Source organism: Chlorocebus sabaeus, chromosome 7 (assembly GCF_047675955.1).
Source record: "Chlorocebus sabaeus isolate Y175 chromosome 7, mChlSab1.0.hap1, whole genome shotgun sequence".
In the NCBI taxonomy this organism is placed as follows: domain Eukaryota; kingdom Metazoa; phylum Chordata; class Mammalia; order Primates; family Cercopithecidae; genus Chlorocebus; species Chlorocebus sabaeus.
The window spans coordinates 76,860,362-76,932,450 of record NC_132910.1 but is presented as its reverse complement, the minus strand read 5'-3'; positions in this window follow the sequence as shown (position 1 = coordinate 76,932,450).

Sequence of the window (72,089 nt, the reverse complement as noted above, 5' to 3'; positions counted from 1 at the left end):
GAAATGAAATTGTAAATGTAATATTTATGCAGATACATTTAGGAATAGTTCAAAAGTTGATTATAAATTCAGAAAGGAAAGCAAAATAATACAAGATTATTATTGTAATTGTTGCTCATTGAAGGTGCTGAAGGGCTCAAGGAGGAAAAGCTATGGACTTGGAGAGATTATTTTAAATAAGTTTAAGAAGATTTGGATCTCCCTGATTGTATATGCGAGCAAATGAAAAAACTTCCTAAATGACTCAATTGACTGAGGTAAGGGGTTTTAGAAGGAAAATCAGTGTGGGTTGGGGGAGATGAGAAGCAGATCATTACATTTTGAATTGAGGTGAAGGTGGTTGCCCAAGCTATGTCATAAACAGATGTTTATAAAAATTCTTGACTTTATTCCAAAGAGCTCTTGCTTCCCTCCCATCTTATTTCCACAGTCATTATGCAAGTTCAGCTCTAAATTGCATCCCACATATTCCTGAAATCATCTCCAACAAGGCTTTCCTAATCCTGGTTTCTTTCCTTTTTGGTACATTTTTAACTACCTTCCAAAATGACTCCTGTTTAGTATTTATTTTGTTAAATGATTTATTTCTCCCAAATCTCCTAAAGCTTCATGAAATAAAATGGCCTCTGTTTGGTTTTCTGGGTTTTGTCCCATTATTCCATTTTAAAAATATATTATATTTTTAAGACTTCCAAACTTTTCCTTCTTTCTCCTGTCTTCTGCTATACTTTTTTCCTTCCTTCCTTTACTGCATTACAAAGCCTATTCTCTTCGATTTTCTTAGTCCTGTCATCTGGTCATAAAGCAGCTACAGAATTAGCATTGGAACTGCCTGACTTGCAGTCCTAACTGCACCATGTAATATCTGTGTAATCATGGGCAGCTAATTACCATTTCTGACTTAGTTGTTTTAATTATGAAATGAGGCTGCTAAGAACACCCACTTAGGGTTGTTGAAAGTATTAGGTGAGATATAACATATTAAGCATGTGGCAAATAGCAAACAGTAAGGGCTAATAGTTATTTTATTATCACTAACTACATTGTTATTCTTCTCTGAACCATTCTATTATAAAAATTATATGCAATTGCATTTTTTTGTTGATGAGTGCTTAACGTGCATTGCTGTTATATTCCCAAATATATTATGCAATCTGGAGTACAGAATTCATAGTTTGTACTTCTATTTCTATTTCAGCTAAATGCATAAGAAGTGCTAGACAAATGATAATAGGCTTTATAAATGTTGAACCTGAAAATTGGACTGGGAATCATAAACCAATATGATTTTTCAAGAAATATTCATATAAAATAACTAATGGAAGTAAGTAGAAAATTATAAAAGCCGCTACAATATGATCAACCTAAAAATTTTGGTTTTGTTGTTAACATGTCACATTTGTCTTTGGAATAGTACAGATGGAGGAAAAGCCATATTTAATGATCCTGGTAAAAAGAAATGCAAAAGCAATTTTATACCCTCTGAGCAATGGTCCTTTGATTTTCTTCTTTCCCATTACACCATTTCCAAGAAGGGAAAATATGAAGATGACTCTATTGGGAAGGTAAACCAAATACAAGTCACGAAAAGTGGGGCCAAGTTAATTATGTCTCAATTCTCTCTATATAATTTAAACCTTCCACCTCCAATTCACATTCAAAAATGTGGAATATGAGCTAAAGGCTATGAAGTATTATACATGCAATCATAAATTTTCACATTTTGTAATGTAAAATTTGTTTTTACACATGCTTTTTAAAAATAATTTGAATGTTCATATCTTTAATAGGCAAACCAATGACATTTCAGGAAAATGTCAATATGTGTTGTATACAAATGAGAGATGATTTGAATTATTTTTTTTTAAATTTGTATTTTTAAAAAATCTTTGTGGGTACCTAGTAGGTGTATATATTTATGAGGCATATGAAATGTTTTGATACAGGCATGCAATGTGAAAGACACACATCATGGATGATGACGTGTCTACCGCTTCAAGCATTTATCCTTTCAGTTGCAAAATATTCCAATTACATTCCTTAAGTTATTTTAAAATATGCAATTAAGTTATTATTGACTATAATGATTCTATTGTGCTATCAATAGAGTGTTTCTTATATATTCTTTCTATGTTTTTTGTACCCATTAAACATCTCCACCTCCCTCCTAACTTCCAGCTTTTGGTAAGCATCCCTCTACTTTTCCCAGCCTCAGGTAACTATCCTTCTACTCTCTATGTCCATGAGTTCAACTGTTTTGATTTTTAAATCCCACTAATAAGTGCAAACATGCAATGTTTGTCTTTCTGTTCCTGGTTTATGTCACTTAACACAATGATTACCAGTTCCATCCATGTTGTTGCAAATGATTGGATCTCATTCTTTTTTATGGCTGAATAACACTTCAACGTCTATATGTACCACATTTTCTTTATCCATTAATCAGTTTCCGGGCACTTAGGTTACTTCCAAATTTAAACTAGGAGTGCAGATATGTCTTCCATATACTGATTTCCTTTCTTTGGGGTGTATACCCAGCAGTAGGATTGCTGGATCATATGATAGCTCAATTTTTAGTTTTCTGAGGAACCTCTAAACTGTTCTCCACAGTAGTTGTACTAATTTAAATTCTCACCAACAGTATACAAGGGTTCCTTTTTCTCCACTTGCTCGCCAGCATTTGCTATTGACTGTCTTTTGGATATAAGTCATTTTAACTGGGGTGAGATGATATCTCATTATAGTTTTGATTTGCATTTCTCTGATGATCAGTGATGTTGAGCACTTTTTCCTATGCATGTTTGCCATTTGTTTTATTTTGAGAAATTTCTATTCACACTTTTTGCCCAGTTTTTGATCAGATTATGATTTTTTTTCCTATAGAGTTGTTTGAGTTTCTTATATATTCTTGTTATTAATCACTTGTCAGAGAGGGAGTTTGCAAATATTTTCTCCCATTCTGTGGATTGTCTCTTCCCTTCGTTGATTGTATTCTTTGCTGTGCAGAATCTTTTTAACTTGATGAAACCCTATTTGTCTATTTTTGATTTGGTGGCCTGTGTTTGTGGGGTATTGTTTAAGAAATCTTTACCCAGACAGATGTCCTGGAGATTTACCCTAATGTTTTCTTCTAGAAGTTTTATAGTTTTAGGTCTTAGATTTAAGTCTTTAATCCATTTGATTTAATTTTTGGATATGGCCAGAAACAGTGTTCTCATTTCATTCTTTTGCATATAGGTATTCAGTTTTCCCAGGACCATTTACTGAAGAGACTATTTTTTCCCCAGTGTGTGTTCTTGGCATTTGGTCAAAAATGAATTTACTGTAGTTGTGTGTATTTGTTTCTGGGTTCTTTATTCTGTTCCATTGGTCTATGTGTCTGTTTTTATGCCAGCATCATAATGTTTTGGATACTATAGCTCTATAGTGTAATCTTATGCCAGTACCATGATGTTTTGGATACTATAACTCTATAGTGTATATATATATATATCTATATAGATATAGTATATAGATCTATATAGAATAAATATAGTGTATGTAGTATAGTATATGTAGTATAATATAATGGAGTATAGTGTAACTTTATAGTATAAGTCAGGTAATGTGATTCCTCCAGTTTTGTTATTTTTGCTTAGAATAGCTTTGGCTATTCTGGGTCTTGTGTGATTCCACATAAATTTTAGGGTGATGTTTTGTATTCCTGTGAAGAATATCACTGGTATTTTGATAGAGATTGTGTTTAATCTGTATATTGCTTTTGGTAGTATGAACATTCTAATAATACTGATTCTTCAAATTCATTAATATGAAATGTTTTTCCATTTTTTGTGTTCTCTTCAATTTCCTTCATCAATATATTATAGTCTTCATTAGAGAGGTCTTTCACTAATTTGGTTAACTTAATTCCTAGGTATTTAATTTTATGTGTGGCTATCGTAACAGGGATTACTTTTTTTTTTTTTTTTTTTTTTTTTTTTTTTTTTTTTTTTTTTGAGACGGAGTCTGGCTCTGTCGCCCAGGGTGGAGTGCAGTGGCCGGATCTCAGCTCACTGCAAGCTCCGCCTCCCGGGTTTACGCCATTCTCCTGCCTCAGCCTCCCGAGTAGCTGGGACTACAGGCGCCGCCACCACGCCCGGCTAGTTTTTTTTTTTGTATTTTTTAGTAGAGACGGGGTTTCACCGTGTTAGCCAGGATGGTCTCGATCTCCTGACCTCGTGATCCGCCCGTCTCGGCCTCCCAAAGTGCTGGGATTACTTTTAAAATTTCTTTTTTTCTTGTTCATGATTGGCATATGGAAATGCTACTGATTTTTTATTTTGATTTTTTTTATCCTGTAACCTTAGTGAATTTGTTTATCAGCTCTAATAGTTTTCTTTCTTTCTTTTTTTTCTGAGACATAGTCTTACTCTATTGCCCAGGCTGGAGTGCAGTAGCATGATCTTGGCTCACTGCAACCTCCGCTTCTCATGTTCAAGCAATTCTCCTGCCTCAGCCTCTTGAGTAGCAGGATTACAGGCATGTGCCACCTCACCTGGCTAATTTTTCTATTTTTAGTAGAGATAGGGTTTCACCATGTTAGTTAGGCTGGTCTCAAATTCCTGACCTCATGATCTGCCTGCCTTAGCCTCCAAAAATGCTGGGATTACAGGTGTGAGTCACTATGCTCGGCAGTTCTAATACTTTCCTTGTGGAGGCTTGAGGTTTTTTTTTGTTGTTGTTTTTAATATGAGGTTATAGCTTCAACAAACAAGAATAATTTGATGTATTCTTTTCCAATTTATATCTTTCTTTTACCTGATTGCCCTAGCTAGTACTTCTAGTACTATCTTGAAAAAGAGTGGTGACAGTGGGCATCCTTGTAGTTTTCCAGATTGCAGCAGAAAGACTTTTGTTTTTTCTTCATTCTATATGATACTAGTTGTGTCTTTCATACATGGTTTTTATTATGTTGAGATTTGTTCCTACAATACCCAGTTTTTGAGGGTTTATTTTTAAACTTGAAGGGATGTTAAATTTTATCAAATGCTTTCTTAGCATCAATTGAAATGATTATATGGTGTTTATCTTTCATTCTGTTAATATGATGTATTGCATTAATTGATTTGCATATGTTGAACCATCCTTGTATTATAGGGATAAATCCAAATTGGTCATGATGAATGATCTTTCTAATGTATTGTTGAATTCCGTTTGCCAGTATTTTGTTAAGGATTTCTGCATGAAAGCTCTTCAGAGATATTGGCCTATAGTTTTCTTTTATTTAATGTGTCTTTGTCTGGTTTTGGTATCAGGGTAATACTGGTCTTGTAGAATGAATTTGTAAGCATTTTCCCTTTCTCTATATTTTGGAATAGATTGAGTAAGCTTGATATCAGTTCTTCTTTAAATGTCTGATAAAATTCATCAGTGAAGCCATCAGATTCCAGGCTTTTCTTTACCAGAAGATCTTTTATTATGTCTTTGATCTTCTTACTTTTAATTGGTCTGTTTAAGTTTTCAATTTCTTTGTGATTCAATTTGGTACGTTGTATGTATCTAGGAATTTATCAATTTCTTCTAGACTTTAAATTTATTGGCATATAGTTGCTTAGAGTAGGCATTAATGATTTTTTGAATTTCTGTAGTAACACCTGTAATGTCTATTTTTCCATTTCTAGTTTTATTTATTTGGATCTTATCTCTTTTCTTCTTAGCCTGGTTACAGGTTTGTCAATTTTGTTTAACTTTACAAAAAAACAAGCAAAACAAAACAAAACAAAACATCTTTTTCTTTGACCTTTTGTATTTTTTTATTTCAACTTCATTTATTTGTACTCTGATATTTATTATTTACTTTCTTATAATAATTGTGAGTCTAGTTTACTCCTGCTTTTCTAAATTGTTTATTTGAAGTTTCCTCTTCTTTGATGTAGGCAACTTATATCTATAAAATTTCCTCTTATTACTGCCTTTGCTGTATCTTATAGGTTTTGGTATGTTGTGTTTCCATTACCATTTGTTTCAAGACGGTTTTCAATTTCCTTCTTAGTTTCTTCACTGATCCCCTGGTCATCAAAAGCATATTGTTTATTTTTAGGTATTTGTATAGTTTCCAAAATTCTTCTTTTTACTACTTTCTAGTTTTATTCCATTGTGGTCACAGAAGATGCTTGAAACTGTTTCAATTTTTTGAATGTTTTAAGACTTGTTTTGTGATCCAACATATGGTCTATTTTTGAGAATGATCCATGTGCTGAGGAAAATAATGTGTATTCTACAGCTTTTGGATGGAAAGATCTACACATATCCATTAGATACATTTGGTCTGTAGTGTAGATTAAGTCTGATATTTCTTTGTTGATTTTCTGTGTGAAATATCTGTCCAATGATGAAAGTGGGATGTTGAAGTCTCCAGCAGTTATTGTATTGGGGCCTATTTCTCTCTTTAACTCTAATATTTTATTTATATATCTGGGTGCTCCCATGTTGGGTACATATATATTTAAAATTGCTATATCCTCTTTCTGAATTGGCCCATTTGTTACTAAATACTGACCTTTGTCTCCTCTTATAGTTTTTTTTTTTCTTGAAATATATTTTGTCTGATATAAGCATGGCTATCATTCCTCTTTTTTGGTTTCTGTTGGCATGGAGTACCTTTTTCCGTCCCTTTATTTTCAGTCTATGTGGGTGTACATATGTGAAGCATGTTTCTTGTAGGCAACAGATCAATGGGTCTTGTTTTTCCATGCATTCAGCCAGTCTATGTCTTTTGATTGGAGAGTTCAGTTCATTCACATTCAATGTTATTATGGATAAGTAAGAATTTACTCCTGATATTTTGTTATTTGATTTCTAGTTGTTTTGTGGTCTTCTCTTCCTTCTTTCTTTTATTCTTGTCTTCCTCTGGTGAAGATGATATTTTCTGGTGATATAGTTTCATTTCTTGCTTTTCATTTTTCTGTGTATCCATTGTACTTTTTTGTTTGTTTGAGGTTACCATGAGACTTGCGAGTATTCTTTTATTATTTTAGTCTGATAACAATGTAACACTATTTTCATAAACAAGGAAAAACAAAATTAATAAAAACTCCCTTTGAAGACACTCATGTGGCCAACAAGCATATGATAAAAAGCTCAATAACATTGATTTTTAGAGAAATGCAAATCAAAACCACAATGAGGTATCATCTTGCACCAGTCAGAATGGCTATTCTTAAAAAGTCAAAAAATAACAGATGCTGGCAAGGTTGTGGAGAAAAGATAATATTTATTCACTGTGGTGGGAGTGCAAATTAATCCAACCATTGCTGAAAACAGTATTGTGATTCCTCAGAGCTAAAAGCAGAAATACCATTTGACTCAGCAATCTCATTACTAGGTATATACTCAGAGGAATATAAATCATTCTACCATTAAGGCACGTGCATAAAAATATTCATTGCAGCACTATCCACAATAACAAAGTCATGAAATCAACCTAAATGCCCATCAATGACAGGCTGAATAAAGAAAATGTGGTATATATGCACCACGGAATACTAAAAAAGAATGAGATCATGTCTTTTGCAGGAATATGGATTGTGCTGGAGGCTATTTTCCTTAGCAAACTAAGTCAGGAACAGAAAATCAAATACTACATGTTCTCGCTTATAAGTGAGAACTAAATAATAAGAAATAAACACAAAGAAGGAAACAACAGACACTCTGGTCTACTTGAGGGTGAAGGGTAGGAGGAAGGGGAGGAACTATTGGGTACTGAGTTTAATACCTGGGTGAGGAAATAATCTGTACAACAGACCCCCATGACACATGTTTACCTATGTAACAAACCTACACATGTACCCACAAACCTAAAATAAAGATTAAAAAAGAAGTGAACATGATCATTAGAAATAAAAGACAAATACAGATGCTGTATTATTTAAAAACAAAACCTTAAATATATGAAAATAATCATAAGTTTCCATATAATATCATTCAGTATAGTGATAGTTTAGCTAAGTTTAAAGATCACATCCATGTAAAAAATAATTTGTGCATGAAAATACTGGTAAAATGTGACCATGATAAGAATGTGATTGTTCAACTGAAGAACTTTTATGGTAAATCACTAGGGCTATCAGTCAAATATTTTTTGGCTCTTCCCATGGGGGCAGGAGGGAAACTTTATCCCGTCACTACCCTCACTTGTTAACTTTTAATCTTATCTATTCATATCTCTTTGTATTGAATGTCTTGAAAAGTTGTAGTTATTATTTTTATTGGTTTATTGTTTAGCCATCCTACTAAAGGATGGTTTATTGTTTAGCCATCCTACTAAACTTAAGATCAGAGCAGTTTAAACACCACAGTTACAGTGTTATAATAGCCTGTGTTTTTCTATGTAGTTACTATTACTAGTAAGTTTTGTACCTTCAGGTGATTATTTATTGTTCACTAATTTTATTTTCTTTCTGTTTTAAGTACCACTTTAGTATTTCTTGTAGGACATGCCTGATACTGAAATCCCTCAGCTTTTGTTTGCCTGGAAAAGTCTTTATTTCTCTTTCATGTATGAGGGATATATTTGCTGGATATACTATGCTAGGGTAAAAGTCTTTTTTTTTCTTTCAGCATTTTATATGTGTCATGCCATTTTCTCCTGGCCCATAAGGTATCCACTGAAAAGTCTGATGCCAGATGTATTAGAACTTCATTGTATGATATTTGTTTCTTTTCTCCTGCTGCTTTTAGGATTGATTCTTTATCCTTGACCTTTGGAGTTTGATTATTAAATGCCTTAAGGTAGTTTTCTTTGGGTTAAATCAGCTTGTTGTTCTATAAGCTTCTTGTACTTGGATATTGATATTTTTCTCTAGGTTTGTAAAGTTCTTTGTTTTTAACCCTTTGAACAAATTATCTACTCCTGTTTCCTTCTTTATATCCTTTTTAAGGCCAACAACTCTTAGATTTGTCTCTTTAAAGCTATTTTCTATATCTTGTAGGTGTGCTTCTTTGCTTTATATTCTTTTTTCTTTTGTCTTCTCTGATGGCACATTTTTAAATAGCATATCTTCGAGCTCACTAATTCTGTCTTCTATTTGGTCCATTCTACAATTAAAGGACTCTGATGTATTTTTTAGTATGCCAGTTGCATTTTTCAGCCCCAGAATTTTTGTTTAATTCTTTTAAGTTACTTCAATCTCTTTGTTAAATGTATCTGACAGAATTCTTAAAGCCTTCTCTGTGTTATCTTGAATTCCTCTGAGTTTCCTAAATATAGCTATTTTGAATTCCCTATCTGAAAGGTCACATATCTCTGTTTCTCTAGGATTGGTCCTTGGTTTCTTATTTTGTTCATTTGGTGAGGTCATGTTTTCCTGGATGGTGGTGATCCTTATAAATGTTCTTCGGTGTCTGGGCATTAAAGAGTTAGATACTTATTGTAGTCTTTATTTGGGGGGCTTTTTGTAGCTGTCCTTTTTGGGATGGCTTTCCAGACATTTGCAAGGACTCGGTTGTTGTGATATAAGCTGTTTCTGTTTTGTGGAGTACCCCAAGCCAAGTGATGCTGTGGTTCTTGCAGACACGTAGAGGTACCATCTTGATGGTCTTGGACAAAATCCAGGAGAATTCTCTGGATTATCAGACAGAGACTTTTGTTCTCTTCCTTTACTTTCTCCCAAACATACAGAGTCTGTGTATGACTCCTTTCTGAACCACCTAAACCTGGGGTTGGAATAACACAAGCACCCTTGTGCCACCACCATTATGAATGTCTTGGGTCAGAAGACCTGAAGTCAGCACAGTGCTGGGTCTTGCCCAAAGCCTGCTGTACTAGATACTGCCTTTGCTTGCTCAAGACTCTGGGGCTCTACAATCAGCAGGTGACAAAGCCAGCCAGGCCTGTTTTTTTCCCTTTAGGGTGATGAGGTCCCCAGGCCCTGGATGGGTTCTTAAGTTCCGTCTGGGATTCAGGAACTGGAATAAAAAAAAACCTTAGAAACCTACCCAACATTCTATTGTGTTGTGGCTGAGCTGACACTCATACCACAAGACTCAGTCCTTCCCACTCTTTCCTTCCCTTTCCAAAGGCAGAGGATCCTCATCCTCTAGTCACTGCCACCTCTGACTAGGAAGGGCACTGCTTGGCTATCACTGATGTCCCTTTAAGGTCCAAGATCTCTTAAATCAGTTTGTAGTGAATGCTGCCCAGCCTGGGACTCACCCTTCAGGGCAGTGGGCTTCCCTCTGGCCTAGGCCAGGTACAGAAATGCTGTCCAAGAGTCAAGTCCTAAAATCAGTGACCCAAAGAGCCCACTTGGTGCTCTAGCCCCCTGTGGCAGTGTTGGTACCTAAGGTACAAGACAAATTCCCCATTAATTTTCCTTATCTTTTTTTCAAGCAGAAGAAGTTTTGACCTGTAGACACCATAGCTGGTAATGTTCTGAGTCACACCTGAAGCTAGCAAATCTCAGAGGCTTCCCAAGGCCCTCAGTGTAGTACCTGGATATCGCTGCTGGTTATTCAGGGCTCAAGAACTCTTCACTTAGCAGGTGATGAATGCTGGTAGGACTGGGTCCTTTCCTTCAAGACAGCAGCTTCCCTTCTGTTCCAGGGTGTGTCTAGAAATGTCATCTGGAAGCCAGATCCTGGAACAGGGGCTTCACAACTTTGACCCATGCCCTATTCTGCTATGGCTGAGTTGATGTCCGAAATGCAAGACAAAGTCCTCCTCACTCTTCCCTTTCCTCAAGCCAAAGGAAGGGGTCTCTTTTGGAGCCACAGGCTGGGAGGCATGATGCTAGTACTCCCTTGGCTGCCATGGCTGGTGTCTCAGTATGTCACGTGCCCCTTTAGTCCACTGTCCCTGGGCCTAGTTCACCACTAGGACTTGCCTATGAGTTGTAGTCCTTATGGCTTGGACTGCCTTTCAAGTTTACTTAAAGACGAAGAGCACTTTGGTCCTTGGTGGCAAGGTTTCTGGGCACTCAATTTCAGACAGCTGGGATCAGCGATTCTCCTCTGGCTATGGCTGGTTCAAATGCCCCATCTATGGGTAGAGTCAGCTGAGTTTGGTTCCGGTTTCCTTTCTGCTGTAGCAGGACAGCACCGAGTTCAACGCTGCACAGTTGCTTTGTTCTCCTTCTCCCAGTGCCCAGAGGCGCTCTCAGCACAATCCATCTGCTACCAGGGTAATGGAAAGGTGGTGTCAGTGATTCAGAACAGTTTTTTCTGTCTCTTCGGTATCTCTGTCAGCAATATGAAGCTAAAACCAGGTACCGTGAACACTCACCTGATTTTTGGTTCTTATGAAGGAGTTTTATCTATGTAGATGGTTACTAACTTGGGGTCCTTGCAGGGGGAATAATTGGTAGAGTTTTGTCTTCTACCATCTTGCTCTGCCTCCCAGTCTGTGTTGAATTATTAACGGTGAAAATATTGTGACCATATATAGGTGATTATATCTAAAAAAATCACTACATTTGTGGACTTATTCAACCTTGGACCCTTTAGATATATTGTAAAAGCATATTATTTGTTAAAAAGCTAAAACTAAATTAAGACTTGCCATGAAATATTTTAATTCTCAAATAAATTTTCTTAAATCTGCTTTTCCAATCCAGAAGAGTGTACTTAGCTATCATTTATTGACAATTTATTATGTACCAAGTGTTTTACATAGGCTAACACATTTAATTATGGAATTAATTAATGAAATAGGTATTGTCCTCCTTATTTTGAAGATAAGGAACAAGAGAGGAAGTAAGCAACTTCTGCAAGTATACACACAGCTCTCAAATGATAGGACCTGGATTTAAACCAAAAATATGTTTAAATAAAAAAAAAATACCCCTAATGTTGCACAAAACCCCAAACACATCAGTAATTGGTGCTGTGAGTTTAAGCTGTTTATTCAAATACCATTTTGTGTGTGTGTGTGTGTGTGTGTTCCATTGTTGATTGTTTTTGGTCCTTATCCTATAAAGACAATATAACATAATTTCCAGACCCAAACTTTGGAGCCACACTGCCTGTATCTGAACATCAGATCTTGTGTTTGTTCTCTGCATGAACTTGCATAAAATATGTCAATTCCCTGTGCCTCAATTTTCCTATTTATAAAACTGAGATAATATGCTACCTTATGGGGTTGTATGAGGATTAAAATATTAAATATTTTAAAGATACTTAAAAGAGTTTTCAGAACATCTTAAGAACTCTAAAAGTGTAGGCTATTATTGGTTATGAAGTGCAAAGAATGATGACTACTTTCAATTATTTCAGGTAATTGTGAAGACAAATAAATGGGTTAGTGGCCATTAATGTATCTATGTAATGGAAAGTGTCTTATGACTTAATATATTATTATATCAGTTATTTGCATTTATATTATATGCCAATGGAAAGAAATATAAATTGATGAGATATGCATTTAAGTATAGAGATGGATATAAATACTAAGCTGAGAATGCTTAATATTACTCTTATAAGAAATATTCACCAAAATTTTAAAAATGACTGGCTTCAAGCAAGTCATGTTGGATAATATAGAAATCCTTTACTGGCTTTGGAAAGTAAATTGTAAAAATAAATTACATTATGAAAAATTTTGATACAAATGACTGGCTTCAAGTAAGTCATGTTGGATAATATAGAAATCCTTTACTGGCTTTGGAAAGTAAATTGTAAAAATAAATTACATTATGAAAAATTTTGATACAAAATCAGGACTGAAGATAAAATGTTGAGACATTCACATATGTTTCACCTGATACTTCTTTTTGTTCCTTCTTAAAGATTTTTAGGATGTTTTTACTTCTAACACACATTTAAGATTTTATTTGTACATGTATGTATTGTTGTTTATATACAAACACCTCTATTCACACATCACTTCAACCATCTAATGGTTTGTGGGGATGAGTCACATTGCACATACTTGAAAATAATTTCTTTTAACAAGAGCTATAGGGTGTTTTATGGCTTACAATGTAGGCGGTGACTCCAGTTGTATGTGGTGCTTCACATTGACTGGGATGCAAACAGATAAAATATGTTTACATTTCCCCAAAGCAAATTATTTGAATTCATGGCCATCTGTCTGAAAGGTAAGAACACGTCTAGCTTACAAACACACAATTAATCTGTGTTTATTTTTAAATTGATGAGTGGATAGTTACAGTCTAATCAATCTGAAATCCAAAATGTTAGCCATGAATTCAAAAGACAGAGGCAGAGTGAGGAGGGTGCTGTAGGGGAGAAATAAATTGGAGACTGCCTAATGCAGAATTTCCTATACCTGGATCTTTGGTGTCTGTGACCACCAACAGTGTTTCCTCCACTGAAGCAGTCTGGTTTAAATGTGTCTGGTGTGCGTTTTACCTGACCTCAGAGGTCTGGTAAAGAGATTTATCTGGTAAATGACACAGAGACTGCCAGATTCAACATAAGACTCTTTAAGTATGCAACAGCATATGCTGCCAGTGGTAGGTTATTTTATTTCTTTTCCTTTTAGCCCTTTCTTTTGAGGATGTTCCAAGAATATTGATTACCTGCATTAAAAATGTGTACTCTCCATGGAGAATTTTATTGCTTCCCTCCCTGTAGTAATTATATGTTTAATGCAGATTATTATAATAAATATATGCAGTAGAGTTGTAGGTTTAAATAAAATTAATTTTCTCAGTGAATCAACCACCTGTTGTTACTTTACAATGAGTTGTTGGCATTTTTACTTAAAATAATGGCAATAATAATAAAAATAAACCTAACACCTTTTGATGAAGAGGTATGGGTACAGTGCATAAATTTATACTATGGAACACATACTATGTGCCAGACAATTTGCTTCTGACTTTATATATTCATTTTAAAAATCATCTTCTCTACCATCTTGAAAAATGAGAAAAATAAAATTGTGAGAGTTAGACATTCTTGATTAAATGTCTGTCTAATGTAAAATAAGTCAGTGCATTTTTTGTTTTGATTTTTTATAATAAGTATCTTATTTTAGAGAAATTTTAGATTTACAGAAACTTTGTGAAGGCAGTGCAAGGACTTTCCCAATACTCCACATCCAATTTCCCCTATTCACATGTAAAATGCATGTAGTAGCTTCATCACAATTAATTATTCCTGTTCTGTTATTATGAATTAAAGTCCATTCTTTACTTAGATTTATTCATTTTTACATAATGCCACTTTTTTTTTTTTTTTTTTCTGTTCCAGAATCCTATCCGGAATACCACAATAGATTCAGTCATCATATCTCCTTAGGCACCTCTAGATGGTGACAGTTTCTAAGATCTTCAAGTTCGTAATGACCTTGGTTGTTTTGAGAAAGTATCGATCACGTATTTTGTAGAATGCTCATCAACAGCAGTTTCTGATATGTTTCTTCATGATTAGATTGGGGTTTTGGTTTTTGTGGAGGAAGAACAAAGACATGAAGTGCCTTTTCATCACATCGTATCGAGGGTACATACTATGAATACAACTTATCACTGCTGAGGGTAACCCTCATCGTCTGACTGAGCTAGCTTTGTCACATTTCTCCATTGCAAAGTGATTCTTCTTTTCACGTTTTCATACTGTATTCATTGGACGAAAGTCACTATGTACAGCTTGCATTTAAGGGATGGGGAGTTATCATTAATATCCTTGAAGGATATGATGGTTAATTTTATGAGTCAACTTGGCTGGTCCAGATAGTTGGTCAAATATTATTCTGGATGTTTCTGTGAAAGTGATTTTTAGATGAGATTAACATTTAAATTAGTGGTCTTTGAGTGAAGCATTATTACCTTCCACAATGCAGGTGGAACTTATCCAATCAGTTGAAAGCCTTAACAGCAAAAGACTGGCCTCTCCTTAGCCAGAAGGAATTCTGCCAGCAGACTCAAAATGCAGCACTTCCATAAGTCCCCAAACTGCCAGCCTATCCTGCAGAAAATGGATTTATCAAGGCCTCCATAATCTCATGAACCAATTTCTTAAAATCTCTCTCTCTCTGTCATATATATGTGTGTGTGTATGTACACATACATATATGTATATACATGCATAGATATATATACATATGTATAGACATGTATAGATACATATAGACATATGCATATATTCATATATATGTATATGGGTGTACATATATGTATGTATATATGTATATATGCTTGTGTGTGTATATATGTACACACACACACACACACACACATTTTGTTGGTTTGCTTCTCTGAAGAACCCTGACTAAAACAAGAAGGTACTATCTACATAAGTTATTTGGAATTCTTCTTCAAAGAAGTTTTGTCTATTCTCCCCATTCATTTATTCAATAACTTTTTAAGGTCAGTTTGCACTCATAGATATTTATTTTATACTTTAAGTTATAATCTAATAGTACCTTATTTTGTTGTAAATGTGAATTATCTACACTTACCCAGTTTGAAGCCCAGAGAAATTCAGATAATGAATTTCCCTAACGTCTGTGCCATTCCAAACTTGATAAAATTGAAACCACACTGCTAAGAAAAAAAAATATGTATATGTTTATTAGCTAACCTGGGTTGGAGTTGCATGTAATTTGACTACAGTTATTCAATAGGAAGTTGGGTATGAATCAGTAAGAAGTTGGGCATAATTCTGATATGAGGGGTCAGGAGGAGAAGGGTATTTGGGGAAACTCTTTTTACTACCCTGATGAGGAAATCTTTGGAACAGGAAGAAAGACTGCAGTTGAAGACACCATCTGTGTGTTTTACAGTTACACAAGGACGTAGTATTGTAAAGATGGACCATAAGAATGTCTTAAAATAACAAAGCTGGAGGCATCTGTCAAAGGTCTAATATCCAGTGTCTATAAGGAACTTAAACAAGTTCATAAGAGGAAAACAAACAACCCCATTAAAAAGTGGCAAAGGACATGAGCTGACACTTTTCAAAAGAAGACATTCATGCAGCCAACAAGCATATGGAAAAAAGCTCAACATCACTGATTGTTAGAGAAATGCAAATCAAAACCACAGTGAGATACCATCTCGCACCAGTCAGAATGGCTATTCTTAAAAAGTCAAAAAATAACAGATGTTGGCAAGGTTGTAGAGAAAAGGGAACACTTATACACTGTTGGTGGGAGTGTAAATTAGTTCAACCACTGTGGACAGCAGTATGGTGGTTCCTCCAAGAGCTAAAAGCAGAAATACCATTTGACTCAGTAATCCCATTATTGGGTATATACCCAGAGGAATATAAATCATTCTACCATAAAGACATATGCATGCGAATATTCATTGGAGCACTATTCACAATAGCAAAGACATGTAATCAACTTAAATGGCCATCAGTGACAGATTGGATAAAGAAAATGTGGTACATAGACACCATGGAATACTATGCAGCCGTAAAAAAAATGAGATCATGTCTTTTATGGGAACGTGGATGGAGCTAGAGGCTATTATCCTTAGCAAACTAAGTCAGGAACAGAAAACCAAACATTACATGTTCTCACTTATAAGTGAGAACTAAATAATAAGAACTTATGAACACAAAGAAGGAAACAACAGACACTGAGGTCTACTTGAGGTGGGAGGTTGGAGAAGGGAGAGGAGCAGGAAAAATAACTATTGGGTACTGGGCTTAATACCTGGGTAATGAAATAATCTGTACAACAAACCCCTGTGGCACTAGTTTACCGATGTAAAACCTTCACACGTACCCCCAAACCTAAAATAAAAATTAAAAAAAAAAACATAAAAATAAGCCATGAGCAGCTCTCTGGGCTGTTCTGCCTATGGAGTAGCCATTTTTGTGTTTCTTTACTTCTCTAATAAATTTGCTTTCACTTAACACAACAACAAAACAAAGTGAAGTGTGAATCTGAGATAAATAGAATTGGAAGAACCTGATGAGAATTGTATATACAAAGTATAAAAAATAATTTTAAAATGATTCATTTTTAAAATCCCTAAAAGACTTAAAATAAGGTGGATATCTATCAAGTCAGACTAATTGTTTTGTGCATTCTCTGTACCTTTTAGCTTCTCAGCCAGCAGAGTATCATCGCCATTGTTAGCAATAACCCTACTGAAAACAGGACAGTTTCTCCAAGTCCCCCTCTGTCAAAGAATTATCAATATAATCCTGTATATATATATATCAGTTCTCCAGAGCTGAATGTGCTTGATCTTAATAAGGTGTTTAATTGCCTATCCCTAAGTAACAACATGTTTCTTGAAAGGAAGGATAATTTTTGTTTCTCTCTGAATCTACTGCCTATAGTACAAAACATAACACAAACAAAAACTCTATTTTGAAGAAATGGGTGTATGAAAGAATGACATTCAAATGCACAGTTTTAGAGATTCTACTTCAATATTGCTGGTTGTCAGTTGTAGTAATTATGTAGTATTTTCACAGTTGCATCCTTACAAATCTAGTGCAAATATGAAACTAAATGTGGTGGGAAATAAACAATAAACAATAGAAATGGGATTCATTTAAATGAAGCCTGCATGCAAATTAAATAATGCTGATCTTTAGAATACTCCTTCTTAGTACTTCTATAAACTGCTTCTCTTAGTCTTAAAAACAGAATTTCTCTCTACTGACAATAATACATTACACAGACTAGATCTCATTTTGTCTCATAAATATGATATTTGTTTGTACATACACAAAAATTAAAGTGAGAAAGATGTCCCTGCATATAATATGCAATTGCATAGAGAAGTGATGAGAAGTGGATCCCTATGGACATATTAAGTGCTATGATGCTAGGGAAAGCATATGTACTATCCCTAACGACTCCAGATTAACACAATGCAAACTTTAATTTCTAAAAACACAGTAGGGAAATCGTGACATATAATTTCCATCATACTTCCCCTTTTTGCTTTATTTCCACACATTTCCCAAATGAATGCTTGCCTATAGAACTGCCTGTCTTCTATACTGAATGAGAATTGGACCAGAAAAGAGTTGGTCTGATATTTGTTAAAGAAATGTCCTATACTTGAGCCAGCAGGAAGGGGAGATAGTATAAATGGCTATATGCCATAAAAATGCCACAGGATTTTTCGACTTACCCTCTGAAAATTACTGCTGGAATCAAACAGTCAAAGAAAACCCCATCTCATTAATACCTTGGGACATTTAGATGATTGTCTTGTTTCTATCTGGCCTGTTAACAACTGTGAGCTGGACACATTCAAACATTCTATTTATTGTTTTTTTATGACTTCTTTTCTTAGATGAGCATAGAACATAAATGGGGAGAGCTAGTAATACACATTTTGTTCCAGAACAAAGGCATCACTTAGACAAGAAGAATTACATTTCATCTAAAAATCCACATTATTTACACTGGTTTTTTAAAAATTCAGTCGTTATTACCAAACGTATTATTGATCTTTACATTTGAGAAAAAATTTAGTGTTTGGTCATTAAATATTTTAGCAAATGTGAAAATATTATTCAGTAAGCATCTGGCCTAGTCATAAAATAAGCATCTGTCTTTTGTTTACAACATGGAATATTTGATTCATTTGAACCAGGTTCACAAGTTCAGATGTTTTTCTGTAATCTCTTTGGACCTACCTGACTTTCAGAGTTGGAATATAAATCAGGTGGGATTAGGCTTCATCACTTTACATACATTCTTCCCTGAGTGGGTTTTGGAATGTGTAAACATGGAATATAGGAACAATAATAAAAGTAGGGATGACAGATGAAAATAACATCACATGAATTGTTACTGATGAAAATCGAATGTTTTTCTCAACTTTGTTTGTCTACCTTGAATCAAATTTTCCTTTAAAATGTAGCATTAATATAGAATCATGCATACCTTCCTATTATTAATGTAAAACAAAATATCATAATAAAATATTTCATCTGGATTACACATTATACTTTATGGGCCATAATGTCATCTGTTCCTTACAACAGCACTCTTTCTAGGCACAGCATGTGTTATTACACACACACTGATAATAAACCTATATTTTCAGGTTTTCCTGAGGTCATGTTTTCACTAACAGTTTGAAGCAAGGATTGAATTGTCATTTTTTATTTGATACGATACAAAATAAGATCTTAGGAGCATTCTTACATTAGATGGCAATTTACTATATCCATGCATACAAACTCCTTATATAATGTTCAAATTTGTTCTAAATTACATTTCCAGCTCATCACTCACTTTTGCCCATGCATCTATCCCTTCACCCAAATGTGTATATTCATATTGCCTGTACTTACTCCTTTATAACAATTACTCTTCAAAATAATAATAACCAGGCTTAATATCTGGGTGATGAAATAATCTATACAGCAAACACCACGACACAAGTTTACCTATGTAAAAAACCTACACTTGTACCCCTGAACTTAAAATAAAAGTTAAAATTAATTAATTGATAATTAATTAAAATTTCATTCTTAAAGAATTACTCTCCTTTGCTCTTAGCTATAAAACCTATGTCTAGGTCTTATATAGCACATGACACCTTCTACCTTCTATTACAGCTGGTCATGTATCTGTCTTACCAGTAGGAAGTAAGTTCTCAGTTGGAATGAGTTTATTCTGTTTCTCTCTGCATATGTATCTCTGCATTACTGAGTATTACTTCTGTGCCAAACATTGTGATAAGTACCTTACATAAGAATATTTGATGAATTTGCATGTTTTACTGATGAGGGACTATGGCTTTTGGGGCTTTAGATCATAGCCAGGCTCAGGAGTCAAATAAATGAAAGTGAATTTGAATCCGAAACTCTTTCTCTTAAAGCACATACTGTTAACCATACCACTTACTGATTCTTAAATTAACGAGTGTGAACATAAAGGAAACCAACAAAATACAAATAAATAATCTGTTTATGTGACCCAGCGGTCCCCAAATCTGGCACTAAAAAACAAGGTTGCCTTTATATTTTAGAAGCAAGGCAGCCTTCGCTCTCATTGTTTCCCACCCTCCTTACTCTTCCCTGAGAAGAGGGAGTCTACATTTACTAGTGGGCCGGGTCACTGTGCACTAAAATGTTCAGTAGAGGGTGTGGCTCCCAAATGCATAAGGATGGTGCCAGACATCTGGTCCTGCCTTTGCCTCTGCTCACACACCATCTACAGTTTGTCCCTTGCTTCTCTGTTTGTGGGTGGCTGATGGTAAGATTTTAATTTGTGCTTATTGGAGTTGGAAAAGTCCCATTAAGACCTTCAGCTTAGGTCGCACACTTCACCAGAGACATTGGGTTAGCTGATCACTGTTCTCCATTTGCTGTAGTTGCCTTAGAAACCTCCTGGGGAGTAGTAAGTGATAACAGGGGGTTTTGGTTTTTGGATTTCCTAGCCAAGTGCAATTTAATATCACCTCAAACTTGCCGTTATTTATAATACTTAGTTTTTAAAGCCATGATGACATACAGTCTCACCTACTCAAATGATCTTAAAGTCTGATATTTACTTTCCTTTGACCCCTACCTATTTAATGCTCCAGATTACCATCAGTTAATATGAAGATTCATTATACATTTTGACCTTTCACGAAAGGAAGACAAAGGGAGTAGATTTGCCGTAAAAGTCAAGTCTCGTGTGGCAATGGCAGTCCTGAAGATCAGAGCAAATCACTTCATCATCTTCGTCCTTCCATCCAACCCTTGATAGAATTGTTTCTTTGTTCCTATGTAAAATGCTATGCAAATGAAATTTCCAGTCACATTTTCTACCCATTTGTATCTCCCAGCCATGATCAAGCTCTTTCATTGTAGAAATTCTTAAATTTCTACCATTCATTGTGCAAAGGAGGGAGCTTCTCCAAATAGGACATGCTCAGCCATGGTCCTCCAAGCCAGACACGGTCTGGGTGTCCCTTGTAGCACTCTTTGGTTTGTATTTGTTTCAATTCATTCAAAAATTCATCTGGTGACTTCCTAGGTCACCTTAGAACATTAGAGTGGCTAGGATAGGAGGGGTTCAATATTAGCACATACTCTTTTTTTTTTTTTTTTTATACTTTAAGTTCTAGGGTACATGTGCACAACGTGCCGGTTTGTTACATATGTATACATGTGCCATGTTGGTGTGCTGCACCCATTAACTTGTCATTTATATTAGGTGTATCTCCTAATGCTATCCCTCCCGCCTAACCCTTCCCCACAATAAGACCCAGTGTGTGATGCTCCCCTTCCTGTGTCCAAGTGATCTCTTTGTTCAATTTCCACTTATGAGTGAGAACATGTGGTATTTGGTTTTCTGTTCTTGCGATAGTTTGCTGAGAATGATGGTTTCTAGCTGCATCCATGTCCCTACAAAGGAAACGATCTCATCCTTTTTTATGGCTGCATAGTATTCCATGGTGTGTATGTGCCACATTTTCTTAATCCAGTCTGTCACTGATGGACATTTGGGTTGATTCCAAGTCTTTGCTATTGTAGCACATACTTTTGTGCTTAGTCAGCTATGCTGTCTGAAGATACAGAAGCCAGACCATTAGAGTCTTTCCCACAACGTCTTTTTTACGTGAATGCTATTTTAATAGTTTTGTTTGGATTTTTTTCTACTCGACCTCCGTACAAGAAGATACACCTTTCTCAATCTTTTTCCACACAGGCCTATAAGTAAATAGATGGATATAAATTGACATATGTGAGCAGGAGTCAGCATAATTTCAACCATGGCATGGAGCATGAGGAGAAAAAAGAAAGTAAGAAAGAAAGAATAAAGGGAAGGAAAGAAAGAAGGAAGGAAGGAAGCATGGAAAGAAGAAAGGAAGGGAAGAAAGAAGGAAGAAAAAGGGGGAGGGAGGGAAGGAAAAAGAAGAAAAGCCCCAAAAAACGAAGACAAGTCTAAGCTCCAAAACTTTTAAAGGGGGTGTATGGGTTGGGAGTAGAGGAAGTATATACTTTCCAGGAGTCTACAACTTAAATAACACCACTCAAGAAAATGTATTCCAGGACAGGTCTTTAAGTAAGGTGAACTGGCTCTCAACTGTTATAAATTAAAATTCTTGACAAATTTTAAATAATAATTCTCAAGATTTCATGAAACTAAGTTCCAGTTTTGTGGACTATATTGATTTCTAAATAATGTTTATACTTCACAATTGTATTTCTATTACCAAATTGGTAAAATATATTACCGTTGTTTTTCTTTGATATATACAGTAGGCGTTTTCTCTCATGGGTTGAATCAGAGTAAGCCATTCACAGATAGCACATTTTTGATTCCCAGAGTAATTTTTAAAACTAAAATATTTTTCAAGTGGGACCTAAATCCCTTTAAGTCCAAGTCTCAGAGAGATACTACAATTTCCTCAGATTATACAACACCAAGGTATAAGCTAAAAATTAAAATGTCAACCATTCTGACTCATATGTCTGATTTTCAACACTATGTTAATAATGTCTCAATTTGTCTATGCCAAAATAGTCGTCTAAACTGATCTCGACAAAGATTTTCTGTTTTAAAAATAGTATTAACTACATTATAAGAAAATTTAGCAGGGCGCAGTGGTTCGTGCGTGTAATCCCAGCACTTTGGGAGGGCGAGGCGGGTGGATCACGAGGTCAGGAGATCAAGACCACCCTGGCTAAGGCAGTGAAACCCCATCTCTCCTAAAAATACAAAAAAATTAACCAGGCATGGTGGCGGGCGCCTGCAGTCCCAGCTACTCGGGAGGCTGAGGCAGGAGAATGGCATGAACCTGGGAGGCGGAGCTTGCAGTGAGCCAAGATCACACCACTGCACTCCAGCCTGGGAGGGCAAGGTGTCTCTGGGAGACAGAGCAAAACTCCGTATCAAAAAAAAAAAAAAAAAAACAAACAAACAAACAAACAAAAAACTCCGTCTCAAAAAAAAAAAAAAAAAAAAATACATAGGTACAATGACCATTTATAGAAAAATAATTCACTGGTGAAAAGTTTAATGGAAGGTATAGTGTTAATAGTAATTATTATCAAACTTACCAACATTTGACTTCTTTCACTAAGTATAATGTTCACAAGATTCATCCATATTGTAGTATGTATTGATACTTAATTTCTTTGTATTGCGGAATTATATTTCATTGTATAGATACACTGCATTTTATTTATCTATGCATTGATTGATGGTCATTTGTGTTACTTCTATTTTTTGACTATTTTAAGTAATACTGCTGTGAACATTCTTTTGCAAGCTTTTGTGTGGACATATGTTCTCATTTATCTTTGGCATATGCCTAGAAGTAGTAATGCTGAATTAGTAGTAACTCTATGTTTAACCACTTGAGAAACTGCCAGATTGTTTTCCAAAGTGACAACACCACTTTACATCCCACAGGTAGTACGTGAGAATTCCAGTTCTCCACATACACATTTTGTTATCTTTTTCTTTATAGCTGTCTTAGTGGGTATGAAGTGATATCTTGTAGTGTTGAGTTACAGTTCTCTGATTGCTAATTATTTCTGATTATTGATATTGCTAATTATTTATTGTGCTTATCAATCATTTGTTTATCATCTTTTGGGAATTGTCTATTTAGATACTTTGCCCATGTAAAACTTCTTAATATTTGTCATTTTATTTTTGAGTTATAATATTTCCTTATATATTCTAGATACAAGCTTTTTTTTAATCAGATGTATTATTTGTATTACTTATGGGTTGTCTTTTCATTTTCTTAGTGGTGTCCTTTGAAGGAAAAAGGTTTTAAATTTTGACCATATCCAGTTTACCCATTTTTTGTTGTTGTTGTTACTTATAATTGTGGTATTATATCTAAGAAACTACTGACTAATCCAAGATTATAAATATGTACACCTATGTTTTCTGCTAATAGTTTTATTGCTTTAGTGCTTACATTTAGGTGTTTGATATATTTTGAGTTAATCTTTGTTTATGGTATAAAATAGGGATTCAAATTCATTCCTTTTTTCTTCTTCTTCTTTTTTCTTTTTTTTTGAGACAGAGTCTCACTCTGTCCTGTGCGGCCCAGGCTGGAGTGCAGTGGCATGAACTTGGCTCACTGCAACCTCTGCCTCCAGGATTCAAAGATTCTCCTGCCTAGCCTCCTGAGTAGCTGGAACTACAGGCATGTGCCACCATGCCCGGCTAGGTTTTTGTATTTTTAGTAGAGACAGGGTTTTGCCATGTTAGCCAAGATGGTCTCGATCTTCTGACCTCATGATCCACCCACCTCTGCCTCCCAAAGTGCTGGGATTACGGGTGTGAGCCACCACGTCCAGCCTCAAATTCATTTCTTTACATGTGGATATCCAGTTGTTCCAGCACCCTTTGTTGAAAAGACTTTTTTCCTCAATTGATCTTGGCACCCTTGTTGAAAATCAATTTACTATAACCATGATGTTTTATTTCTGGACTCTCAGTTTTATTTCATTGTTCTATGTGACTATCCTTATGCTAGCACCATACGATTTTGACTACGGTATTATTGTAGTAGGTTTTAAAATTAGTAAATATAAGCACTCCAAATGTGTTTTCCTTTTTCCAGATTGTTTGCTTATGCTGGATCCCTTAAACTTCCATATGAATTTTAGGATCAGGTTGCAAATTTCTTAAAGAAAAGTCAGCTGAGTACATCATTTGATATTGCACCTCAGACTGTGCAACCTTGGGCATGTGCACATTCACCTTGGGATGGCAATGGCTTTAGAAAGAATGTCTTTTATTCTCTCCCTCTCTGATTTCTCTGTTAACCTGTTTATCCCATTTGGTATTACACCCAGTTCCACTAATTACTTCCACTAATTACACTCACTTCCACTAATTAATAGATTTCTTTCTTTTTTCTTTTTTTTTTTTTGACAATGTCCTAAAACATAAAGTGCTCCCTAAAACATAAAGTGCTCCCAGGTTTAGTCTGATTCAACTAAACCTGGGCCCTTTTGCAGGAGTAGTTTTTGAGGCCAATCTTTGAGGTATATTCTGACATCAGACCTCTACTTAGCTATGTTTTCCCCTGGTTCCTTTGATAAACTAGCCTGCCTACAGGTTAGCTTGTTAATCTCCTGTGTTGCCATTTTCCTCTTAATGATTTATAATCAAAATCTCTATTGTTTTCCAGAGCATGATTATGTTTGAAATTCTCCACACTGTTCTAAATAAATCAATTTCTTTGGGGAGGAGTTTCAGTGTTCTCATGGCCTTTTTCCCCTCTGGGCAAAGTCTCTGAGCCACTGTGCCTGGGCTACAGGCTGTAACAATGGTCCATTTGATTTAGTTTGCTGTTCTTAATTAAGATGATCTACTGTTTTTGAGAGTACTCTCAGGCTTAAATGTTTCATACTCTCTTTCTACTAAAATCAGTTCCTTTGGGGAATCTCTGCATTTTTTTGTTTTGTTTTGTTTTGTGTTTTGTTTTTGCTTTTCGTTTTTCTTATCAACTGCCTCTCCCCACTAGTCAAAATCTCTGATCCAGTACTCTAGGCATTGAGTGGGGTGATAACCGCTTGTCTTCTCTGCTTATCTCTCCCAGTGTGTAAATTCCACCCTAGCAAGTGAACTTGGGGAAAAGCAATTAGGCCCCATTATTCTTGGTCTGTTGTGCCTCTGGGTAGGGCCTAGGATAGACAGAGCCACCATAGATAGGGTATAACCTCTATACCTTACAAATAAATAGAGACTCAAACGTATCAATAGGAGCCAGATTGAGAAAGGGATTCCCTTAATGGTTGGCCATATTGAAGAGGAAATTAGCCTCTTCAAATTGCAGTTGGAAGGTTTGAGAAATGCTGGCAGCCTGACCTGCCCAGTAAGATGAGGTAATCCTTGGAGAATAAGGAAAAATAAAATAAAATTAATCTCTGATGTTAGAAGCAAGACAGAGGAGAAAAAGAGTGAGGAGAGAAAGAGTGTCTTCTGGCCACATCTGTCCTAAAAGGAGCTTTCATCAAATTGAGTTGGAGAAATAGGATTGTGAACAAATTGTGGTTCGCATGTCACAAACTTATGATGTTCTTATGGGATTTTAGTAGATTGTTTTGAATAACTGATTTTGTTTAATTTAATGTATAGCATTGGTACAATTTTCACAGACTTTAAATAGTTGTTCTTTTACAGTTTTAATCAGTTTTGCTTGCTTTACTTGTGAGTGGGTTTGTAGATACCCTTATGCTGCCATTTCGGAAATAATCTTTCTCTTCAATTTGATGACCCACAAATGAGTTTAAATGTAGATCTCTAACTAAAATTATAAATAAATAGATTCATGTTCTTTTTTTGTTTATCAGTCATTGAGAATTTTACTTCATGCATCTTACTAGGTTCATACTATAAACCAAAAATAAAATCATAAGCTACCTAGCTGATTGAATGGATTCTCCTCTTGGCCAAGGGCATTCCAAAGAAACATGAAAACTGGTTCAGGCCATTTTATGAAGGGGGTGCTGAACAAGCCTCTTTATATCCTCCTCCTTTTAGAGTTTAGGTACAACTGACCAGCATTAACATTAAAATACAGATCACAGGACTGACAAAACAGGCTCTTTGTAGCAATAAAATACCAAATTCCAACCTGACATGAGAGACAGCAGACTCTGAAGAAATTAAAGTATTTTACTCTAAAATGTATTTCCTTGATATATTTTTACATGGCCCTGCAAAGCTGTTTCTTGTGAGGGAAATTTGAATTGTGTAGAATTTTCCAGAGAGTCTGACACCTTTTAAGGTTAGATAAGGACATTTACCATCATTCGCTCTGAACCTTGCTACTTGGAGACTTCATCTACATAACAAGAACCTTGGCTTCCACAACCCCCCTTATCTTAATTCAAGCATTGTTTAGGCTAATTTCAAACTCTTTAGGCAAAGCTTAACTATTTCAATCAATTGCCAATCAGGAAATATTTGAATCCACCAATGACTTGGAAGTCCTTGTTTTGAGATGTCCTACCATTTGGGGCCACTCCAGTGGATAATTTCCTTTTTACCTGTAACGCTGTCTTCCTAAATTGTACAAAACCAAGCTGTAACTCAACCATCTTGGGCACGTATTCTCAGGATCTTCTGAGGCTGTGTCATGGGCCACAGTCCTTAATCTTGGTAAAATAAACCTTTAACTTAATTGAAAGCAACCTCAAATAATTTTTGGTTTACAATACACATACAAACTCAATATTGTGATCATTTCTCAAGAATTATGTGACAGTACAAAGAACAACGACCCACCCCACTGGAAATGCAATATGTAGAAATAGATTCCAGAAAAGTTATGAGAGAGAGTTTTATTTAATTGAGAATATTCAGGAAGACTCAGGAGTGTTCCATATTACTCGTATTATTGTTTCACTCATAAACATATAACATTTTGTGGCCAGTTATGCATAGGGGTAAATTATCTGTGAGATCTTCAGGGATTTCTACATCTTTAAATGATACACAAAGAAAAAACAAAAGCTTTTATCTTTAGGTGTTATATGAAGCATATAATACTCTGAGATACTATATTCATGATTAAATCTTCAGAGACTGAAACCACCTTTGTAGAATTATAAGAAGAGGAATCTAATATGACAGACTCTGTCTTGCTTCTAACATCAGAGATTAATTTTATTTTTTTTCCTTATTCTCACATGGAGGCTGAGATAATGATGAGAGAAGTTTAGTTTGTAGTTAAATTTTGAGGTACAGAAAACACTCTCCTCCTTGTTCAGAGATTGAAACTGCATTCATAAGACAAGGTTAGAATTATAGAAGGGGCTTGAACTTTGCTAAAGAATAGGAATAGTTAAACAATGACCTACCATTGTTTATCTTGTTTTACTATAAGTTGCCTACTGTCCAGAGAATGTAATCTGGGGTCACAAGATTTACAGCTCCCCCAACTACTCGTATAGATAACATCGCTACTGTGAAACCTAAAGCTCTGGGTCTTTGAGATATTTTCCAGATTTAGGATTTCGGCAGACCAAGAGACAAAACCTAGTCCTGAGACCCCCTTCCAGGAACTAACTCAGCTGTGCAAAGATGGTTTTAGATACTTCTGTGACTTTTATCTCCAGACAATCAATCGTTTAAGCTCCCCAGTCCTCTGCTTGCCAAAGTACCCTTAAAAAACACTAGCCTCTGAATTCTTGGGGAGATGGGTTGGAGAAATTTCTCCCTGCTCTTCTTGTTTGGCTGACCGTGTGCTTATTAAACATTTTCTGTCCTGCAACACCTGCTGTTCTCGTTGGTTTTGGGAGGATGGTGGGCAAGGAGAGCCTGTTGTCCCATGACAAGATGATAACCCAAGGGGAGGCATTATAAGTGAATATGATATAAGAGAGAGATTATGAAAGCCCAGAGCTTTGATGATATTGCCCTTTCTAAATGTCTCTTGACTTTTTATAGGATATAATAAATTACTATTGAATGTGCCAGTAGATCTAAAGTTATCCATTAATTTCAGCAAAAGCTGCCTGATAAAGAAGACAAAGCATTTTCAATATATCTATGTTGAATGAAAACCTCATGGCCATGAAGACTAAAATAGGATATGAAAAGTGAAGAGAAAAAAAGAGGAAATAAGTAGAAGAGAGGCTAAAAAAGTAGGTAGAGAACAGAGTAGGTAGGGTCAATTAGGATATGTCAAGGGATCTGGTACTTGTCAGAAGAATAGAAATAACTGATTGGAGAGTTTTGCACAAAGGAGATCATCAGATTTACATTTCAACAGTATTGTTCTGGCAGAAATGCAGATAATATATTTGCAATGTAGTAAGTATGTGTGGGTAGGTCAACTCAAGGTAAAAGAATGCAAGAAATACATGATTGTAGCAAAGATTGAAATATGCAGTAGAAATAGAGAAGAAACATCTAAGTGGACATTAGGACTTTTGATTGATTGGATTAGGGAAGTGCATCTTGAAAGGTGTCAGTAATAATATTTATTCTTTGTTCTTGCAGTGGATTAAATAATGATAAACATTGGAAGAAAACTAGGTAAGAGAATGGGAGACTGACTGTAAGTTTACTGAAGAATTCAATGAGAGGCCTGTGGGAAGGTGTAAATAGATATGGATTATCTGTCTCTAAGGGGCAGTTAAAGCCTTGAGTAAGAATAAGATTCCTAAGGGCCCAGGGTTGAGCCTTGAAGAATGTCAATATATGGCTTTATAGAATGGAAAAGGATAAGAGAAGAAACAGTAAGGTAATAGGAAAGCTGAAAGATCACTCTATTAACTAACCCAAGAAACAAAAGATTTAATAGGGGTTTAGAGGCAAACTGTGATCACATTAGTTTATGTTAATGAAAGATTAAATTACTTTTTAAAAAATTAAATAGCCCTATTGTATTTATTTTTGTACAGTTCATTGATTACATTAATAGATGGTGTTTCAGTGAGATAATGGGAGAAAATTAGAATACGTTGCAGTGTGGGTGGAGATTTGGAAATAGAAATGTAAGTTATTTGATTTGGCTAATTCTAGAGTTTCCAAATTCAAAATTTCTCTTTAAAATAATAGATTATTTTAAATTATAGCCTGAAATATATAATGTAATTAGGAGGCACAACTAACTTTATATTACATCATCAAAAATGTATACAACATCTCAAGTTTATTCTAAATATTTTAATAAGAAACACACACAAAAACATATATCCATTCTTTAAAAATGATCAAAACATACCCTTCTACAAGTTAAGAGTACTCAGAGGATTATGTAACTCTAATTTTGGCCATTGTATGGGATTTTATGTTATTATTTACTACATGATCAAATGAAAATGTGAAAGTGTCATAAAAACCCATGTCTGGAACTGAGCATGCACCACTTCTTAAGAGTTATAGCACCTCCTTAAATAGCCTTGCATAATAGTACTGTGTGCAATCTGAACCCTTGCAAGAACTTAATTGGAAAATATGGTTTTAATAAGTAACCCACTTTTTCTAGTTTAAGAGTACAACTAAAACCCACTTTAAAACCAGTGGACTATAGTGACTGTTTTTTGTTTTGTTTTTGTTTTTGTTTTTTTTACTGCTTTTGAGTGTTCTATCAAATAAAAATGGTCATTTTTGTAGACTAAAAATTAAGATTGAGGTTTTCCAATAAATAGAGGAATCATGGACTCCAGGGAGAGTTTAGAGGCAGTTGTTAAATTGATCAAACTTCTGGGTGGTCAGTTGTGACCTGTCTGGTCCTGCAGTTCAGAGAAAAATAATGGCTGTGCTGGCTCACAAAAATGTATGCATAATCCCAGTAATTGTCTAATCAGTTATTGTGTATGCAGAGTTTTCAGGTATCTTTCTCATGATGTCATTTCACATGCTGAAGAGCTATCCAAAATTTGCCTTATGGAAATTTTGTATTGCTAAATATTTCGAGCAAATATAATCTCTACTGAATTAATTTATTATGCACTGCTTTTAAAATGCCCCAGAATCGCAGTCTCTCATTTCAACATGATTAACAACAAAATTTTCCTGTGAAACACTTTGTTTTAAAGAATGTATTCCTTAAAAATTCATTTCAGGACAAACTATACATGAATGTAAAATCAAGAGAGAGAGAAAATAAATCAGTCATATGCGAGGCAGTAAAAATGTGGTTGAGAATTTGGCTTTCTGAGTTAAAACTCCATCTTGCATTTACAAGCTTTGTGATTATGAGCAGTTATTTAACCTCCTTTTTCCTTAAATTTTTTATTTTCAAAGTCTGGATAAAAATTATAACTATATCACATGAAGGTTGTAGGGAATTAATGTGTTATTATAAGAGGATAAGATAATTTACAATGTAAATACATACTAGATATTAATATATATTATTTAAGTTATGTGTTAGGCCATTTTCACATTGCTATAAAGAAATCTCTGAAACTGGGTAATTTATTAAGTAAAGAGAGTTAATTGGCTCATACTTTTGAAGGCTGTACAGGAAGTGTGGTGTTAGCATCTGCTTAGCTTCTGGTGAGGGCCTCAGGAAGCTTACAATGATGACAGAAGGCAAAGGGGTAGCAGGCAAGTCACACGGCAAGAGAGAGAGCAAGGAAGAAGGTGGAGATGCCACGTTCTTTTAAAGAACCAGATCCCACATGAACACAGAGTGCATACTCACTCATTATCACAAGGATGGCACTAAGACGTTCATGAGAGATCTGCCCCCATGATCCAAACACCTCCTACTATGCCTCACCTCCAAAACTGGGGCTTTTATCTCAACATGAGATTTGGAGGGGACACACATTCAAACCATGTCAAGTTATAAATGGTATAGACATTTTTTTCTTAGATGTTGTTCCTTAATTTAAATTGCAAGATTTAAGGTAATGAATGTTGAGATAATGTATGTGTCTGTTTGTGTGTGTGTATTTACTAATGTATCCATAGATAAATGTGGAATAGAATTAAATAGAATTATTTCTATTGTTTCTAAATTGGCTAAGGACTCAAAGTTGAATGCCATGCATGATAAGTGAAGAGATTCTAAATGAGAAGTTCTCGAAGGTTCCCAGCGTATTTAACTCAGGGTTTTCAAGGCATTCTGAGAGTAATATTTCATAAGATCCTTATTTATATAAAATCTTTAAATTTAAAATGCATTACAAAATATAAGGGCCCATGTGAAATATATGGATTTATCAATGACAATTTGGAATGAAGTGAAGAAGAGGTGATATTTTATGTTCAGTGAATGCACGGGAAGGATCTTCTAGTGCTACACATTGTCTTTTCCATTTCAGTCCAAGAACCAACCCTCTGTGATCTATATTCTCCAAAGAATATATCATATTTCATGTTTCCCACTATGAAAAACAAGGGTGTTACTCATAACGCCATGGCTCTTTAGAACCCAGCTGTATAAAAACACTTACAATCTTCTTGTTTTTGCAGTTTTCTGGTAACTTTTACTTAAATCTGTTCACATCCTCACTCATGACACCGCGTTATCAAACAGCCAGTGAATATGAGCTTCCAAAGACTCTCTCAATGGCTGTTGATGTTTCCCAAAAATGCAAGTATTAACCAGGGTATGCAGGAAAATGTGAATAATAATTTGCTTGTCTTGTTAAATTTACTGTTTGGCATATAATAGCATAAATGCAGAATGACATATCTTCCAATTATGATCTCTCTTGAACTCTTTAGGTTGTAAGCACTACATTATTAAAATGTGAGACATTTCAATGTTAACCACAAACCTACCTTCTACATAGAACCAATAGAGTGGATAAAGTGCTGTGTGCAGAAGTCCCATTTATGTAAGAAATGTCCATGTCTGGATTGTACAGCTTAAGATTTAGCTATTGAAGCATGAGGGATATAATTAAGAAGTGGCTTGTTGCTGCAGACCCAGAGTCTTGAAACAATTCAACCGGGATTGGCAAGGTCAACCCTGGAGGACTGCCTGAGGGGGTGGAGCGACTGCCTAAGTGCCAATGACTGGGAGTGCAAAAAATAAAGGATGCCTACTAACACTCCAGTTGCCTTTGGGTGCTGCAGACTGGAGGCAGCGTCATGGTCAGAACGTAGGGGTGAGAGAGCTAATGCCCAGCCTCACATGGTTCAAGCTCAAAACTCATCAGTTCACCACTGATAGCCAAGAGTCCTGAACCTTTCCTGTGTTTCGATGTAACCAAGTCACCTAAAATCAGCATGTCAGTGCCGTGGGGAAAATAGATCATCTTGAGGTAGTCTCCCCAAAACTAGAATTTATGAGACCAGATCCAGGTTTGGAGGGTCTTGCCTATATGGCACTGCTGGCTTCAGTCAGTCCCAGGCAGCAGAGAGGGACAATATCGTAAGGGACGCTCCACAAAGTGCAGTCCTCCTTCTCTCTGCCTGCCACGCCTAGGCTTAGGCAGAGTCCCCTCCTACCTCATATCAGTAAGACTAGAGATTTATTGAGAGAGGACTCATTGAGAAAATTCAAGTAGATGAAAATGCCTGAGAGGTAGGGCTTGTCTTTACTTCAAGCCAAATGAGAGCAGTTATAAGAGAATTACTCAGAGAAAATTGAGAGGTCCATGTTAGAAGAGAAGCCTGAAATCTCACAACTCAACTTCAGGTGATTCTGGCACATGCTAAAGCCTGAGAACCACTGTGGGAAGAATTGCTGTGACTTCCAGCTTCAAATACTGTGATTCCACAATTCACATTCAAAGGACGAGATGCTGCTGACCACTTTTTTGTAATGCCAATAAGCATTTGAATCATTTGATTTCATCATTTACTAAGCTACTTCTGATTCCATTTGGCTTCTGTATCAGTTAAAAGGCTACCAACTGATTTAACAAAAATTTCTTATCCAAACAAAATAAACAAGAAAAAGGTGTTATCAAAAAAAGTGTGTGTGTGTGTGTGTGTGTGTATAAAAGATAAATATGGCAGAGCTTGCAAAGGTGGTTTATTGAGTGGCTGGATAATACTATAGAGGACAAAGTTCTTCCTATACTTCCTGTTTTGTTCCTACCTCTGTTTTCATGTTTGTAAAACAGTTGCGGCATCTCTTATAACTACATTTTAAGCATCCCTTATGACTACAAAAGCATTCTTGTGCATATTTTCAAAGAACTTTCATAGCTGGTCTCTCAGCTTTCATTGGTCAGAATTGTGTCAGAGAACTAAGCATAACAGAATTACTGCAAGGATAATTGAACCACCACAGCTTGCTTAGAACAATTAGGAATCATGTGAGCTGTGTTGGAAATGGGGTCACAGGTGTGATGCAATTAGTTGTGGGGCAATTTCTTGCAATTAATCTGTTCATATATATGTCTTACTGGTTTTGCTTTTCTAGCTGAAATCTGATATACTCTGTGTCATAAATATTCACTAAAATAAGTGTTATTATTATAAATTACACACATTCTTCCCTGGCAACCCTTACCTCAATATATGATCCCATCCGAATTATGCACAGAAAACTCCTTTCACATCAGGGTCTATCATGTTGTTGCATGAATTTGGATATGTTTTGAATTGAAAAGTGATTGCACTAGCTAATCTATGAAATGAGATTTTCATTCAAAACAAGTAATATAGGCATGCTTCTCTCCAGCTACACATTCATTCATACATGAGGAGTACTCACAGGATGCTTGCAGAGCCCACAACACACAGGACAGTTAAAGGTGAATTTCACATGGTTTCAGTTAGAAAAGGCAAATTGTTTCACTGATATTTAACTAAAATAATTTCATTCTTCTTTTGGATACTGAGACACTTTACACATAGTTGGTAATAAACGTCTGCTTATTAATGGATAATTGTATATTTACTTTGTGTTTCAGAAATTCACCTATGGCAGTCAAAAAGCTAACCATCCTTTCGAGGAGTTTACATTGAGTAATTTTTATTACATTATATATTAATAAAGAATAAACTATCAGATGCACCACTTAATGTTTAGAATTAAATCTGTAAAAAAATACAACTTTAATAATTTTAGTGAATTTTTTAATGAAGATTAACTTGCTAGCCCATTGCAAGATTTGTGGAATTCCCATGTAATATTACAACAAATAGGTTTAGAATAGTATAACAAATACACACTGAATAAAAAGACCAGCTAGTGATAATGTGTGGCAAATTATAAACCATAGTAAATTTGCCTGATTTTTGTCCTTTAATTTTTTTAATTTATATGTGAAAGTTTTAAAAATATGTTATTTAAAATCGTCTTACTAATAAAGTGTCAGAGTTTGCTAACGAAGACCACCATAGAGCTATGTGAATAAAGGTCTGTGGTTTTACTTAACTTTTCATTTTATAAAACAATTGCTGATCATGTATAAAATGATATTAGGAAAGGATATGTGACAGCCTCCAAGAGATCTAGCTTAAAATATTTCATTAAAGATAACAAATAAATTGTAATTACATGAGGTAATGTATTTTGTCAAATAAGTAGAAGATAAGCCACACCCGTATTGCAGATAATAAGATAAAATTATCAGCATAAATGTTTTATATTACTGTATGTGTAACACAATCCAATATTTTTTTTTAAGTATAACAACATTTGGAAAAATATATCCTTCCCACCATATAATCAGACACTAATCTCATATAGAGATTCTTGTAGCATAATTAACCACAAAAATGAAGATTCCAAAAGTACTTAGCTCATATCAACAAAACATCATAAAGAAACTTTGTACATGATATTGGATATTTTGAGATTACACTTAAGTGTAATCTTTTAAATTAGATTCTCTTTCTATTACTTTAGTATCTTTGACCCTGTTACCTTTTGTTTCTTTTAAATGTTTTCTTGCCATTCATTACTTAGTTAAATCCTTGTCTTTTATTATTCTTTCAGGGTGTCTTCCATCAATGCTTTTCTGTAAGGAAATGGCTTCTAATAGTATCTAATGACAAGAAAAAAAAATGGTTGATGAATCCAAAGATGCTTTTACAAATAAATGAGTAAAGGAAAATTGAATAAATGCATGACATTGAAAATTTTCAAAAGCACATTAACTTTCAATGATATAATCTAAAAGCATGGAAATAATAATGATCAGGACTATGTTTGGGGATTACCAACCATAAAAATAAGCAGTGATAAAAATTAGTCAGTTGGTTATTTTTACTAATTAGCTTTTGTAAATCATTTGATGTCATTATCTGATTCTTGCTATACATATCCAAGGGGCATGCATAGGAGGGCCAAACAAGGTCATGGCTGATGCTGAAATCAATAATAACAGTCCTGAAAGGCTTGTTCACCTCTGCACTATCCAGGCATTATTAAACTGCTGGGATGATGGCAATGTTTATGATGACTATGATGATAATGATGATGATGATGATGATTAGTATGACAATTAAATATAAAGTGAGTGACTTTCATTTTGGAATTTGAAAGACTCCTAGTGTTGATGTGTTTGTAAGCTGGCAAGAGGAAGTAAGAACTTTAAATTGCCCCATATGATCAAGTTTAAATGAATGATTTAAACTGGTGCTTCAGGTTGTGATGGGGTAGTAAATGGTGAGGGGAAATGTAACCCAAGTAACGAGAAGCATTCAAGGTTTACAGAAATTGGTCCAGGATAGTTTCATTCATATCATTATGCCTGTTAGTAATTAGTAGATCACACTGATTCTCTTTCCAACAGATCTGTCCATATTCGAACTACATTCCAAGTGTTTCAATGCTGACTTTTGTGATTTAATGGTTTACTTTTCCCTCCTCATTGCACAAGATGAAAGAAGGCACAATCACTGGCTAATGGAGTCTGATAGCCATTTATCTAAGGCAAACTTGGACTAGATTTAACTGTTCTTACTCTGCTTATCAAGATGTAAAAAGCTTTGGGACTGAACACTTTTTTTTTTCTTTAGTAAATGGTTATAATCATATTTCAATGACCTTTTAAAAAACCTGCTTATCTACTTACACATGAGATTACAAAACTGAAGCATGAGATTTTCTTCAATCCATTTCTTGAGACTAGAATTATTCCCACTGTGGTGTGAATCAGAGCATGGTTATGATCATTTAAACATATCAAATTGCACAATTATTTTTACAGTCCCACAGTGCTGATCTCTTTCTACTCTTGTCTTCTCAATGTAAATTTCTTCTCCTTGCATTTAAGAAATGGAAGACAAGTATAAAGAAATATAAATGAATAAATGCAACACAAACCTGCTATTTTAGGTATCTTTACAAAGTGTATTCATTCTTTGTTTCATTCAAATATTTAAAGAATGCCTAATCTGCACCTGGCAATATCATAGGCACTGGAGATATAGCATAAGCAAGACAAATCATTGTCATTGTAAAACAGATGATAATAAGCAGAGATTTTAAAAAAATATATAAGCAACAATTATTTAAGATAAGGATAATCACCAGAGAGAAAATAAAACACAGTAATGCAAAAAAGCACATGTTTGTATGGCAAGGAGGAAGACAACATGAGGAGCATCTCTAATTAGAGCACACAGCAGAGGTAAAGCCAAGAACATAACATTTGAACTAGTAGGGATACAATCTTAAAACAATTAATAATATCATAATGTGATGTTAAAAACATTTATTTGAAATTAAATAAAATGCTTCAATGAATATTTTTAATACTAAAGTACATTAAAAAAGCAAAAGTGTCACTTGTAAAAGGAAGGAAAATCTTTAAGTTTATTTTTGTGTTTGGAAAGTAGTATCAAGATTGTTACATACACGAAGTGAAAAATTAATATAATTTGATACTATAGTGATATATTATATTTTTCCTTGCCTCTTTGAACAACTTCATCACATTTAATGCCAAAATGATGCCGAAATCCCAAGAGAAGAGGTAGGCTTCTATTTTAAAGATGTTTCATGTATTTACAATATTTGGAAAATATGAAATTAGGGTGAGATTAGAAATGTGTAGAAGTATGAATATCTTAATTACATGAGAATGCTAAATATTCTCTTAGGTCACAGATATTAGACTTTTTACAAAAATACACTGAAGACTGTTACTCAATTCTTATCACTTTTGTGAAGCCAGCTCTCAACTTGAGATCTGGTAACGGATATCTGTAGGTTCCTAATTATTGCCAGTGAAATCACCCTGTTATTTTTGGATGTGTGCACCAACAAATCTCATGTGCTCCCCAATGTTGGAGGTGGGGTCTAGTGGGAAGTGTTAGATCATGGGGAAGATTGCTCATGAATGGCTTAGCTCCATACCTTTAATGATGAGTGAGTTCTTGCTCTATTAGTTTACAGGAGAACTGTTTGTTTAAAAGGATCCTGGCACTTCCTCCTCTCTTTCTTGCTCCCTTTCTCACCATGCTGGCTCCCCTTCACCTTCCACCATGATTTGGAAGCTTTCTGAGGCTATCATCAGAAGCTGATATTAGCATTCTGCTTTGTGAATAGCCTGCATAACTGTGAGCTAAATAAACCTCTCTTCTTTATAACTTACCCAGTCTCAGGTATTTCTTAATAGCAATGCAAATGGACACCCACTCATTTTGTTTATTTTTGAAAATGTAGGACCATTTTTTATGCCAGGTGTGGTGGCTCACATCTGTAATCCCAGCACTTTGGGAGGTCGAGGTGGGCAGATCACAAGGTCAGGAGAGCAAGACCATCCTGGCTAATACGGTGAAACCCCGTCTCTACTAAAAATACAAAAAAAAAACCAAAAAAAAAAAAACAAAAAAAAAACTTGCCGGGTGTGGTGGCGGGTGCCTGTAGTCCCAGCTACTCAGGAGGCTGAGACAGGAGAAAGGCGCACACCCAGGAAGTGGAGCTTGCAGTGATTCAAGATCGCGCCACTGCACTCCAGCCTGGGCGACAAAGCAAGACTCCATCTCAAAAAAAAAAAAAAAAAAAAAAAAAAAAAAAAAAATTGTTGTGAGCATATAAATTCTATGCTTAAAAGGCTTTAAACTAAACACTCCTGTTAACTGATAAGTGCTTTTCAAAGTGTTTCACTGAAGTGTCTGAAGTTGCATTAAAGATTTAACATATATGTCTGGGAGTGGTCTTTTTATGAGGTATATTTTAGGTCCAGTGAAATGCACAAAATTATGTGTACAATTCAAAATATTTTGAAAATATCTTCACCTGAATAACTCATATTTCTACCAAAATATAAAAATATTTTCATCATTTAAGAAAGATTCATTATACTTCTACCTAAACTGCATACTTACCCCTATTCTATCTATCAAAAAACTACCACTGTTCTGATCTCTTAAAATCATTTGCTTCATTATTACTTGACTGTAAGAGAAATTCGCATTTAACTGCAGAGTGTCTGGCATCTTCTGAATAGCTGAATAGCTTAATATTTTTGAGATTTATAATTTTTGTGTGTATTAGTAGCTTATTACATTTTTGTTTTAATTTCCTAAGTCTTATTTGACTATATGGATATACAACCATTTGTCTAGCCATCCTTAGTTGATAGATGTTTAATGTTTGCTCTCTTTAACAATTATGAATAAAGTTGTTATGGACATCATCTGTATTAATCGATTCTTACACTGCTGTGAAGAAATACTCAAGATTGGGTAGTTTATAAAGAAAAGAGGTTTAATCAGCCCACAGTTGCGCGTGGCTGGGGAAGCCTCAAGAAACTTACAATCATGGTAGAAGGCGTCTGTTAACAGGGTGGCCGGAGAGAGAATGAGTGCCAGTAGGGGAAATGCCAGAAACTTATAAAACCATCAGATCTCATGAAAACTCACTATCATGAGAACAGCGTGGAGGAACCGACCCTATGATTTGATTACTTCCCATCAGGTCCCTCTCATGACACACAGGGATTATGGGAACTACAAATCAAGATGAGATTTGGGTGGGGTCATAGCCAAATCGTATCAACATTCTCATGCACTTTTTTGTATATATGTGTTTTCCTGTCTCCTGTTTAAATATCTAGGTATGAAATAACATAGTCTTCAAAATAACTTTGTCTACTTTTAAGAAAATCTGAGAAGTTAATTTCCAAAATGATTCTACCATTTTATTCTTCCATCACTAACTTCTACATTCATACAAACATTGAGTGTTACTATACTTTTCTAATTCTGGTGGGTATGCAGTGGTGTGTCATTGTAGTTTTATTTGGCTTTGTCAAATTAATTGTAGATGTGTTCCTTTCATCTGTAGTTTGTTTATTGGGTCCTCAAAAAAAGAAAGAAAGAAAGGGAAAGAAAGAGAAAGAAGAAGAAAGATAGAAAGAAAAAGAAAAGAAAGAGAAAGAAAGAAAGAAAGAAAGAAAGAAAGAAAGAAAGAAAGAAAGAAAGAAAGAAAGAAAGAAAGAAAGAAAGAAAGAAAGAAAGAAAGAAAAAAGAGAGAGAGGGAGGGAGGGAGGGAGGGAGGGAGGAAGGAAGAGCAGGGAGGGAGGGAGGAAGGAAGAGAGAAAGAGCGGGAAGGGAAGGAGGGAGGAAGGAAGGAAAGAAGGAAGGGAAGGGAAGGAAGGGAGGGAGGAAGGAAGGAAGGAAGGAAAGAAGGAAGGAAGGAAGGAAGGAGAAGAGAAGGGAAAGAGAAACAGAGAGAGAGAGAGAGAAACAGAGAAAAAGAGAAAGGAAGGAAGGATGTTTGCTTACCAGGAGACTAGGAAGATACTTATGTTTTCTTGTAGAAGTTTATATTTTTAGCCTATGTTCCATCTCAAAGTAATTTTTACTTACTGTGTGAGGTATAAGTTGACGTTCATTTTTTTATTATACTTTAAGTTCTGGGATACATGTGCAGAACGTGCAGGTTTGTTACATAGGTATACATGTACCATGGTTTGCTGCACCCATCAACCCGTCATTTACATTAGGTATTTCTCCTAATACTATCCCTTCCCTAGCCCCCACCCCCAACAGGTCCTAGAGTCCGATGTTCCCCTCCCTGTGTCCGTGTGCTCTCATTGTTCAACTCCTACTTATGAGTGAAAACATGCAGTATTTGGTTTTCTGTTCCTGTGTTAGTTTGCTGAGAATGATGGTTTCCAGTTTCATCCAAGTCCTGGTAAAGGACATGAACTCATCCTTTTCTATGGCTGCATAATATTCCATGGTATATCTATGCCACATTTTCTTTATCCAGTTTATCATTGATGGGCATTTGGGTTGGTTCCAAGTCTTTGCTATTGTGGATAGTGCTGCAATAAACATACGTGTGCATGTGTCTCTAGGGTAGAAAGATTTATAATATTTTGGATATATACCCAGTAATGGGATTGCTGGGTCAAATGGTATTTCTGGTTCTAGATCCTTGAGGAATCACCACACTGTCTTCCACAATGGTTACACTCCCACCGGCAGTGTAAAAGCATTCCTATTTCTCCATATCCTCTCCAGCATCTGTTTTTTCCTGACTTTTTAATGATCGCCATTATAACTGGCCTGAGATGGTATCTCATTGTGATTTAATCTGCATTTCTCTTATGATCAGTGATAATGAGGTTTTTTTTTCATATGTTTTTTGGCCATAAAATGCCTTTTTTTTTTTTTTTTTTTTTTTTTTTTGGAGAGGTATATGTTCACCCTTCTCCCACTCTTTGACTTTTTTTTTTTTCTTTTTTTTGTAAATTGGTTTAAGATCTTTGTAGATTCTGGATATCAGCCCTTTGTCAGATAGATAGATTGCAAAAATTTTCTCCCATTCTTTAGGTTGCCTGTTCAGTCTGATGATAGTTTCTTTTGCTGTGCAGTAGCTCTTTAGTTTGATTAGATCCCATTTGTCAATTTTGGCTTTTGTTGCCATTTTTTTTGGTGTTTGCTCATGCCTATGCCCTGAACGGTATTGCCTAGGTTTTCTTCTAGGATTTTTATGGTTTTAGGTCTCATGCTAAGTCTTTAATCCGCCTCGAGTAAATTTTTGTATAAGATGTAAGGAAGGGGTCCAGTTTCAGTTTTCTGCATACAACTAGCCAGTTTTCCCAACACTATTTATTAAGTAGGGAATCCTTTCCCCATTTCTTGTTTTTGTCAGGTTTGTCAAAGATCAGATTGCTGCAGATGTGTGATGTTATTTCTGAGGCCTCTGTTCTGTTTCATTGCTCTATGTATCTGTTTTGGTACCAGTAGCATGCTGTTTTTGTTACTGTAGCCTTGTAGTATAGTTTGAAGTCAGATAGTGTGATGCCTCCAGCTTTGTTCTTTTTGCTTAGGATTGTCTTAGCTATATGGACTCTTTTTTGGTTTCATATGAAATTTAAAGCAGTTTTTTTTTCTAATTTTGTGAGGAAAATCAATGGTAGCTTGACGGGGATAGCATTGAATCTGTAAATTACTTTGGGCAGTATGGCCATTTTCATGATATTGATTCTTCCTATCCATAAGTATGAAATGTTTTTCCATTTTTTATGTCCTCTCTTATTTCCTTGAGCAGTGATTTGTAGTTCTCCTTAAAGAAGTCCTCCACATCCCTTGTAAGTTGTATTACTAGGTATTTTATTCTCTTTGTAGCAATTGTGAATGGGAGTTCACTCATGATTTGGCTCTCTGTTTGTTTATTATTGGTGTAGAGGAATGCTTGTGATTTTTGCACATTGATTTTCTATCCTGAGACTTTGCTGAAGTTGCTTATCAGCTTAAGGAGCTTAGGGGCTGAGATGATGGGGTTTTCTAAATATACAATCATGTCATCTACAAACAGAGACAATTTGACTTTCTCTCTTCCTATTTGAGTACCCTTTATTTCCTTCTCTTGCCTGATTGGCCTGGCCAGAACATCCAATACTATGTTTAGGAGTGGAGAGAGAGGGCATCCTTGTCTTGTGCTGGTTTTCAAAGGGAATGCTTCCAGCTTTTGCCTATTCAGTATGATATTGGCTGTGGTTTGTCGTAAACAGTTCTTCTTATTTTGAGATACATTCCATCAATACCTCATTTATTGAGAGTTTTTAGCATGAAAGGGTATTGAAGTTTATTGAAGGCCTTTTCCGCATCCATTGAGATGGTTTTTGTAATTGGTTCTGTTTATGTGATGGATTATGTTTATTGATTTGTGTATGTTGAACCAGCCTTGCATCCCAGGGATGAAGCCGATTTGATCGTCTTGGATAAGATTTTTGATGTGCTGCTGAACTCAGTTTGTCAATATTTTATTGAGGATTTTCCCATCAATGTTCATCAGGGATATTGGCCTGAAATTTTCATTTTTTGTTATATCTCTGTCAGGTTTTGGTATCAGGATGATGCTGGCCTCATAAAATGAGTTAGGGAGGAGTCCCTCTTTTTCTATTATCTGGAATTGTTTCAGAAGCAATGGTACCAGCTCCTCTTTGTACCTCTGGTAGAATTTGGCTGTGAATCTGTCTGGTCCTGAGATTTTTTTGGTAGGCCTTTTTTTTTTTTTTTTTTTTTTTTTGAGTAGTCTCGCTCTGTCACTCAGGCTGTAGTGCAGTGGTGCGATCTAAACTCACTGCAACCTCCGTCTCCCAGGTTCAAGCAATTCTCCTGCCTCAGCTTCCCAAGTAGCTGGGACTATAGGCACATGCCACCAGACCTGGCTAATTTTTTATATTTTAGTAGAGACGGGGTTTCACCACGTTGCCCAGACTGGTCTCAACTCCTGAGCTCAGGCAATCCACATGCCTCAGCCTCTCAAAGTGCTGGGATTACAGGCATGAGTCACCGTGCCCAGCTGATTGATAGACTATTAATTACTGCCTCAATTTCAGAACTTGTTATTGGTCTCTTCAGTGATTCGACTCCTTCCGGGTTTAGTTTTGGGAGATTGTAAACGTCCAGGAATTTATCTATTTCTTCTAGATGTTCTAGTTTATCTGTGTAGAGATGTCTATAGCATTCTCTGATGGTAGTTTGTATTTCTATGGGATTAGTGTTGATATCCCCTTTATCATTTTTATTGTGTCTATTCAATTCTTCTCTCTTTTCTTTTTTATTAGTCTGGCTAGTGGTCTCTCTCTTTGGTTAATATTTTCAAAAAACCAGCTCCTGGATTCATTAATTTTTTTGAAGGGTTTTTCGTGTCTCTATCTCCTTCAGTTCTGCACTGATCCTCGTTATTTCTTATCTTCTGCTAACTTTTGAATTGATTGTCTCTTGCGTCTCTAGTTCTTTTAATTGTGATGTTAGGGTGTCGATTTTAGATCTTTCCCATTTTCTCCTGTGGGTATTTAGTACTATAAATTTCCCTCTAAACACTGGTTTACCTGTGTCCCAGATATTCCGGTACATTTTGTCTTTGTTCTCATTAGTTTCAAAGAACTTATTTATTTCTGCCTCAATTTTGTTATTTACCCAGTAGTCATTCAGGAGCAGGTTGTTCAGTTTCCATGTAGTTGTGCAGTTTTGAGTGAGTTTCTTAATCCTGAGTTCTAATTTGATTACACTGTGGTCTGAGAGACTGTTTGTTATGATTTCTGTTCCTTTGCATTTGTTGAGGAGTGTTTTATTTCCAATTATGTGGTCAATTTTAGAATAAGTGCAATGTGGTGCTGAGAAGAATGTATGTTCTGTTGATTTGGGGTGAAGAGTTCTGCAGATGTCTATTAGGTCTGCTTGGTCCAGAGCTGAGTTCAAATCCTGAATATCCTTGTTAATTTTCTGTCTCATTGATCTGTAAAACTGAAGTTCATTTTTTTAAATCACTTTAACAGCAAGTTGTTGCAGCAGCATACATTGAAAACACTTTCACTTCCCTATTGAATCATTTTGGTGCCGTGGTTGAAAATACATTAACTGTACAAATGTATGCCAATTTCTGGACTCTATTCTGTTACCTTAATCTAATTATCTATTTTTAGACCAGCACCATATCAACCGCATTGGTAACTACAGATGGGAGTACAGTCTTTATTTCAGGTGGTGTGTATCTCCTACAAAATTGTTAGTTTACAATGTTCTTTTTTCTATTCCAAGTCCTTTGAGTTTATACATAGATTTTATGATTAGCTGATAAATTTCTACAAAATATATGCTGAAATTTTAATTAGGATTGTATTGAATCTACTATAGATCAACATGAAAGAATTGGCAACTTAAAAATATTGTTCCCCTCACTCCATCACACTGATATAAATCCCTATTTGTTTAAGCATTTTAAAATTTTTCTCAGTATGGTTTTGTTCAGCTTAATTCCACAAGTTGCAATATGGCATATTCAGTTCCAAATATTTTTTTAAATTTTTCCATTTTAATTTATTCTTCTGACCTGTGGGTTATTTACAAATAGATTACTTGGTTTGCAAATATGTGGGGATTTTCCAGCTGCCTTTTCAGTGTTCATTTCTAATCTATAATATTCTGTGTACAGTTCTTATACATATTTTTATTAAGTTTACAATGAAATATATCAAATTTTAAAAACATACTGCTATATCTGATATTTAACTGCAACACACACACACACACACACAAATAACTTGGTATTCTGAGACTTGGCTAAATTTATTTACTAGCACTGGTAGTTTTTGGTTATTGTTCTATTTTGTTTTGGTTGTTGGTCCCTTATGGTTTTCTACACAGATGATCATATCATCTGTGAAACTAAGATCTATATAAGGTCTATATGCAGTCTCACTCTAAGAGTGACTCCATCCCTCAATGGAGTTTCATGAAGATTTCCATTCAAGCAGGTTTTTATGGCATTTATTTAAATATCAGGTTATGAACAGGCATAAAGGAAATCCTATTTAATTCTAGAATGTGATGATTTATTAATGCAGTCTTGAAGGGAGAAGAGGCTAGCCATCAGTAAGAGCAGAAGTGTGACAGAAACACCCTAAGGAAAAATGTCACAATACAAAGGTTACTAGAATAAATGTGGAATTTGAAGGCAAAACACAACAGTTATATAATAATTTCTTAGGAATAGCAGGAGCCATGCTGCTAACCTAACTGGTCAAGTAACAATCACTCAATGGAATGAAGTGACTGTGAGCAGCCGTTGACAGGATTATCTCTCTTTTCAACCAAGAGCTATCAATATAAATTAAGAATTGAAAAGGCAATTTTTAAAGATGATCAGCCATCAGAGGACAGGTTTAGGAGACATGCCTGCTGATCTCTTATCTGGCCCTATTTGAGCATTTCTATGGAGACGAATTTCCAAAGTATGCCACACAAAACAGTAAATCAGAGTAGAAAAATACTTAGCTACTCTAGAACTAGACAGGAAGAAGATAGATTGGTCCACAAAATGTCTCTTGCTGCCCAGCTTAAAATACCTGGCTTGTGATTGGACACCGTGGCTCTGGCCCGTAATCTCAGCACTTTGGGAGGCTGAGGTGGGCAGATCTTTTGACGAGGTCAAAAGATCGAGACCATCCTGGTCAACATGCTGAAATCTGTCTCTACTAAAAATACAAAAATTTGCTGTCATGGTGGCGCGTGCCTGTAGTTCCAGCTACTTGGGAGGCTGAGGCAGGAGAATCACTTGAACCTGGGCAGCGGAGGTTGCAGTGAGCTGAGATTATGCCACTGAACTCCAGCCTGGTGACAGAGGGAGACTCAGTCTCAAAAAATAGAAAAGAAAAGAAAAGAAAAAAAAATACCTGGCTTGTTTATAACTCATCTGTAGGAAAAAATAAAGAACAATAATTTGAGAACATCATACTCATACTTACCCAAGACTGATCTAAATTTCTGAGAAGGCATTTTAAAGGTTGTATTGTATTTACAAAGTGGACAAAGCAAGCAGAAATTACAGGAAAAGGGGGCTATGGAAAACCTCTTAAAATAGGTTGTTGGGGAATATATTTAAGTTGAAGATATACATAAAGATGTAATGGAAACAATAAAATCTTGTTTGGAGATGGAATTATCTAGAAGACAATGGAAAAGTTAGAGGGAAGAATCTCCAGGAGAATTTTCAGGATGCTTTAAAATGTGTAAGTGTGATATTTGATTTTGAGAGAATTTCTGTGACTTAGCCATTTAGGTAGAAAATTAGTTATGGGGGTGAGAAATAATTAAATTTAAGAGATTTTATATAGACTTAGAAAACTCGATTATAATAATATTGGTTTTTTCTAAGTAAACAAACAAACAAAAGACAACAACAAAAAACCCTCTTATGTTTGGACAGAAAAGGAAGGGAATTGTAGTTGGATACCACACAGTTTCCAATCATCAATCCAAAGAAAGAGGAAATTACTAACTAACAAAGTAGCTGTGTCCTACTTGAAGATTCCTCTGGAATGTAAATTAGAATTTTACATGGCATCAGTTTAGTCTAGAGGATTTCACTTAAGTTAGGAACCGCTGACTCTTCCCAAGCTTCCTTAAATATCATCTTCTGAGACCGTGCTCCTGGCAAAAATCCATCAAGCTCTGTGGTTTCTAAAAGCATGGTCTATCAGAGTGTACATGCAATGGAATTTGTTGTGGGCTCTAAATATTTCTGTGTTTAACAAACTAGGGATTCGTATATTAATCAAACTATAGTAGTCAACTTAATAGTCAGAAAATTAAAGTTTATGTATGTGCAAGGGTAGAGATTAAATGAATCCAGCCTAGTTCCCTCCAAAAGTTTTTCTTGGAACAACTTGACAGATTCAGGAGACATTAGCAGGGAGTATGGCAGGACCACCAGCTCTGCCATATAAAGTTGGAGTTATTTACTTTTATGGAGATGATGTAGCCCTAACCAGGTCTAGTAACATGATTAGAATTTCTGTCATTGTTGGTGACTCTGAGTTTACTTTCAGCAAAGTATATTATTTGAAGAATGACAGAAATTGTCAGGTGGTTTTTTAAGTAGTAATGATCATCATAGTTAATAACTGACATTTCTTTCAGTCAAACAATATTAGGACTCTCTTCCTGTTAGAAGAATTCCCACATATTATTAATTTTGGAGGAAAGCAGAAATTGCTTCTTACTGTGAAAGCTCAGAATGTCAGACACTCACTTTCCCAGCTCCCCATGCTGCCAGAAAGTAGACATGTTTCCTGTGCCGTGCCAATTGGATACACTTCACTCCATACTTGACTCAAGAGCTAGTGACCCAAGAAGCAGGATATAGTCAAACAGTTTTTCTCTTGGGTAGCAATGGGGCAGGTTTGGGGTAAGCAAGAATATATCCCTAGTACAGAAATGGAAGTTACATTCGCAGCACTAGCAGTATCACCTCAATTAAATCTCTGGGGCAAAAAACAAAAAGAGAGAGGGAGAGAAGCGATAGCCATGAAACTGGATTGTAGTGAGTGGCAAGTTCAGTAGTTTTGTTATTAGACCAGTTTGGTGGCTCAGTTTTGGAAAATTATTCCTGAACATTTAATTGCAAACATTCTTTTCTAGTTTTTCCAAATATTCTCTGAGCTGCTCTTCGTCTATTTAATAAATTCCTTACCTAATGCCATCAGGCAGAGGTTGTACTTTGTTGGAAACTAACATCTATGACTGACAAACGATCTAGTTAATATTAATATCCTTTTAAGCTGTGATATATTACAGTATTTTAAATTGTTTCCCAAAAGCAGACCCATAAACAAGGACTTCAATATAAGTAGTATATTTGTGAAATGATTTCAGGAAACACCCATTTGGGAGTAGAGAAGTAAAGGCAAGGGAAATATGTCAATACATACTATATTATTGGGCAGTTTTACTTCTTTGTACAACTCTGCAAGGAAGTGTAGAAAATGTCTGAGTCTTATCCCTCTTCACCGAAGAGAAGATGATATAGCCAAGTGGCCTATTATGATCAGTGCAACTCTAAGCCAGGAACCTTACACGTACAGCAGAGGCAGCTGCATCCTGAGAAGGGCACTGCACTTACACAGCAGTTTCTTCCAGCCACCTAGTCCTTACCTAATCAATATGCCCATATATTGACATCAAATCAATACATTCAAAGATACTTATCTTCTTTCTCCTGCTTTAAATTTTATTGCCAAGAGCCTATCTGGACTCTGTGCTTGAACTGTATATTAATCTTCTATTTATGCTATAACTAACTGCCATAAATTTAGTAGCTTTAAAAGAACACAAATTTTCCTCTTACAGTTCAAGAAATCAGAAGTCCAACATCAGTTTCCCTACACAGTTTCTAGGTGTTGGCAAGGCTGGATGCTGTAGAGAAACTGAGGAGAGAATCTGTGTCCCTTACTTTTTCAGTTTCTAGTGGCCTCTTGTATTCCTTGACTGGTGGCACTTCCCTCCATCGTCAAAGCCTATTACCCCAGTCTCTGTTTCCATCATCATCTACCTTTTTCTCTGATTCCGACTCCTTTCCTGTTCCCACTATAATGTCACTTGCAAAACCACTGGACCTACTCAGATAATTCAGCATAATCTCATCTCAAACTCCTTTCTTCAGTCACATCTACAAAGTTCCTTTTGCTATAGAAGATAAGATTTACAGCGTCTGGGGATTCGAATATGAACATTTTGGGATCATTATTCAACCTACCACAAATGGGATTCTCTGCTTAAGAGTAAAAATCATTCATTCAACAGTATTTCTTTGGTTTTGAAATGCCTTTGTTTGTTTTGTAATGGGGGAAACGTGGGAAATGTATTTTTCAACTAACGTTTCTCATCGGCTGAAAGCTGCTTTAGGGTCATTCACTTCTAAGCACTTTCTGACTGCCTTCCCTCTACCCTCACCCATTAGTCAATGGAAAGTCCTGAGGTGCAGAGTACCAGGTATTTTTAGTAAGATGCTACTGGCATACACTGGAATGATAAGTATTGACAGGACATGAGGATGGCATTAACAATGTATGATACATATTGAAAATAACCAAAATATATTGTGAAATAACCAGATGACCACACCTATTCATGACCTAAATATGATGTAAACAAATTCAGTTCTAGATAATGGGCGAGAGAGATGGTATGCAATGACTCTAACTTCCCCTTGGGACCATGTTTAAAAGCTGACACTAAAAATTGCCTATGTTTCTGTAGTTCTAATATTCTTCACTGATGAGACACAAGAAAAAGGAAATGAAAGATATGCTTTATGGCAGACATGAGAATTCCTTGATCAGGATGAGGAGGCAATTTCATGCCACTCCTTTAATCTCCAGGAGACGTTGTTGCCAGGACATCTCCTGGTTTGGAGGAAGAAGCTGGAAGATCTAGTGACAGCAATGATTTCAAAGGGAGTGTTTAAACAATTTCCTGTTAAGTGTTTTGAAGAGTTACTTAGCTTTAGTCAGTCTTTTTTTGGAACTTGAGCCTCAAAAACAAGCATGATAATTACTTGATCATATTTTGGACATTAACATTTCAGTGGTATTCCCATAGAATCTGAGCAGTATGTACTTCATTCAGATTTGAGAAGAGCAGGATGCATATCTCGATGAAAAATAAAGAAACAAAAAAGCAAAAACAGATCTTATAGCGCAGAAACAAAAACAAACAGATCTTATAGTGCGGGAACCACTCATTAAATTACAAAGTCTGCGTGTCACACAAAATTTGGGTTTGGTCAAAATTCTACTTAGAAATTCTTTGTTTTGGCCATAGTCCAGAATTCAGCCATTAAAATATTCAAGAGGTTTTGTGCTTTTTTTTTTTTTTTTTTTTTGGTTGGAAGACGTGTTCTGGATATCTTTGTCTTATAAAGGTGATTCAGTTTTCCTACAGGAACTCAATGGACTAATGGACTATTCAGTAACATTTAATGATGCAGATGAAATCCTTCCTTATTCTTGACCCCATGAATATTACATTCTGCTGCTTCATTAGTGGTCACAAAATTACCCCCTCATTATTCTCAGAGGTTTAACCTGCATTCACTGAGAATCACGGGTTAAAGAGTTTCACACTAAGAGAACCTAGAGGGATAAGATTGAGGAAAGAGCAGATTTATATCTTTTCTCTCATGCTTTCTCTGGGAATCTAGAAAGATGTTCCATACTATTTAAATTTGTTAGTTTTTCTCTCACATATTATTCTAACTAAGCAACTATATTTAAATTTCAGTTAATTTGATAGGTTTATAGTGTGACTTAAAATGTTAATCTTGATGCTCAGCCTGGGATAGATCTAGTTTCTCTTAATTCCTGAAACATATTTAATTTGGAAGCCTTTATTTAAATAAAATAGAATACAAAATTACACATATGAAGTTGGGTACAGAGCACTGAAAGTTTCCCTTGCCGGTGAGGGACCTGGGTGCTTTATTCATAGATTCAGAGTAATCCTGTCTTTGGGCTCCCAAATTTGATTGTTTTTGATTTTTGGGAAACAGAAAGATTTTTTGAGCAGGAAAATACCTGTATAAAAATAATTTGGAAAAGTTATATTAGACCAATTAGAACAAGAAAACGGTGAATGCAGGAAAATCTATTCAAATTCCATTATAACAATTTAGGCATAATTTGTTTTTAGGTCCTATCTAGGTGACTGCATTGGCACTGGCGTTCAAAAACCCTTTTCAGGGTTTGAGAAAATAATAGTTGTAAGAAGTGAAGGAAAATCAAGAATTAAGGATAATCTTGGGGATCTGGTGTCTACAAGGATAGTGGATGGAAGAATTGTTTTGCTAAATTTACAATATAAAAAGTCAAGGCTGGGTGCAGTGGCTCACGCCTGTAATCCCAGCACTTTGGGAGGCCAAGGCAGGCAGATCCCAAGGTCAGGAGTTCGAGACCAGCCTGGCCAACATAGTGAAACCTCAACTGTACTAAAAATGCAGAAATAGCCGGGTGTGGTGGTGTGCACTTGTAAATCCCAGATACTTGGGAGGGTGAGGCAGGAGAATCCAGGAGGCAGAGGTTACAGTGAGCCGAGACCCCGCCATTGCACTGTATTCAGGGCAGCAGAGTGAGACTCAGTCTCAAAAAAAAAAAAAAAGAAAAAAAGAAAAGGATCAAGTTTATAATTTTGATTTGCAATATTTTAAGATTTACTTGCAGACTCAAAAACAGAAAATCAAGGTGAAAGTATTTACTAGGATGGAAGTTGAAAACGGAAGTCAAGTCTTTGGAAGGTAGTTTAAGGCTAAAAAACAGATTTTTCTACATAAACTTATACTTTACATAAACTTATAATTTAAAAAATTTAAAAATATATGAAAATATCTATATTCATATTTTTTAAATTGTAGTATAGATTATTGAAGGAAATATTATAGACATTATTTTTAAAGGTATCATCAAGTGGAAATAAACATTAGAATGTATCACTTTAAGGCAAAATTTCTGTGAACGGTTCTTACTGGTGTCATTTTCACTAGGGTAAAAAAGTAGGAAACAGTTGGCATCAAACTTACAAATATATATATATATATTTGTTACTCATATATATATACTCATATATATATACTCATATTAAATAAAATGTCAGTCACTAAAATGGAACAAAAACGGAGAAAAATAATTACTCCCACGACTGAGACAAGATCGGAAAAATATCTTAGCATGGTAAAGTCTCCATGGAGACAGCAGGTCTTGGGAATACTGTAGGTTTTGATTCACAGAAATTATGGGAGAGACCACAGGTGGATGTCATTTTCAAAAAGCATATATTAAAATATAAGATACTACTGGTGTTGATCAATGAGTCCTGTTTCCATCCAGTATTATCTAAATAGCTATATTAACATTGGAAGTACAATAACTTCAGTCTTCTGTAAGGGACATGCCACATATTTCTCTTATGAACATATATGTATGAATATATATAAATACACTTAACTCAGTAACCTTCTCTATTATAATGTAATCTTTCTTTAGTCTTGTGACTAAGTAATAAGTTATTGGAAATTTGCTGACATTTTAATCAATTGCATAGGTAAAATATGTTCCTCATTTTTAGTTTAAAAATCACATAATTATTGCAGAATGGACTTTTATAAGAACAACATCTTGCCTGTTACCTGCCTAATGGATAGTATCATTCAAAGATAGCGATTTGGAAACAGGCTACTACAGGGACTGAGAATTGCCATCATTCTCCATCTCTCCCACCATTCTAAGTAAAAGTGACAAAGAAAAACCCTAGCTTGCTATATTATTAGCAAAAATGTCAGTTCGTGGATTATTAGTGTAATGGTTACAGGCAGTTAATATTGTAACATCTGGATCTAATGAAGAAATTCAGAGGCAAAAACATTTGGTGAGAGTTTAAATGAGGCCATTCATCTGTTTTTGAACAAAGATTTCCCGCCCCAGTCCCAAATGTAAAAGTGAGCAATGTTTGATTAAGACATACCTTTAAAATTGTGTTAGTCTGTTAAACCACCAAAATTTTCTGTGATACAATAAGAAAGTGGATGAAAGACAAGATTGAATAGATTATAATGCCCGAGTCTAGAGTGGTTTTAATTTACAATAAAGATAGTTTTGACTACAGAAATGGCATCCTTGTCTACATTATTATTGTATAATAACAACTAAAATTTAAAAATATTTTAATTATATGCAATTTGTTAGTAAGGGCTGCAATAGTTATAAATTCTATTAAAATTATAGTGAAATACTTAATCAGTATGGATTTTTAAGAGTGATGTTAGCTAGAATGATAAGCATGCAAAATTAAAAATGGTGTTATTCAACAATGAGCTGTTCAAACATAAATATTTGTGCTTCATATTTTCTTAGAAATACATTTCTTTGTGAAACTTAAATGTTCAGGGTGCTAAATTGACTACTGTTCAATTTTCCTTAAAATGGAAGACTGACCAGTGGTCTCAGTTCAAACAGTTTTCTTGGAAAACAGAAATAACCGAGAGTAGGAATAACTGAATTAAGGTAACACATAGTATTTTCGCTGCCACAAGTTGTGTAAAGAGAACACTATTGGCCAGGCGCGGTGGCTCACGCCTGTAATCCCAGCACTTCGGGAAGCCAAGGAGGGTGGATTGCCTGAGGTCAGGAGTAAGAGACCCCCCTGACCAATATGGTGAAACCCCATCTCTACTAAAAATACAAAAATTAGCCAGGCGTGGTGGCATGCACCTGTAGTCCCAGCTACTCAGGAGGCTGAGGCAGGAGAATTGCTTAAACCTAGGAGGTGGAAGTTTCAGTGAGCTGAGATCATGCCACTGCAACCCCAGGAACAGGAAGAGATCTCAGAAACAGGAATGTAAGACTCCCAATACAAACTATATTGGTCCAAAGGAGGTAAAATGGTAGACTTAAGAAACTACTGGTTCTTTGTTATTGTTTTGTGTCTTCAGTTATAACACTAATTTGTTATGATTTTTTGAAACCATGCAAATGTAAACAAACAGATAATTGTGAGTTAAACTAAATGAACTCCAAAATTGTTAATTTTCAGCATTTAAATCATTACAAATGTATTATCACATTCAAATTCACTAAAAGAGTTAAAAACAAAACAAAGCATAACACTCAGTAGTGCTGACTTCATCACTGCTTTTCATTAAAATTGTTTTTAACTCTTCATATTCCCTAACAGCTGAATTTTAATTTATGTATTTTGGAAACCAGCCATGGATCATTTAAAGCTACATTTAAATGGGCTCTAGTGTAACCGCTAAATGGTTTACAATGTAAAACTAAGCACTCGAGTAGGATTTTTTTTCTGTTCTTTTAGGGCTGTCTGCTAATTATAGTCTATATGAAGTGCCACAATTAAACCTAGAAACAGTTCAGAATCTCTAAGATTTTAAAACCTATTGACCTTTAACAGTAAGATTACTTTTAATGACACAATTATTGCAGTTCTCAAATGTGGGCCAATTCTTCATGATGATGTCAGTCTGTCTACAATGCAAAAGAAGACCACCTGACATTAGTGTCTACTCAGTGCATGACTAGCACATACCAAAGGCCCTGATAATTAAGGTAGAAACTTATTAAATTTCTTAGAGCAGTTTTATTTTTGAAAACCTAGAATCATCTATAATTTGTCTCACTTTAGATTATACTTACCTTTTATTCAGTAACTTAAATTAACTGAAATAACACATAATTTAAAAACCAAATTTTCAATAACATTAATATGAGAATGGCAGCAAATTTGAAAAAAAAAAAAAAACCCATGAGTCAAATTAGGAGGAAATCTTAAATATACATAAATTTAAATGAGCAAAGGGAAATGGCATGAAGAATATTGGGTTGAGGATTTAGGGATTTGTGAAAATAACCAATAAGCAATATGAGGCATGGCACAAGTGCAACAAATCTTTATGAGTATGTTGTGAGTACTTTATGATTTCTATTATTCCAAGTATTTGAGCATCTCAAGTCTTTCATTATTTGAATAAATTATCAATGTATGTCATCACTTTCACACATCTTATTCTCCCCTCTTACATGCTTAATTTAAGACTATAAACTTCAGTTTAACACATGCCTTTAAAGTTAATGAGGAAGTAGATTTAAAATTACTTGAATAAAAGCACACTTTTCTTCCATTTTTTTCAACCATAAACATTTCCATTTCATAGCAATAGTTTACACCCACAAAGCCCAATCATAGTTCTGATATGACACATTGCCATGTTTAACATGGGTTTAAAATATCTTGATAAACAAATGGGACTGTGATTTGAGAGGCTGTATGGAACATATAAAAAATTGGAAAGAAGAAAATATTGTTTTCTTTTATAAGTCTCATTTCTTTGTATGATTCATGCCAACAGCAAAGTTCAATGAGAGAACTTCATGTCTTATTTGTTATTTTATGACCAGGCTGAATTATATTAAAACGGCTTGCTTCTAAATACCAATACAACAAAAGTTTCATTAATGCCTTCAGTTATACAAACAGTGTAAGGCCCTTGGAGACTATTTTAATAAGTATAAAATACAGAATCTAGTCTCACAAAGATCAGAGTACTTCCTGAGGAGACCAAGCATGCAAGTGTGAAGTACAAACCTCTGTATATGTGACCTTTCTATAACCAATAAAGAGTGGTGGCATTCAATAGTTGAAAACTTCAGTCAAGTCATCTAGTTGCCGTGTGTGTGATGATGCAGGGAAATGCAGCATAAATGAATTGCAAATTTTTTAAAAAAAAAACCTAAATGAACAGCCTATAATGACTTTTGTCTTAAAAATTAAAAAGTTATTTATTTATTTATTTATTTATTTATTTGTTTGTTTATTTTTAATTTACGACAAACCCACAGCCAATATCATACTGAGTGGGCACAAACTGGAAACTGAAAGCATTCCCTTTGAAAAACAGCACAAGACAAGGATCCCCACTCTCACCACTCCTATTCAACATAGTATTGGAAGTTCTGGCCAGGGAAATCAGGCAAGAGAAACAAATAAAGGGTGTTCAAATAGGAAGAGAGGAAGTCAAATTGCCTGTTTGCAAATGACATGATTGTATATTTAGAAAACCCCATCACCTCAGCCCCAAAGCTCCTTAAGCTGATAAGCAATTTCAGCAAAGTCTCAGGATAGAAAATCAATGTGCAAAAATCACAAGCATTCCTCTACACAAATAATAGACAAAGAGTCAAATCATGAATGAACTCCCATTCACAATTGCTACTAAGAGAATAAAATACCTAGTAATACAACTTACAAGGGATGTGAAGGACCTCTTCAGGGAGAACTGCTAACCACTGCTCAACGAAGTAAGAGAGGACACAAGCAAATGGAAAAACATTCCATGTTTATGGATAGGAAGAATCAATATTGTGAAAATGATACCATCAAGCTACCACTGACTTTCCTCACAGAATTGGAAAAAATGACTTTAAACTTTATATGGAACCAAAAAAGAGCCTGTATAGCCAAGATAATCCTGAGCAAAAAGAACAAAGCTGGAGGGATCACGCTACCTGACTTCAAACTATACTACAAGTCTACAGTAACAAAAACAGCATGGTACTGGTACCAAAACAGATATATAGACCAATGAAACAGAATAGAGGTCTCAGAAATAACACCACACATCTACAACTATCTGATCTTTGACAAACTTGACACAAAGAAGCAATGGGGAAAAGATTCCCTATTTAATAAATGGTGTTGGGAAAACTGGCTAGCCATATGCAGAAAACTGAAACTGGACCCCTTCCTTACACCTTATACAAAAATCAGCTCAAGAAGGATTAAAGACTTAAATGTAATACCTATAACCATAAAATTCCTAGAAGAAACTCTGGGCAATACAATTCAGGACATAGGAATGGACAAAGGCTTCATGTCTAAAACACCAAAAGCAATGGTAACAAAAGCCAACATTGACAAATGGTATCTAATGGAACTAAAAAGGCTCTCTGTACAGCAAAAGAAAGTATTCTCAGAGTGAACAGACAATGTACAGAATGGGAGAAAATTTTTGCAATCTATCCATCTGACAAAGTGCTAATATCCAGAATCTACAAAGAACTTAAACAAATTTACAAGAAAAAAACAACCCCATCAAAAAGTGAGCAAAGGATATAAACAGACACTTCTCAAAAGAAGACATATATGTGGCCAACAAACATGAAAAAGAAAAACAAAACTCATCATCACTGGTCATTAAAGAAATGCAAATCAAAACCACAATGAGATACCATCTCACGCCAGTTAGAATGACAATCATTAAAAAGTCAGGAAACAACAGATGCTGGAGAGGATGCAGAGAAACAGGAATGCTTCTACACGGTTGATGCGAGTGTAAATTAGTTCAGCCATTGTGGAAGACAGTGTGGTGATTCCTTAAGGATCTGGAACCAGAAATACCTTTGACCCAGCAATCCCATTACTGGGTATATAACCAAAGGATTATAAATAATTCTACTATAAAGACACATGCACACGTATGTTTATTACAGCACTATTCACAATAGCAGACTTGGAACCAACCCAAATACCCATCAATGATAGACTGGATAAAGAAAATGTGGCACAGATATACTATGGAATACTATGCAGCCATAAAAAAGGATGAGTTCATGTCCTTTGCAGGGACTTGGATGAAACCTGAAACCATCATTCTCAGCAAACTAACACAGGAACAGAAAACCAAATACCAAATGTTTTCACTCATAAGTGGGAGTTGAACAATGAGAACACATGGACATAGGGAGGGGAACATCACACACCAGGGCCTGTTGGTGGGTGAGGGGCTAGGGAAGAGATAGCATTAGGAGAAATACCTAATGTAGATGATGGGTTGATGGGTGCAGCAAACCACCATGGCATGTGTATACCTAACAAAACTGCATGTTCTGCACATGTACCCCAGAACTTAAAGTATAATGAAAAAAGAAAAAAAAATTAATACTTTTATTTCAGAAGATACCAATGATAGAAATGTGGCATAATACAGCAACCCTAAAACAGTGGTTTTGCCAGTGATGAGAAAATCTCTAAGAAATAAATTATGACTGGGCATCAAAGAAATCAAAAGGAAGGCTCAATAAGTGGTCACCACTGAAAAATGAAATATGGGGAGCCACTCAAGAGGTGCAACCATTCTCCACTAAGAGCTAATCTCATGGTGATTAGCATATTAACTTATGTTATCTGTGAATAGAGATAATTTTATTTCTCCTTTTCCAATTTGGATACCTTTTTTTCTTGTCTAATTGCTCAGGCTAGAACTTCCAGTACTATGCTAAACAGAAATGGTGAAAAGGTGCATGATGTCTGTCTTATCCCTGATCAAGGAGGAAAAGCATTCAGTCTTTCACCATTGATTATAATGCTTTCTGTGTGTTTTTCAAATATGGCTTATATTATCTTAAGGTAGTTTCTTTCTACTCATTTGTTGAGGATTTTATCATAAAAATGCATTGAATTTTTTCAAATGTTTCCTATACATCAGTTGAGAAATCATGTGTGTTTTTTTTTTTTTCCCATCTTTCTAAGTGGTATATTACATTGATTAAATTTGTATGTTTAAACCATTCTTGTACTCCAAGAATAAAACTCATTTGTTCCTGGTTTATAACCTGTTTAATGTGCTGCTGAAGTAGTTCACTCATATTTTGTTGAGGATTTTTGCATCATTGTTTATAAGGGAAATTTGTTACCTTTTCTTGTAGTGTTTTTTAGTCTGGCTTTGGTATCAGGGTAGTGCAGTCTTCAGATAATGCATTAGGAAGTGTTCCTTTTTCTGAAAAATTTTAGAAATATGAGTACGACTTCTTTAGTTTTTCTTTAAATGGTTTGTAGAATTTACCAGGGAAGCCATCAGATTCAGGGCTTTTCATTGTTGGATGACTTAATTACTGATTCAATCTCTTTACTAGTTATAAGTATATTAGGGTTTTCTATTTCTCATGATTTGGCCATGGTAGATTATGAGTTTCTAAGAATTTTTCCATTTCATTTAGGTTACTCAATTCTTTGACATACATTTGTTTGTCTCTTAGAATCCTTTTTATTTCTGTAGAATTATTACAATGTTCTTACTATCATTGCTGCTATTAGTCTCATTTTCTCATAGTCAATCTAGGAAAGATTTGTCAATTGTGTTTATTTTTGAAAGAACCAGTTTTTGGTTTCATTGATTTCTCTATTGTTTTTCTGGTCTCTATTTTAATTATCTCTACTCTAATCTTTATTGTTTTCTTCCTTCTCTTCTGCTGTCTTTCTGTTTAGGTTTTTTATGTTTGTTTGTTTTTTTTTTTTTTTTTTTTTTTTTTTAGTACTTAAATGGCAAAGATAAGCTGTTGATTTGAAATATTTCTTGCTTTTTAATATAAACATTTATAGCTCTACCTTTCTTCTTAGCACTGCTTTCACTGCATATCACAAGTGTTAGAGTGGTGTGCTTTCATTTTAATTCATCTGTAGGTATTTTCTAATTTTCATTGTGATTTCTTCTTTGATCCATTTGTTATTTAACAATTGTTAAAGGCTGTTTGTTTTAGTTTATCCACATTATTTTCTTTTATTTCTAGTTGACAAGTAATAATTGTACATATTTATAGGACATAGTATGATATTTTTATACAGGTATACAATGTGTATTAATATGATAAGGATAATTAGCATATACCTCGCTTAGAATATTTATTATTTTTGTGTTGTAAATATTCAAAATGCTCTTTTCTAACTTTTTGAAAATATACACTAAATTATTGTTAGCCTTATTCCCCCTCCATTAATAGAGAAGACTAGAACTAATTTCTTCAATGTAGCTATAACTATGTATTCATTAGCCAATATCCTCCTATATACTCCTACACCCTCCCCAGTCTCTAATAGCCACAATTCTATTCTCTACATTTATGAGCTCACTTTTTAGCTCCCACATATAAGCAATAATATATAGCATTTATCTTTTTGTGCCTGGCTTATTTCACATTATTTGGGTCAATACCCAGTAGTGGGATTGCTGGATCACATGGTAATTTTATTTTTAGTTTCCTGAGAAACCTACGTAGAGTTTTTCATAAAACCTTACTAACTTACATTCCCACCAACAGTGTATATGAAATCTCCACATCCCCAGCAGCATTTGCTATTTTGTTTCTTTCAACTGATAGTCATTCTAATCAGGATGAAATGATAGATCATTGTGGTTCTGATTTGTATTTCCCTGATTAATAGTGATGCTGAGTAAATTTTCTTATACTTGTAGGTCATTTGTATGTATTCTTTTGAGAAATGTCTATTCAGATCTCATTTATTTTTTGATCAGATTATTATTTTTTGCTGTTGAGTTGTTTGAATTTCTTTAGTTTCCCTTATCAGAAAATCTTGGTACCAAAAGAGTCTTAGAACTCAGATTTTATATAATTATACTTGAAATACTTGCATTATACTTACAGACTAAACATCCATAATTCAAAAATCCAATATCCAAAATGCTCCACTGAGCATTTTCTGTGTGTGTAATGTAGGCACCCAAAATGTTTTAGAATTGGAAACATTTTAATTTTAGATTTTCAGATCAGGTATACTCAACCCATATATTCTCGATACTAGTCCCTAGTCAGATGAATAATTTGAAAATATTTTCACCCATTATACAGATTATCTTTTCACTCTGTTAGTTGCTTCTAACATGAGATCTTGTCGATTTACTGTGTTATCAAGTCCTCTATTTTATTAGTTATCTTCTGCTTGGTAATTTAAAGTTATTCTGATAAAAAGGGACTGACTTATGACATTTTACCACTTGTCATATAGCTAATGAGCACCTTATTTTGTGCATCATTGTGTTCATTTTTGTTTAATTTTTTTTTGTAGCAAAATGTTTAAATCTCTTTCCAATTTATTTTTATGTATATTCTGTAGCTATTTTCTGTGCATTTATCATAGGGCTTTTGCTTCACATCCTAAAGTTACAACACTGTAATTTAAATTTATACCAGTTTAACTTCAGTAACATATAAAAATTACTATTTTATAGCTCTGGTCCCACACTTTTTTGTAGCTGATGTCATGAAATCACATCTTTATATGTGTCCAAAAACATAAACTAAAATCTATTTTAAAAGTATCAGTCTCTGTTTAAAGGTGTTTTGCTTTAAATTTGGATAGTTTTCCTAGTACTTAACCTTATTAGGTTTTTTTCAAATGCATGATCGGATTTGTTAAATATCCAATAATAAATCAATATCATTTTTGAAATCCTCAAATAAATAAATAAATAAATACATTGGTCTCCTAAATTGTGTAGAATATAAAATGTGGAGTTTCAAACTAAAGTTAAAATAATATTAGCTTTTAGACTAATATTTTCTTTAAAAATTCTGTTACTGTTTTACGACATGTAGAAAACAAAAAGTGGAGTTACAACCCATTGTTACAAAAAGATTAGCTTCTATAATTAGCCATACATTTGCCTTTGTGGTAATCTTCACTTTTTAATAATCTTTTAGTTACTGTGTAGTGTTTATTTATTTTACCCAGTGATACTTTCTTGATTATTTTTTGGCAGAGCAGGTCTAGTGGTAACATATTCCATCAGCTTTTATTTGTCTTTATTTATTCCACATTTTTGGAGGACAGTTTTGTTAAATATAAGATTCTGGGTTGACAGTATTTTCTTTTTTCTTAGCGTGTTGACTGTATCAGCCTTCTGCCTTCTGGCCTTCAAAGTTTCTTGGTAGATATCTGCAGATAATCTTATGGAGGATCCCATGTGTGTAATGACTTGCTTCTGTCTTGCTCTTTTTAGTATTCTGTCTTGTCTTTGGCTTACAAAAAAATTGATTATAATGTTTCTCAGTGTGGATCTATGAGTTTATCTTATTTGAAGTTTGTTGAGCTGCTTTGCTGCTCATATTTGGTTTTGATCACATTTTGGAAGGTTTCAGCCATTATTTCTTCAAACATTCTCTTCACTCCTTTCTTTTCTTCTTTCGAGACTCCCACAATGAATATGTTTTTCTGCTTGATGGTGTCTGATAGATGTTTCAGCTCTGTTCACTTGTCTTTAATCTTTTTTTTTTTTTCCCGAGACAGAGTCTCGCTCTGTAGCCCAGCCTGGAGTATAGTGGAGTGATCTCAGCTCACTGTAACGTCTGCCCTCCAGGTTCAAGCAATGCCTCCTGTCTCCCGTTCCCAAGTAGCTGGGACTACAGGCACGTGCCAGCGTGCCCAGCTATTTTTTTTTTTTTTTTTTTTTTGTATTTTTAGTAGAGAGGAAGTTTCACCGTGTTAGCCAGGATGGTCTCAATCTCCTGACCCCATAATCCTCCCATCTTGGCCTCCTAAAGTGCTGGGATTACAGGCATGAGCCACCACACCCAGCCTAATCTTTTAAAAATCTGTTTCTCAAAAAAAGAATTTTATAATTTTTATTGTCTTTAAGTTTACTGATTCTTTTTCTGCCTGCTCAAATCTGCCTTTGAATTTCTCTAGTAAATTTTTCATTTCAGTTATTGTACATTGCAATTTAGGATACATTTTTGGTTAATTGAGGGTTTCTTTTTTTCTATCGATATTTTTATTTTGTCCACATAACATTTTTTGCCTTTCTTTACATTTTTTCTTTAGTTGTTTGAGCATCTTTAAAATAGATTTTTTAAAGTCTATCTAATACTTTAGATGACACTTCAATTCAGTTGATCTTTAAACTAACTTGTATTAACCTTTTGTTCACTACCATTTTGAAATTTTTGTTTCTACTATCCCATTTTTCCCTCTCTTCTTTATCTATTCGGTCTCACCTTCAATGGAAATTTTCTCTCAGTAACTCTGACCCACAATTGACCTATCTCATTCTGAACCATCTTTTCTGGTATCATATAGTTCAGTGCCTACTTACTTTTTATTTTCTATTGCTTTCTAATTTAAGATTCAATAAGAATAAAATGTTGCATTTCAAACATATTACCTTTTGTAACCCTTTACCTTCTAAAAAAATAGGCTTACAAGATATTTTGATTTAACATATTTAGATACACACAATAATTGAACCATATGATAGGACAAATTCCAATATTTTTGATGTTGATATATTCATTTAAACATGTTGTATACCTGATGTAAATTGAAAAAACAAAAACATAAACAAAAAATAGTTTTCTTTGCATGCATGCACACATACACACACACACAACATGCACACATTTCACCTGATTAATGAATTAATTTGACATCCTGTTTGACCAGATTACAGTATAAGTTTATTCTCAGCCATCCTCTAAGGGTAGTAAGTAGTTCATAACAGGTGGGGTATGAATTTTTGACCTTTGTAATTTTACCTTTTAAAATGGATACAAATAACATATTCTTTACTGCAGATTCAAAACGAAATACAGTTCAACAGAGTGGTATATGCTGCCTCAAATGTTAGAACTTTGAATGAATGGCACTGCATACAATTTTAATGCCATAAAAACTAGGCCAATCTTTTAACTATTTAAAAACACCCAGTTATAAAAACTAGACCAATCTTTTAACCATTTAAAAACACCAAGTTTCTTACATAAGAAACTACCCCTTGGTGACATCAGTTGTCTGAAGTGACCAGTTGCTGACTTCTTTAACTAGTAAGGTGGCTAAGATGGTGAGAGCAAAGTTATTCTGTGAACATCTGGAATTCAAAAATAGTCTAAGCCAGATCTAAATCATGTTTCAGTTTTGAAGATGGAAGAAAAATATTAGATATCTGACTCTTAGTTATATCGACAGCACTTTAATTTTTGATCACATATTCACGCAAAGGTTATCGTAACATGAGGTCAAAATGACATGGACCTTTGAAGACTTTTTTCTTTGACCAAAAGACTTACCCTATTTTTATTTCTGTCCATTTACTGTTCAGATAATTGTAGGAAAACACAAGTAAATACAGCAAATTAGATGTTTTGCTGCCACCAATATAAAGATGCATATACCTATAGTAAGAGAAATGCACACATGCCATATTGTATCTGTATAGTCATATATACCTTGGCATGTATCTTATTTCCAAGTTTCCTCAAACACTTTGCCCAAGTAAAATTTATACAAACGATTTTCACAAAATACTTCAAAAATATAGAAATGTTTATCACACAATGGATACAGTTTATATTAGTTCTAGGAAAGATATTTGTCTTAGTTGATAAGAATGCTGGCAAAGAAAGGAAGTTCTAACTTTGTGCTTCTTCATCACATTTTGAAATGTGAAAAACACCTACCATTCCATTACAATCATTCTATTTCTTCCAAAATTATCAATAACTAAAAAGGCAATTTGGACCGTGGAAAAAATAATGTATATTTGCTAAAAACTTAAGTAAAATAAAATCAATAACAATAGACTAAGGAAAAAAACCCAAACAATTCTGTGGTGGTGTGGGTTATTTTCTCATGTGGTCTGTGATGGTCCCTTGTCACCATGTACTCAGTAGGGTGAATCTAAGAACCTTGTGTGACATAATTTACTGTTGCAGTCCTCTGTGCCCAAAGGTTTTCTTATTCATTCTAATTATGTTAATACTATTTGATTTTTTCATGTCATTTTGTGCCACTTTATGTCAGTTGAGTTTTCTAAAAAGAAAGTAACCACTTTTTCTAAATTGGAAAATTAACTGAAATGAAGTTATGATTAACATGCTCTTGTTAAGAGTTTAATGCTTTCTTGTCTTTTGGGGATAGCTTTTTTCCATTCGAGAATATTGTTCAGCTGGACACTGTGGCTCACCCCTGTAATCCCAGCAATTTGGGAGGCCGAGGTGATGGATTGCCTGAGGTCAGAAGTTTGAGACCAGCCTGGCCAACATGGTGAAACCCCGTCTCTACTAAACATACAAAAATTAGCTGGGTGTGGTGATGTGGGACCGTAGTCCCAGCTACTCAGGAGGCTGAGGCAGGAGAATCACTTGAACCTGGCAGGCAGAGGTTGCAATGAGCCGAGATGGCGCCACTGCACTCCAAACTGGGTGACAGAGCAAAACTCCGTCTCAAAATAAATAAAAAGAACATTGTTCAGCCGGGAGCAGTGGCTGGTGCCTGTAATCCCAGCACTTTGGGAGCTCTAGGTGGGTGGATCACCTAAGGTCAAGAGTTCAAGACCAACCTGGCCAACATGATGAAACCCCGTCTCCACTAAATATACAAAAATTAGCTGGGTGTGGTGCCAGGCACCTATAATCCCAGCTACTTGGGAAGCTGAGGCAGGAGACTCGCTTGAACCTGGGAAGTGGGGTTTGCAGTAAGCCGAGATCACGCCATTGAACTCCAGCCGGGGCAACAAGAGGGAGACTCCACCTCAAAAAAAAAAAAAAAAAGAGAGAATATATTGAAATGAGAAAGAGCTAGTTATGGGTGGAAGTAATACATGGTTGGATGAACCATGGAATTTAACCTGGTGAAAGAGACAATAAACATATACAATGGTCAGGAAGATCACTGTTCCCTGTGAAAGGAAAGGGCAGGTACTAAAGGGACTAAGCTGGAGAGACAGAATTGGTGACCTGAGAATGAAATAATGGAAATGGTGGTTATGAAGGGGATAAATTTACTGATAATGCTGAAGTCTAGGGTGTCACTTTTTGAGAGTGTGGCTGAGAGAGTTTGGCAGTTGATGTTGGGAGTGTTGAGATTTATTACTGAAAGGGAACAGTGTTGGTAAGCACATAGCTAAGGATTCTGAAATGAGTATTTATAAAATAACATGTTTGGAGAAAGGCAATAGGAGTTAGGAGCTAAAATATTTAAGAAATTAAAGAGAGAGATAAAAATTAAAATCATTTTTGCTGACTGCAGGATGTGCTGATAAAGAGTGTTATCTAATCAGAAGAGATTCAATGCTAAGGGCTTTTAGGAAAAAGCAAAGGAGAATAGTCTGAAAACAGCAATGAAAAGGAAGGAGTATGGGATAGAAAACAGAATCTACCCAGGAAAGCTGCCGAAAAACAGTCTTAGAGAAGTGTCATGTTTTAGATAGGGTGAGTAGAAGAGAACATGCAGATAAAAATGAAAGATCTGGGCGATATTGCTGATGAGGTGTGGGAGTCCTTAAAGAGCCCAGTGGAAGGTTTCAGGAATAGAAGAAGGCTGAGATTTGGGGTACAAAAAAGGGCATATACAGAGTATTATCAAGGATGATATGGGTAATGTGGGTTTCTGGTGGGTAAGGCATAGACACAGCCCTAGATTTATTCCATCAGTTCTCAATTTATGAAGATTCCTTTCTTTTCAATGAGACGTTTAAGAATACATTTCCAAGTACAGGCCTAAATTATAAGAACCCCACGTGATTTATTAAAGGTAGACATTAGTATTTTACTTTACATGTGTTGTTAGTTGACTTGGATATATTGCATGTTTATAATATATATATATATATATATAAAATACCTTAATATTTGGAATATAACTCCCCAACTGCCTTTGTATGGGCAAATAATCTTGTAAAATTTATTAACATCAACTATATAAATAATAAATCATTTGTTCCATTTTTCCCTTAATTAGATCTCTGAAAGATTTTGTTATATGTGGTGAGGAAAGAGATTGATGGCTTGTAAATCATCATGGATATATTACCTATAGGATTATTTTACTTTTCCAAAAATATTTCTCACATAGACATAGCTTGATATTTTTTTATAATAAAAAAGCTTTAACAAAAAACACCTTGATGCTATTTGGAGTTTGTAGCCACCAACAACTGAAATGGATTTTTGTCCCTGTTACATTATTCCACTAGTTTATAGAACTGAACTTCTTTTAAATTGTAGCATAGTAAACCCAGGAGGACATTAACTAGTGAACAGTTCACCACAAGTATTTTTCTCATTAGTATTATTTCTTGCTATTGGTTGATGTGGGTGTAGTTTTTTTATATTTCTGAGTTTTAACAGAAGCTTTTCTTAATCTGCCACCAAATATGCCTCAAAGGATATGAAAAAAGGCATTCTTTTACTTATTTTTTTTTCCAGAAAGAATTTAGTAAGTTTTACTGTTAGAAAAATGGTGTGATAGGCACTGGCGGGCCTTTAAAAATATCTGTATTTTCTATTCCGGATCTGTAAGGCACTGAAGTTCATCAGAGATGAATAATGTAGACAATGAAACAGTTAATTATCAATGAATAGCAAGTGGTCATATTGATGATATAACAATAAACATAATAAGAGTCCCAAATATGGGAGAAGTTTAACATAGGCTGTACCTACCACAATATAATTATTGAAGTGAAATTAGGCAGGGTTCAAGTAGGAAAAGAATAAGGTGAAAGTCATTCTTGTTAAGATGTTGAGCTCCACCAAAGTCGATGACATCTTCTGAGAAGCCTTCATTGATTCAAGGATACAAAGCTAGAGAGCAGTGTATTACTAATAAAGTATTTTATTCCTAAAATAACTATATATAACTCTAATGTTGCAGTTATATATTAAAATCTCATTCTTTTCTTTCTCTCTTTTTCTCTTTCCTTTTTCTCGCTGACTTTATGCAAAGGGCTGGCATTCTGATTGTTCTTTTTTCAGGTTTAATCCTTATTTTAATACAGTTTTCAAGCAAAAAAAAACTCATTATTTTTATGTATCTGAAACATATACAAATTGTGAGTACTTTTCCCATTAATTTTTTTTTGTCAAATTTGTTGAAGATTAGATGGTTGTATGTGGCCAGCATTATTTCTGGGTTCTCTATTCTGTTCTATTAGCCTATGTATGTTTTTGTACCAGTACCATGCTGTTTCAGTTACTTTAGCTTTGTAGTATAGTTTGAAGTTGTGTAACGTGGGCTGCCTCCAGCTTTGTTCTTTTTGCTTAGAATTGCCTTACTTATTCAGGCTCTTTTTTGGTTTCATATTAATTCTAAAATAGTTTTTTTCTCATTCTATAAAGAATGTCATTGGCAGTTCAACAGAAATAGCATTAAATCTGTAAATTGATTTGCATAGTATGGTCATTTTAACAATATTGATTCCTCCTATCCATGAGCATGGAACGTTTTTCCATTTATATGTGTCACCTCTGATTTCTTTTAGTGGTGTTTTGTAATTGTCATATAGATAACTTTCACTTTCCTGGTTACCTGTATTCCTAGGTATTTTATTCTTTTTGTGGCTATCGTGAACTGGACTGCATTCTTGATTTGACTCTCAGCTTGGATATTATTTGTGTATCAAAATGCTTCAGATTTCTTTACATTGGTTTGGTATCTTGAAACTTTGCTGAAGTTGTTTATCAGATCTAGGAGCCTTTAGGCAGAGACTATGGGGTTTTGTAGGACTAGAATCATATCTCATCTTCAAAGAGAGATAGTTTGAGTTTCTCTCTTTATGTTTTGTTGCATTTTATGTCTTTCTTTTGCCTGATTGCTCTGGCTAGGAATTCCAGTACTATGCCAAATAGGAGTGGTAAGAGTGAGCATCCTTACCGTGTTCCAGTTTTCAAGTGGAATGCTTCCAGATTTTGCCCATTCAGTTTGACATTGGCTGTGGGTTTCTCACAGATGACTTTTATTATTTTGAGGTGTGTACCTTCAGTGCCTAGTTTGTTGAGGATTTTTAACATGAAGGGATATTGAATTGTATTGAAAGTCTTGTGTCCATCTATTGAGATGATCAGGTGGTTTTTGTTTTTAGTTCTGTCTATATGATTAATCACATTTAATGATTCACATATGTTGAAACAACCTTGCATTCCAGGAAGAAAGCTTACTTGAGTGTAGTGGATTCTCATTCTGATATGCTGCTGGATTTGGTTTGCTGGTATTTTGTTGAGGATTTTTGCATTCACGTTTTTCAGGGATATTGGCCTGAAGTTCTCTTTTTTCACTGTGTGTCTGCCTCTGCCAGTTTTGATATGAGAAAGATGCTCATAGAATACTTGAGGTAGGAGTCCTTCCTACTCAATTTTTTGGAAAAATTTCGGTAGGATTAGTACTATTTCTTCCTTGTATGTTTGGTAGAAATCGGCTATGAATCTATCTAGACCAGGGGTTTTTGGTTGTTAGGTATTTTGTTTTTTGTTTATTTTGTATTACTGATCTATTATTGGTGTTCAGGGATTCAGTTTCTTCTGGTTCAATTTTGTTGGGGGGTTTATGTTTCCAACAACTTTTTTTTTTTCCCCTAGTTTTTCTAGTTAGTGTGCTTGGAGGTGTTTGTAATAGTCTCTGAGCCTGTTTTATTTTTGTTTATTTGTTTATTTGTTTTAATTTCTGTAGGGTCAGTGGTAATGTTCTTTTTGTCATTTCTGATTGTGCTTATTTGGATTTTTTTCTTTATTAGTATGGCTAGTGGTCTATTAATATTATTTATTCTGACAAAAAAACAAAGTTTTGATTTTGTTGATCTTTTGTATGGTTTTCCTCATTTCTGTTCATTCAGTTCAGCTCTGGTTTCGGTTATTTATTTTGTTTTGATAGCTTTGGGGTTGATTTGCTCTTGTTTTTCAAGTTGCTTGAGGTGTGGTTAGATTGTTAATTTGAGATTTGTCTAACTTTTTCATGCGGGTGTTTAGTGCTATAAACTTTCCTCTTAACACTACTTTAGCTCTGTCCAAGAGATTCTGGTAGGTTGTATCTTTGTGTTTATTAGTTTCAAATAATTTCTTCATTTCTGCATTAATTTCATTATTTACCCCAAAGTCATTCAGGAGAAGATTTAATTTCCATTAATTGTATGGTTTTAACAGATCTTCTTGATATTGATTTCTATTTTTATTACACTGTGGTCTGAGAGTGTAGTTGGTATGATTTCAGTGTTTTTGAATTTGTTGACAATTGCTTTATGGCTGAGCATATAGTCAATTGTAGTGTATGTGCCATGCACTGATAAGAAGGATGTATATTCTATTTTTTTTGGATGGAATGTTCTGTAGATGTCTTTTAGGTCCTTGGATGATGTGTCTGGTTTAGGTCCTGAGTATCTTCATTAGTTTTCTGTCTTTATGATCGTCAAATACTGTCAGTGAGGTGTTGCAGTCTCACACCATTATTGTATGATCATCTAAGTCTCTTTGTAAGTCTCTTAGAACCTGTTTTATGAATCCGTGTCTTCTGGTTTTGTTTACATATATATTTAGAATGGTTATGTCTGCTGGTTGAATCGAACCCTTTGTCATTATGTAATGTCCTTCTTTGTCCTGTTCCATTGTTGGTTTAAAGTCCATCTTGTCTAAAATAAATATAGTAAATCCTACTCTTATTTGTTTTCTATTTGCTTGATAGATCTTTCTCCATCCATTTATTTTGAGCCTATGGGTGTGCTTTCATGTGAGATGGGTCTCTTGAAGACAGATGTAGTTGGATCTTTTTTATTCGACTTGCCACTCTGTGTCTTTTAAGTGGGGTCTTTAGCCCATTTAGATTCCAGATTAATATTAATTTTGTCATTGTGTTAGCTGTTTTTTACGTAGACTTTGGTGTGTATTTGCTTTATAGTGTTGATGGTCTATGCACTTGAGTGTGTTTTTGTCGTGGCTGTAATGTGCCATATTTTTTAATCAGTCAGCGGCTGATGGAAATTTCAGCTGTTGAAAATCTTTTCCAGTAAAGAGAAAACCTCAGTATTTATTCATGTACATACTTCAGATTTCATTTATGTAAAGATAATTCTAGAATAAATTCATAGAATTGAAAATAATTTCAGTATGTACATTTCAGTATGTACATTTCAATATCTACCTCTGTATGTACACAGATATAGATATTGCCAGATTGCACACCAGAAATATATGAGCCTACTATTTTCTTTGTTGTTTTTATCAATGCAGCACATTATCAAATGTTTAGCTCTTTGGTGATTTGGTAGGTGAAAAAGTTCATTGTACTTAATATTTTTCTTTTTCTTACTTTGAGTGAAGCTGATCATTAATTAATTAATTAATTTGTTTATTTATTTATTTTGAGATGGAGTCTCACACTGTCGCCCAGTCTGGAGTACAGTGGCGTGATCTCGGCTCACTGCAAACTCTGCTTCCCAGGTTCAAGCGATTCTCCTGCCTCAGCCTCCCAAGTAGCTGGGATTATAGGTGCCCACCACAGCTCCCAGCTACTTTTTAAACTTTTTTAGTAGAGACGAGATTTCACCATGTAGACCAGCCTGGTCTCGATCTCCTGACCTCATGATTTACCCACCTTGGCCTCTCAAAATGCTGGGATTACAGGCATGAGCCACTGTGTCCAGCCCATTATTTTATATTTTAAAGGACCTTTGTATTTGTTATTTTCTCAATGTCTGATTGTATATTTATGTATCTGTTATGTCGGTGCATTTTTTTAATTGACATGTACAAATTCTTCACGTGTCTGAATAATTTGACAATTTTCGGAGATGTGAATTGCTAGTATTTTTTCTCTGGTTGTTGTTTGTATTTGATGTTGCTTATAGTTATTTTGTGATACATAATACTTAAGGGTATGTCTCAAAATCTTAATTTTCTGATGTTTTAAAAAATAATTTTTAGAATGCACATCTACACCTCGATTTTATAAAATAAATCTCTCATAATTTATTCTAGTGGTTTTATAATATCTTTGATTATTTATAATATACTAAACTTCCATTTTATTTGGATGTTTTGCCAATTATTCATTATTACATTTCCACACCAAATCCACTCATCTTTGTTTATTTTGTGATACAAGAGCTGTACCCTATAAATAATCATCCTTTTCCATTTGGCTTCATGTTAGGCCCTGCCAATAGAAGTCCTGGAGGAATTAAAGGACTGTGGCAAGAGAAAGTCACTCCTCATCCTGACACTGGTGTGCTGTTTTTTGGAGCAGCCATGAGTGGATAAGGTGCAGTAAGCTACAGTAGAAAGTTATGGTTCATATTTTTCTGAAATTTTCTCAGCCACCCTTTTGGGTGGCCATTTCTGTGGATGAGCTCTGGTTCATGTGCACCTCCTGCAAGTTTCCCCGCACTCAGTAGGTGATTTCTTAAAGACCAGTGCTGGCCTACCCACATCTTCTGGTAAGTTTTCTGGTCATATGCTCATTAGTCTTTTTCAAAAAATTTTTGGCTACTTTTGTTTGTTTATTTATTTATTAGTATAATCATCTAGCTGGTAATTTTATTGAGATTACATTAAATGTATAAGTGTATAGAGATTTTCAGTTTTCTTCATTTCTTCACATCTTTATTTTGTCTATATAAAATTCTCTTTAAACAGATTTGGCAAATGCTTTGGTATTTCTAAATATTTTAGTTTTATTTTGGCTATTATTAATAAAGTCACTTTACCATGGAAATATAGGATTTTTATGTATATCTTCTTTAATTAAACACTTCAATCTTTTGCTAGAATATTTTTCACTATAGCACAAACATTTCTTATCTGAGCCCCATGCCTCTTTTTGCATAGTGAACAATCATCATTTCCGTCACTATACATTTATAATATTCTCCAGCCCAGTGAAATCTGTTATTTTATTCATCTCTCAATGCATACTGCTCTTACAAATTCTAATATTTCTAACTTCTAACTGCAAAAGACTGTTTCAAAGCTTATGCTCCTTAGGCTATATTTCCTATCTATATTATTCGATA